A 60,948-nucleotide genomic window follows, 5' to 3' on the forward strand; every position below is an offset into this window, starting at 1 on the left:
TGCTCTCTCTCTCTACTCACCCTATTATCTCAACTCTGTATATTCTCTCTATTATCTCTACTCTCTTTACGCTCTCCATTCTCTCTACTCACTCTATTATCTCTACTCTCTCTATTCTCTCTATTATCTCTACTCTCTTTACGCTCTCTACTCTCTCTACTCTCTCTATTCTCTCTATTATCTCTACTATCTCTTCTCCCTCTATTCTCTCTACTCTCTCTATTATCTCTACTCTCTCTACTCTCTCTATCTCTACTCTCTCTATTCTTTCTATTCTCTCTACTCTCTCTATTTCTTCTCTCTCTACTCTCTCTGCTCTCTACTCTCTCTATTCTCTCTACGCTCTCTATTCTCTCTACTCTCTTTATTATCTCTACTCTCTCTACTCTCTCTAGTCTCTCTACTCTCTCTATCTCTACTCTCTCTACTCTCTCTATTCTCTCTACTCTCTCTATTCTCTCTATTCTCTCTCCTCTCTCTACACTCTCTGCTCTCTCTACTCTCTCTATTATCTATGCTCTCTCTCTCTACTCACTCTATCATCTCTACTCTCTCTATTCTCTCTATTATCTCTACTCTCTCTATTCTCTCTGCTCTCTCTCTCTACTCACTCTATTATCTCTACTCTCTCTATTATCTCTATTATCTCTACTCTCTTTACTCTCTCTACTATCTCTACTCTCTCTATTCTCTCTACTCTCTCTATTATCTCTACCATCTCTACTCCCTCTATTCTCTATACTCAATCTATTATCTCTACTCTCTTTACGCTCTCTACTCTCTCTACTCTCTCTATTCTCTCTATTATCTCTACTATCTCTTCTCCCTCTATTCTCTCTACTCTCTCTATTATCTATACTCTCTCTATCTCTACTCTCTCTATTCTTTCTATTCTCTCTACTCTCTCTATTTCTTCTCTATCTACTCTCTCTGCTCTCTCTACTCTCTCTTTTCTCTATATTATCTATACTCTCTCTATTATCTCTACTCTCTCTATTCTCTTTGTTCTCTCTACTCTCTCTATTATCTCTACTTTCTCTACTCTCTCTATTCTCTCTACTCTCTCTACTCTCTCTACTCTCTACTCTCTACTCTCTACTCTCTACTCTCTCTACTCTCTACTCTCTCTATTATCTCTACTCCCTCTTCTACTCTCTCTATAATATCTACTCTCTCTAGTCTCTGTATAATCTCTACTCTCACTATCTCTCTTTCTCTCTCTCTCTCTCTCTCTCTCTGTCTGTCTGTCTGTCTGTCTGTCTGTCTGTCTGTCTGTCTGTCTGTCTGTCTGCCTGCCTGCCTGCCTGCCTGCCTGTCTGTCTGTCTGTCTGTCTGTCTGTCTGTCTGTCTGTCTATATATCTATCTATCTATCTATCTATCTATCTATCTATCTATCTATATATCTATCTATCTATCTATCTATCTATCTATCTATCTATCTATCTATCTATCTATCTATCTATCTATCTATCTATCTATCTATCTATCTCTTCTCTCTCTATTATCTCTACTCTCTACTCTCTCTATCTCTACTCTCTCTACTCTCTCTATTCTCTCTATTCTCTCTATTCTCTCTACTCCCTCTCTACTCTCTCTATTATCTCTACTCTCTCTACTCTCTTTATTCTCTCTACTCTCTCTATTATCTCTACTCTCTACTCTCTCTACTCTCTCTACTCTCTACCCTTTCTATTATCTCTACTCTCTCTGCTCTCTCTATTATCTCTAGTATATCTACTCTCTCTATTATCTCTGCTCTCTCTACTCTCTCTACTCACTCTATTATCTCTACTCTCTCTACTCTCTCTATTATCTCTACTCTCTTTACGCTCTCTAATCTCTCTACTCTCTCTATTCTCTCTACTCTCTCTATTATCTCTTCTCTCTCTAATCTCACTATTCTCTCTACTCTCCCTATTATCTCTACTCTTTCTACTCTCTCTATCTCTACTCTATCTACTCTCTATATTCTCTCTTTTCTCTCTACTCTCTCTACTCACTCTATAATCTCTTCTCTCTCTATTCTCTCTATTATATCAACTCTCGTTACTCTCTCTACTCTCTCTACTCTCTCTATTCTCTCTACTCTCTCTATTATCTATACTCTCTCTACTCTCTCTATTATCTATACTCTCTCTATTCTCTCTATTATCTCTACTCTCTCTACTCTCTCTATTATCTATACTCTCTCTATTATCTCTGCTCTCTCTCTCTACTCACCCTATTATCTCAACTCTGTATATTCTCTCTATTATCTCTACTCTCTTTACGCTCTCCATTCTCTCTACTCACTCTATTATCTCTACTCTCTCTATTATCTCTACTCTCTCTACTCTCTCTATCTCTACTCTCTCTATTCTTTCTATTCTCTCTACTCTCTCTATTATCTATACTCTCTCTATCTCTACTCTCTCTATTCTTTCTATTCTCTCTACTCTCTCTATTTCTTCTCTATCTACTCTCTCTGCTCTCTCTACTCTCTCTTTTCTCTATATTATCTATACTCTCTCTATTATCTCTACTCTCTCTATTCTCGTTGTTCTCTCTACTCTCTCTATTATCTCTACTTTCTCTACTCTCTCTATTATCTCTACTCTCTCTACTCTCTCTATTCTCTACTCTCTACTCTCTACTCTCTACTCTCTACTCTCTCTACTCTCTCTACTCTCTACTCTCTCTATTATCTCTACTCCCTCTTCTACTCTCTCTATAATATCTACTCTCTCTAGTCTCTGTATCATCTCTACTCTCACTATCTCTCTTTCTCTCTCTCTCTGTCTGTCTGTCTGTCTGTCTGTCTGTCTGTCTGTCTGTCTGTCTGTCTGTCTGTCTATCTATCTATCTATCTATCTATCTATCTATGTATCTATCTATCTATCTATCTCTTCTCTCTCTATTATCTCTACTCTCTACTCTCTCTATCTCTACTCTCTCTACTCTCTCTATTCTCTCTATTATCTCTACTCTCTCTATTCTCTCTACTCCCTCTCTACTCTCTCTATTCTCTCTACTCTCTCTACTCTCTTTATTCTCTCTACTCTCTCTATTATCTCTACTCTCTACTCTCTCTACTCTCTCTACTCTCTACCCTTTCTATTATCTCTACTCTCTCTGCTCTCTCTATTATCTCTAGTATAACTACTCTCTCTATTATCTCTGCTCTCTCTACTCTCTCTACTCACTCTATTATCTCTACTCTCTCTACTCTCTCTATTATCTCTACTCTCTTTATGCTCTCTAATCTCTCTACTCTCTCTATTCTCTCTACTCTCTCTATTATCTCTTCTCTCTCTAATCTCACTATTCTCTCTACTCTCCCTATTATCTCTACTATCTCTACTCTTTCTACTCTCTCTATCTCTACTCTATCTACTCTCTATATTCTCTCTTTTCTCTCTACTCTCTCTACTCACTCTATAATCTCTTCTCTCTCTATTCTCTCTATTATATCAACTCTCTTTACTCTCTCTACTCTCTCTACTCTCTCTATTCTCTCTACTCTCTCTATTATCTATACTCTCTCTACTCTCTCTACTCTCTCTATTATCTATACTCTCTCTATTCTCTCTATTATCTCTACTCTCTCTACTCTCTCTATTATCTATACTCTCTCTATTATCTCTGCTCTCTCTCTCTACTCACCCTATTATCTCAACTCTGTATATTCTCTCTATTATCTCTACTCTCTTTACGCTCTCCATTCTCTCTACTCACTCTATTATCTCTACTCTCTCTATTCTCTCTATTATCTCTACTCTCTTTACGCTCTCTACTCTCTCTACTCTCTCTATTCTCTCTATTATCTCTACTATCTCTTCTCCCTCTATTCTCTCTACTCTCTCTATTATCTCTACTCTCTCTACTCTCTCTATCTCTACTCTCTCTATTCTTTCTATTCTCTCTACTCTCTCTATTTCTTCTCTCTCTACTCTCTCTGCTCTCTACTCTCTCTATTCTCTCTACGCTCTCTATTCTCTCTACTCTCTTTATTATCTCTACTCTCTCTACTCTCTCTAGTCTCTCTACTCTCTCTATCTCTACTCTCTCTACTCTCTCTATTCTCTCTACTCTCTCTATTCTCTCTATTCTCTCTCCTCTCTCTACACTCTCTGCTCTCTCTACTCTCTCTATTATCTATGCTCTCTCTCTCTACTCACTCTATCATCTCTACTCTCTCTATTCTCTCTATTATCTCTACTCTCTCTATTCTCTCTGCTCTCTCTCTCTACTCACTCTATTATCTCTACTCTCTCTATTCTCTCTATTATCTCTACTCTCTTTACTCTCTCTACTATCTCTACTCTCTCTATTCTCTCTACTCTCTCTATTATCTCTACCATCTCTACTCCCTCTATTCTCTATACTCAATCTGTTATCTCTACTCTCTTTACGCTCTCTACTCTCTCTACTCTCTCTATTCTCTCTATTATCTCTACTATCTCTTCTCCCTCTATTCTCTCTACTCTCTCTATTATCTATACTCTCTCTATCTCTACTCTCTCTATTCTTTCTATTCTCTCTACTCTCTCTATTTCTTCTCTATCTACTCTCTCTGCTCTCTCTACTCTCTCTTTTCTCTATATTATCTATACTCTCTCTATTATCTCTACTCTCTCTATTCTCTTTGTTCTCTCTACTCTCTCTATTATCTCTACTTTCTCTACTCTCTCTATTATCTCTACTCTCTCTACTCTCTCTATTCTCTACTCTCTACTCTCTACTCTCTACTCTCTACTCTCTCTACTCTCTACTCTCTCTATTATCTCTACTCCCTCTTCTACTCTCTCTATAATATCTACTCTCTCTAGTCTCTGTATCATCTCTACTCTCACTATCTCTCTTTCTCTCTCTCTCTCTCTCTGTCTGTCTGTCTGTCTGTCTGTCTGTCTGTCTGTCTGTCTGTCTGTCTGTCTGTCTGTCTGTCTGTCTGTCTGTCTGTCTGTCTGTCTGTCTGTCTGTCTGCCTGCCTGTCTGTCTGTCTGTCTGTCTGTCTGTCTATCTATCTATCTATCTATCTATCTATCTATCTATCTATCTATCTATCTATCTATCTATCTATCTATCTATCTATCTATCTATCTATCTATCTCTTCTCTCTCTATTATCTCTACTCTCTACTCTCTCTATCTCTACTCTCTCTACTCTCTCTATTCTCTCTATTCTCTCTATTCTCTCTACTCCCTCTCTACTCTCTCTATTCTCTCTACTCTCTCTACTCTCTTTATTCTCTCTACTCTCTCTATTATCTCTACTCTCTACTCTCTCTACTCTCTCTACTCTCTACCCTTTCTATTATCTCTACTCTCTCTGCTCTCTCTATTATCTCTAGTATATCTACTCTCTCTATTATCTCTGCTCTCTCTACTCTCTCTACTCACTCTATTATCTCTACTCTCTCTACTCTCTCTATTATCTCTACTCTCTTTACGCTCTCTAATCTCTCTACTCTCTCTATTCTCTCTACTCTCTCTATTATCTCTTCTCTCTCTAATCTCACTATTCTCTCTACTCTCCCTATTATCTCTACTATCTCTACTCTTTCTACTCTCTCTATCTCTACTCTATCTACTCTCTCTATTCTCTCTTTTCTCTCTACTCTCTCTACTCACTCTATAATCTCTTCTCTCTCTATTCTCTCTATTATATCAATTCTCTTTACTCTCTCTACTCTCTCTACTCTCTCTATTATCTCTACTCTCTCTATTATCTACACTCTCTCTACTCTCTCTACTCTCTCTATTATCTATACTCTCTCTATTCTCTCTATTATCTCTACTCTCTCTACTCTCTCTATTATCTATACTCTCTCTATAATCTCTGCTCTCTCTCTCTACTCACCCTATTATCTCAACTCTGTATATTCTCTCTATTATCTCTACTCTCTTTACGCTCTCCATTCTCTCTACTCACTCTATTATCTCTACTCTCTCTATTCTCTCTATTATCTCTACTCTCTTTACGCTCTCTACTCTCTCTACTCTCTCTATTCTCTCTATTATCTCTACTATCTCTTCTCCCTCTATTCTCTCTACTCTCTCTATTATCTCTACTCTCTCTACTCTCTCTATCTCTACTCTCTCTATTCTTTCTATTCTCTCTACTCTCTCTATTTCTTCTCTCTCTACTCTCTCTGCTCTCTACTCTCTCTTTTCTCTATATTATCTATACTCTCTCTAGTATCTCTATTCTCTCTACTCTCTTTGTTCTCTCTACTCTCTCTATTATCTCTACTTTCTCTACTCTCTCTATTTTCTCTACTCTCTCTACTCTTTCTATTCTCTACTCTCTACTCTCTCTATTCTATTATCTCTACTCCCTCTTCTACTCTCTCTATAATATCTACTCTCTCTAGTCTCTGTATCATCTCTACTCTCTCTCTCTCTCTCTCTCTCTCTCTCTCTCTCTCTCTCTCTCTCTCTCTCTCTCTCTCTCTCTGTCTCTCTGTCTCTCTGTCTCTCTCTCCCCCTCTCCCTTTCTCTCTTTCTCCTCTTTCTATCAGATTCAGATTGCTTAATTGGCATGAAATACAATTTGTAGATATTGCCAAAGCTGTATAGTGGTACAGCATTTCAAAAAAATACAGTACAATGCAATGAGGTTAATGTACTATAGTTAATCCCAGTAGTAATAATAACAGTATATATAATCATGTATACAGGTAAAACACTACTGCTTTTTTATTGTGTAATCTTTGACCGATACATTTAATTAAATCAAAAAAGATTATAAAAAGAAGATGGTTACACTATGTATTACTTGTAAGGTATATACAACGTAAATACTTCAAGGAATTAATGTTCATGGACTGTCCCTTAGGCTATGGCAATCAGATATCTGGCAGTAATAGTTGCGGTTTCTCCCTCACACAGAATAATTGCCAGCTTTATGTCATTAGTAAATGCACAGAAGTTGGGAATTGATTGAGATATTTTATTTTATATACACTGCTCAAAAGAATAAAGGGAACACTAAAATAACACATCCTAGATCTGAATGAATGAAATAATCTTATTAAATACTTTTTTCTTTACATAGTTGAATGTGCTGACAACAAAATCACACAAAAATTATCAATGGAAATCAAATGTATCAACCCATGGAGGTCTGGATTTGGAGTCACCCTAAAAATTAAAGTGGAAAACAACACTACAGGCTGATCCAACTGATCCAATGTAATGTCCTTAAAACAAGTCAAAATGAGGCTCAGTAGTGTGTGTGGCCTCCACGTGCCTGTATGACCTCCCTACAACGCCTGGGCATGCTCCTGATGAGGTGGCGGATGGTCTCCTGAGGGATCTCCTCCCAGACCTGGACTAAAGCATCCGCCAACTCCTGGACAGTCTGTGGTGCAACGTGGCGTTGGTGGATGGAGCGAGACATGATGTCCCAGATGTGCTCAATTGGATTCAGGTCTGGGGAATGGGCAGGCCAGTCCATAGCATCAATGCCTTCCTCTTGCAGGAACTGCTGACACACTCCAGCCACATGAGGTCTAGCATTGTCTTGCATTAGGAGGAACCCAGGGCCAACCGCACCAGCATATGGTCTCACAAGGGGTTTGAGGATCTCATCTCGGTACCTAATGGCAGTCAGGCTACCTCTGGCGAGCACATGGAGGGCTGTGCGGCCCCCCAAAGAAATGCCACCCCACACCATGACTGAACCACCGCCAAACCGGTCATGCTGGAGGATGTTGCAGGCAGCAGAACGTTCTCCACGGCGTCTCCAGACTCTGTCACGTCTGTCACATGTGCTCAGTGTGAACCTGCTTTCATCTGTGAAGAGCACAGGGCGCCAGTGGCGAATTTGCCAATCTTGGTGTTCTCTGGCAAATGCCAAACGTCCTGCACGGTGTTGGCCTGTAAGCACAACCCCCACCTGTGGACGTCGGGCCCTCATACCACCCTCATGGAGTGTGTTTCTGACCGTTTGAGCAGACTCATGCACATTTGTGGCCTGCAGGAGGTCATTTTGCAGGGCTCTGGCAGTGCTCCTCCTGCTCCTCCTTGCACAAAGGTGGAGGTAGCAGTCCTGCTGCTGGGTTGTTGCCCTCCTATGGCCTCCTCCACGTCTCCTGATGTACTGGCCTGTCTCCTGGTAGCGCCTCCATGCTCTGGACACTACGCTGACAGACACAGCAAATCTTCTTGCCACAGCTCGCATTGATGTGCCATCCTGGATGAGCTGCACTACCTGAGCCACTTGTGTGGGTTGTAGACTCCGTGTCATGCTACCACTAGAGTGAAAGCACCGCCAGCATTCAAAGTGACCAAAACATCAGCCAGGAAGCATAGGAACTGAGAAGTGGTCTGTGGTCACCACCTGCAAAACCAGTCATTTATTGGGGGTGTCTTGCTAATTGCCTATAATTTCCACCTGTTTTCTATTCCATTTGCACAACAGCATGTGACATTTATTGTCAATCAGTGTTGCTTCCTAAGTGGACAGTTTGATTTCACAGAAGTGTGATTGACTTGGAGTTACATTGCGTTGTTTAAGTGTTCCCTTTATTTTTTTGAGCAGTGTATATTAATTTTTTCTATCTATTTTCTTTATTATATTATTGTTTATTTCTTTATTGTTTATTTTTTAAAATATTTTCTGTAGATTTTCTTTATTATTTCTATCTATTCTCTCTCTCTGTCTCTCTTGCTCTCTCTCTCTCTCTGTCTCACTGCACTGTCATTGCTATTTTTTTGAAGTTGATCAAGGTTATTTTGATAATGGGTTCATTAACTGACAGTATGACATAATGACAGTTCTGGATATGTGTCATTGATTGAATTGAATGATGTTGAGTAATTACTATATTGAACAAAAATATAAACGCAACATGCAAGAATTTCAAAGGTTTTACAGAATTTTTTAAATAATTTTTTTAAATCTTTATTTTAACAGGGAAAAACAGACTGAGACCTGGATCTCTTTTACGGCTGTGCCCTGTGTAAACATGTTGACATGTACAGTTTGAGACATACAGACAAGAACATTTCAAACATACAAAACAAAAACACAATTCAACAGAAACAATCACAGACAACATCATATTGATCCTCCATAATATTTTTTAAATGGGCAAGGGACACAAGAGTGTCTAACTTAAGTTGGATCTGTAGTTTGTTCCATAAATAAGGTGCAAAGGAACTGAAGGCAGTCCTACCCAACTCTGTGGAGACCACAGGAGTCTCTAATGTAATCCACATCTGTGATCTGGTTTTAAAATTAATATATCTAGTGGAAATTAATGATGATATGTATGGAGGTAGTTTTAAAAGAAGTGCTTTATAACTAAACAAGAGACCATGTTGCTCTCGCCTCACAGATAGAGAGGCCCAACCCACATGTTGATATAGGAAACAGTGATGAGTTTTGTAACTATCACCCGTGATAAATACACAAAAATGTATGCACGCATGACTGTAAGTCGCTTTGGATAAAAGCGTCTGCTAAATGGCATATTATTATTATTGTTATTATAAACCTGAGTGCACAATGGTAAATAGCATCCAGTGGTTTTAATGTGTTTGCCGATACATGCATATAGATAATATCACCATAATCTAAAACGGACATAAAAGTAGCCTGCACAATTTGTTTTCTATTTACGGAGGACAGACAAGCCCTGTTTCTGTAAAGGAACCCTATCTTGAATTTGAGCTTTTTTCCCAATTAACTAACATGTTTTTTAAAAGAAAGCCTATCATCTAACCATACCCCTAAGTATTTATATGCAGAGACCTGCTTGATTTGAGTACCATCCAAGCTAGTGATTACAAAAGTGTTTCTAATTGAGAGTTTAGACCTAGAAAAAAACACGACATTTGTTTTCTTAGCGTTTAAAACAAGTTTAAGCTGTAAAAGAGACCCCTGTAGTATCCTAAAATCAGACTCCAACTGCATTAAAGCTTGGTCCGCTGTTGGAGCAATAGAGTACATCACTGTGTCATCTGCATATAAATGGAATTTACAATATCTAATATCATCACCAATGTTGTTTATATATATTTATTTAAGTGAGAACAATAGTGGGCCAATTATTGAACCCTGAGGGACCCCTTTAAGTAACTGTAAGGGGTCAGACTTGACCCCGTTGACCATGACGGCCTGAGTTCTATCTTTAAGATAGTCATAAAACCATCAACAGGCATCAGTGCCCAGTCCTATAGATGACAGCTTACTCAAAAGGATAGCATGGTCTACAGTGTCAAAAGCTTTTGACAAATCTACAAACAACGCAGCACAGTGCTTTCTATCATCTAAGGCATTTGCAATATCATTTACAACAAGCATAGTGGCCGATGTGGTACTGTGTTTAGATCTAAAACCAGATTGATTGGTGCTAAAAATACTGTTAACAGAAAGAAAAGATTGTAAATGTTTGTTGACTATAAATTCTAGGATCTTTGCCAGACAAGGGAGCCTAGAGATGGGTCGATAGTTATCCAAATCACTACCGTCACCTCCCTTATGTAATGGCAGAACAAAAGCTGATTTCCAGTTACAGTTCATATAAGGAAATCAGTCACTTAAAATAAATTCATTAGGCCCTAATCTATGGATTTCACATGACTGGGAATACAGATATGCATCTGTTGGTCACACAGATACCTTAAAAATAAACGTAGGGTCGTGGATCAGAAAACCATTCAGCATCTGGTGTGACCACCATGTGCATTTCCTTCGCATAGAGTTGATCAGGCTGTTGATTGTGGCCTGTGCAATGTTGTCATACTCCTTGTTAATGTCTGTGCGAAGTTGCTGGATATTGGCGGGAACTGGAACACGTAGTCGTACACATTGATCCAGAACATCCCAAATATGCTCAGTGGGTGACATGTTTGGTGAGTATGCAGGCCATGGAAGAACTGGGACATTTTCAGCTTCCAAGAATTGTGTACAGATCGTTGCGACATGGGGCTGTGCATTATCATGCTGAAACATGAGGTGATGGCGGCGGATGAATGGCACGACAATGCGTCTGAGGATCTCATCACGGTATCTCTGTGCATTCAAATTGCCATTGATAAAATGCAATTGTGTTCGTTGTCCATAGCTTATGGCTACCCATACCATAACCCCACCGCCACCATGGAGCACTCTGTTCACAACGTTGACATCAGCAAACTGCTTACCCACACGACGCCATAGAAGTGGTCTGCGGTTGTGAGGCAGGTTGGACGTACTGCCAAATTCTCTAAAACAACATTGGTAGAGAAATGAACATTCCAAATTCTGGCAACAGCTCTGGTGGACATTCCTGCAGTCAGCATGCCAATTGCACTCTCCCTCAAACCTTGAGACATTTGTGGCATTGTGTTGTGTTATGACAACTGCACATTTTAGAGTGACCTTTTATTGTCCCCAGCACAAGGTGCACCTGTGTAATGATCATGCTGTTTAATCAGCTTCTTGATATGCCAGACCTGTCAGGTGGATTGATTATCTTGGCAAAGGAGAAATACTCACTAACAGGGATGTAAACAATTTTCTGCACAACATTTGAGAGAAATAAGCCTTTTGTGTGTATGAAACATTTCTGGGATCTTTTATTTCAGCTCATGAAACATGGCACCAACACTTTACATGTTGAGTTTATATTTTTGTTCAGTGTAGATAATGACCTGCTGCAGTTCATTCAGACTATTCCAGGTTGGTAAATGTATGTTTTTATTTGTTTTCACCTTGTATATCCCAGCCGCTGGCATTATGGCCTGTCTGTCTGCCAGATGTTAACCTAAAACATACAGATTTAATCAGATCCCAGGACCTGGAAACTCGTAACCCACATCATGCTGACTGACTGCTAGACCAAAATATTTCTGGTGAGAAAATGTAATTGTTTGTGCTTGTAGTGGTTTGAGTTCATGAAATGCCACCACCATTGACGATGAATGAATATATGCCATCTATCCCTTTGAGAGCACCTATTTGCTTTCTATAGACTAAGCCTTCAATCCACTAAATTGTCCTCTGTGGTATTGTGCTTTGCTTTTGTATTTTGATTTTGTGTTATAGCTGCTGGTCACATCACATTTGAGACTGACACATACGAATGTATTAAGCCTTATAAAAAGCCTCTTTCCTGTGTCACTCCCAGAATTGGCCTCCAACTGACAGCCCCTCCGCCCGCCAAGACAAAAAGCTCCTGACAGATTAGTTATCACCACGGGAACAAAGATTCTCTCAAAAAGAATCCAATTTCTTAAAGTGTTGAAGTCCCAGAAGGTTTTTAATGTTACTCTGATGCAAATGTGAGAGCTGAGTGGAAGGGAAGCACTGGCAGCCTGTGGATGCATCCCAAATGACACCCTATTCACAATATAGTGCACTACTGTTGACCAGAGCCCTAAAGGACCTGGTTGAAAGTAATGCTCTATATAGGGGATAGGGTGACATTTGGGACACAGCCTGTCTGTGTTCCGGGGCCTTTGTGTTGCAAACGATGTAACTCCTTTGGTGGCATCCAAGAGATGAACACAGCTGGCTGATGATATGGCTGTGACTCTTTGCCTTCGCCAGTGACCCCACATATTGGAATGCACGCACCACAGCATCACGTTCCCAGGACAAGACAGGCCTCATTGAGGGGGCAGACAATTTAAATTGGGATATGGTAAATGGGAGACCCATAAAGTGTATGACCTGGGGTCGTATAAGTGTGTGAATGGATAGTAGTACTCCCCATGAGGACACGCGACACACTGTCAGCCCTCATCGACATGCAGACAAGGACAAACAGATGTCCCCATATCACAGCCAACATTCCTGCCTCGATTTCCGAGTGTCAGAGAATAGGATGGGAGAATGTCATAAAACCCCACAGTCTTCAAAAGATAGCCTACAGTACTTTGGATGTCCTTGAATAACCTCAAAATCCCCTCGGTTCATTTACAAGTGAATGAAGAGAGCAACAAGGCAATACACCAAATGTTTTTACTACTGTACGTTGTCAGCAGAGTTTACATATTGGAAGTAGTGGACTGCTGCTACAGTTTGCGAGGGAGGAACTAGGACCAAGGACAGAAGAAGTTGTCCTCTCCTCTGTCTGAATTCACTGCTTCAGTGCAAAGCCAAAGTCAGGGAGCAACATGGTGAAATGCTCCCGAGACCACATGCCTGCAAGGTGCTCCCTCTCCAGGAAAGGGATTTTTCTGTCCACAGTTGGACAGAAAATCAAGATTGTTCATGCCTTGTGCCTACCGCAGACCAGCAAGTAGACAGTTATTGATCCATAAAGCCACTAAAGAGTCATGCTGCAGCATTGTCTGAAGGTCTGTGAGGGAATTGGATAATCTGAGAATGTTCCTTTTTTTTTTACTGATGTTGTGTCTGGTCCTAGTGCCACTTTTGTATGGGTAAGCAATTAAGTTAACAAGGTCTCTCTAGAGTTAACCAATATGAAGCCCCAGATGCTCCCAGCTCTCTTGTTTCTTGTTATAGTACTGCAATCAAATCTCTGTCGAGCTTGTCTTGCAGCAAGATTTGGTGACCTGAGAAGGTGTTGGCTGCTTGAAAGTTGATCCTTGTCTTCAAGGTCAGCCAGCCTCAATAAGATACAGTAAATTATCAACACAAAACATCATACAGTGACTTCCAAAAGTATTCACATCCCTTCCCTTTTTCCACATTTTGTTGTGTTACAGACTGAATTTAAAACGGGTTAAATTGAGATTTTGTGTCACTGGCCTACACACAATGCCACAAAGACCAGGGACGTTTTCCATTGCCTAACAAAGAAGGGCACCTATTGGTAGATGAGTAACAACAAAAAGCAGACACTGAATATCCCTTTGAGCATGGTGAAGTTATTAATTACACTTTGCATGGTGAATCAATACACCCAGTCACTACAAAGATACAGGAGTCCTTTCTAACTCAGTTGCCGGAGAGGAAGCAAACCACTCAGGGATTTCACCATGTGGCCAATGGTTACTTTAAAACAGTTACAGAGATGAATGGCTGTGGAGAAAGCTGAGGATGGATCAACAACATTGTAGTTACTCCACAATACTAACCTAAATGACAGAGTGAAAAGAAGGAAGCCTGTACAAAATATTTAAAAACACGCATCCTGTTTGCAATAAGGAACTAAAGTAAAACTGCAAAAAATGTGGTAAAGAAATCAACTTTATGTTGTGAATACAAAGTGTTATGTTTGGGGCAAATCCAACACAACACATCAACGAGTACCACTCCTCATATTTTCAAGCATGGTGGTGGCTGCAACATGTTATGGGTATGCTTGTCATCGCAAGGACTAGGGAGTTTTTTACTATGAAAAGAAACGGAATAGAGCTAAGCACTGGCAAAATCCTAGAGGAAAACCTGGTTCAGTCTGCTATCCAACCAACACTGGGAGACAAATTCACCTTTCAGCAGGACAATAACCTAAAACACTAGGCCAAATACACAAATATATATGTTGCTTACCAAGATGACATTGAATGTTCCTGAGTGGCCTAGTTACAGTTTTGACTTAAATCGACTTGAAAATGGCTGTCTAGCGATAATCAACAACCAACTTGACAGAGCTTGAAGAATTGTCAAAACAATAATGTGCAAATATTGTACAATCCAGGTGTGCAAAGCTCTTAGAGACTTACCCAGAAAGGCTCACCCCTGTAATCATTGCTAAAGGTGATTCTAACATGTATTGACTTTGAGGTTGAATACTTATCTAATCAAGATACACTATATTAGTGTTTTATTTTTCATACATTTTTAACAAATGTTACATTTTTCTTCCACAACAAAATTTCGGAAAAAGTCAAGGGGTGTGAATACTTTCTGAAGGCAGTGCAGTTAGAATAAAGTCAAACACAAGCATATTTTATCGTCATTGCTGTGTGGTGTTAAAACTAAAGGAAAGGAAGTGGGATGAATGAATGGAGGGCTAGATTGTCACGACTGTCTGCTGAAATGAATGGTTGGATGAGCTATAAAGGCAGCAGATGAGGCAGCTATTCCCCTGCGCTGCCTGCCACACAGAGGTTGAACTAATAAACAGGAGGTCACCAACAACATGTAAAAAATGTCTCATGAACAATGACTGGTATGCATCCTCTCCATCCGGACTGGGCTGTCAGAGCAGTGTGTGACAGACCTACGTTACCAGCAGTAAAGAATATTGATGGGCTCTGTCCAGAGATGGGAGTCATTTTGACACCATAAAATGGAGTCTTCGGCTGTCTGCCTGCCATTCCATTCCCCTCCCATGTGCATTCAAAGCATCCATATTTGTCTTTGTATCTCAATGTCAGAATGGGAAATTGCTTTTCGGTTCAGTAAATATGTGTTTATGTTTTGTAACTGTCAGTTAAGATGGGATCGGCTCCAAAGCAACCCTGTGGTTCAATCAGGGTGATACTGTTCACCCTTGGCTAAGTGATCTCACTAGCAGTGCATTGTCTGAGTCCCAAATGGCACCCTATTCCCTATATAGTGTACTACTTTTGACCAGGCCCTTTGAGGTGCACTATAAAGGGAATAGGGTGCCTTTTGGGACTTAGCCTAGCAGTGCATTGAGATAAGTGTTTGCGCTGGTATCACAGTCCTCCACCCCCAGCCTGTCTTATCAGACATGAACACACCAACCCCCCCCCCCCCACGCCCCTGCTATCTGTGCCATCAGATACACCAGGGTCATGGAAGACCAATAACATGGGGCTTGATTTATATGAAACCAAGCCTTTTCATCCCGAGAAAAAAATAAGACCATATTTTGATTGAAATTTCATCTTGCAAGTAATTTTATACTTTTCCCATACAGAGGAAAAATGATAAGCTATACGCCAAGAGTGGATGTAATCAAAACATTGTAACACATACTTTATTTAATAGTCTCACTTCTCAGAGAGTTTACCCCTTAGTTATTCAAAGAGAGTTGCCTACAATTTCCAGTGTCTTAAAGGTCCAATACAGCCATTTTTATCTCAATATCAGATCATTTCTGGGTAACAATTAAGTACCTTACTGTGATTAAAATGTTCAAAAAGAAACAAAAATAGCTTCTTAGCAATAACAATTTCTCAAGCAATAATTTTGCTAGGACTGTCTGGGAGGGGTCTGAGTGTGGAGGGGAAAACTGAAAACAAGCTGTTATTGGCAGAGAGGTTTGGAACTCTCTTTCTCATTGGTTTATTAACTAATTTACCACCTGGTGATGTCACCAGGCAGGCCAAAACTCCATCCCATGAAAACAGGCTGACATTTCAGTAAGTCTTTTCAAACAGCTCTGACACTAAAAGAGCATTTTCACAATTTCACAGTATAATTCCAACCTCTGTGTGGAAATATATATGAAACACAGCAAATCACGTTTTTGACTGCACTATACCTTTAAAGTTAATATTGTGGGGTTTAGTTGCATTTCTGCAATTATTCAATTATAGTTATCATCAACATGTAAATGTACACAGCTCAGAAATACCAAACACATTTAGGCTACATTTCATGTTTCAGCCAGATATGAGGGTCAGTTTCTGTGTCGTGACCTTCTAGGCCTTTCATCCAAACAAATGGAAGTGTATTGTGTGTTATGAATGCTCAAAACAATTTGTTAGAAACCAATCAGTAAGTCCAAACCTGCCACAACTGACTGCCCTTTGAATTGTGTCCAGGCCAGACAAAATAAATGTCTGAGGGGGCATCTGCGTCCAGTCGTTCACTAGCAAACTAGACTGAGAGGGCTTGTTTGGAGGCCGTGGATTGCTTAGAGGCTGCATCCAAAATGGCACCCTTTTGTGCTGCTTTGTTTTTTCCAATGAGACAATGTGTTAGGTCATGGGCACAGTCAGTACCATGAGTTAGCCTCATCCCTCTAAAGCATGCGGTTCCTTCCTCCCTTTGAACGGCTAAGATGAGATTGATTGACTGCTTCATCTACTGTGTTTTCAAAAATGAATTTCTGCGTTGTTCTCAATTCAGTTCAACACTGTGCAATATCAGTACGGGTCGTGTACTGTATGATCGATCGAGACAAAGACAGAGAGCACAGGGTTTTCCATTGTTGCAAGGTGATTACTTTAGAAACCCGTTTTGGTGAGCAGCAACAATGTGACTGAGGGCTGGAGTTTACAATCGATTTCTCTTTCTCTCTCTGATTGTGACCTTCGTGGAGATTGAAACAAATACTTGAACCACTCCAGAAGAGGACATAAGTAGGACCCCTCTCACCTTGCAGGCGTGTGATTGTGATTTATGCGCATATAAAACCATTTCAATATTAGCCAGTGTGTCCACCTTATTGCCAAGCTTCTATTTAAAGATTCATCTTGACGTGATAGAGTTATGGAAGCTGTTAATGTGGCAGTTTGATGTGGTATTTTCTCATGAGCTTTTGATGGAGCACCATTTCCTGGTCATTGAGCCTGGTACTCTGATACCATGGTCAATGAGCCTGGTACTCTGATACCATGGTCAATGAGCCTGGTACTCTGGGACAGTATACATCCACCCACATATTTTGTATGGCGTCTCTCAAGGTGAAAAGATCCTCCAGACAATAACTGGTTGTTCATCTCCTCAAGAGCAACCCAGATTAAATAAGAGTGTGTGCCAAAGAAGGCAAGCTCGTCATTGTCATGGGCGACCTACAAAACTAGGCAAGCTTGATCATGGCACAGTGAGTGTTAGTTAAGCTAGGCTACCAAGGGCAGACTGGCCATCTGGCATTTCGGGCAAATGTCAGATGGGCTGGTCCATTTTTAGCCTAGTGGACCTGTCTAACTTGGGTTTGTAGTGCAAAATTATAATTATCTGGCTAATAATGGGCGCCTCAAGGAAAATAATTGGCAGGTGTGGGGGCCTCAAGGAAAAGAATGCACTGGTGTGTTAGAAATGGCAGGGACGATTTTTGGTCCCAGTCCGCCCCTGTAGTGTACAGTGATGATTAAGTTTGTCAGCATGGGTGCCAGGCTGGGCTGAGTTTGAAATAAATCATGGCTTCTGCATATGACGTCTGAATTCCTCTACAGGCGGAAGGCTCCCTCTAATCAATCATAAGTTTCTCTTCCAGAACCAATTGAAGGAACAACTTCCAGTGTCTGAAAAATTGGACATGGAAATGAAATTAAAGGTACGACTGGAAAAGCAATCATCGACAAAATAGCAATATTTTTTCATTTCCCCTGAAACTAGAGGTTAGCGTGGGAAACGGTAGCAGCTATGCTAAGCGATTGAACATTTATTACAAAAATCTTACTTGTGCCTATTCCCAATATAATGCTCTTCTTTTGACCAGAGGCCCTGGTCAAAAGTAGTGAACTATGGAATATGGTGCCATTTGGGATGCAGTCGAAGGCAAATTCTGCTATACAAAACTGTAGTTTATAGGGATTTCAATGGGCTGCAGTGTCCTGGTTTTCCGTTTTGCTAACCCCTATGTTCCAGCCTGATCCTCTTCCTTCTGCTTTGTGTTGAATAAGTGATTCACTTGATTTATTGACGGATTAAGATCGTCTAAGACTTAAACAATACAGAAGGAAAAAATACAACATACAGCGGAGAGACAAGCATCTTTATCAGAGAAAAAAAACAATGTTTAGTACTGTAAGGTACGGGAGGATTATGGCTTGCATTGGTTGGAGTTGGACATACAGTGCCATGGTTCTTACATTACACTAATGATAAAAGCAGGGAGGTACAGTGAAGTATGACAAGCAGACTTATGTAAAGAAACACTTCTGGGGATTAGATTTAATCTCTATGGGGTCTCAGTTCTGTCTCACACGGTCTCTTCTTTTCCATAGAAATTGAAGAAGCATGCTTATTGTATCCACACCCACATGGTAAAACTGTTCATCAGTTTATATATTTTCAGATGCTTGCGATGTAGCTACAGTAGATGCATGTAGTATCATCCTTATTTGATCAATCAAAATCATGTCAACCTAGTTAGCATTATCACATTTTACACTATTTCTTTAACTCATAACAGTCTAAACCCTGTCTAAGCCGCATTAAATAACAGATTCACTACATGGAACAAGTTTGTTCTGAAGTGTCTGTGCTATATCTGAGAGATATAATAAAGCTCAGGATATTATAATTTTTTGTCTCCATATATACACTACATGACCAAATGTAAGTGGACACCTGCTCGTCGAACATCTCATTCCAAAATCATGGGCATTAATATCGAGATGGTCCACCCATCTGCTATAACAGCCTCCACTTTTCTGGGAAGGCTTTCCACTAGATTTTGGAACATTGCTGCAAGGACTTGCTTCCATTCAACCACAAGAGCATTAGTGAGGTCGGGCACTGATGTTGGGCGATTAGGCCTGGCTCGCAGTCGCCGTTCCAATTCATCCGAAAGGTGTTTGATGGGGTTGAGGTCAGGGCTCTGTGGAGGCCAGTCAAGTTCTTCCACACCGATCTCGACAAACCATTTCTGTATGGACATCACTTTGTGCCCCCGGGGCATTGTCATGCTGAAACAGGAAAGGGCCTTCCCCAAACTGTTGCCACAAAGTTGTAAGCACAGAATCGTCTAGAATGTCATTGTATGCACATAATCATCTATAATGTAATTGTATGCTGTAGCGTTAAGATTTCCCTTCACTGGAACTAAGGGGCCTAGCCCGAACCATGAGAAACAGCCCCAGACCATTATTCCTCCTCCACCAAACTTTACAGTTGGCATTAGGCATTGGGGCAGGTAGGGTTCTGCTGGCGTCCGCCAATCCCAGATTCGTCCGTCGGACTGCCAGATGGTGTAGCATGATTCATCACTCCAGAGAACGCGTTTCCACTGCTCCAGAGTCCAATGACGGCGAGCTTTACACCACTCCAGCCGACGCTTGGTATTGCACATGGTGATCTTAGGCTTGTGTGTGGCTGTTCGGCCATGGAAACCCATTTCATGAAGCTCCCAACAAACAGTTATTGTAGTGATGTTGCTTCCAGAGACAATTTGGAACTAGGTAGTGAGTGTTCCAACCGAGGACAGATGATTTTTATGCGCTAAGCGCTTCAGCGTTCGGCGGTCCCGTTCTGTGAGCTTGTGCTCAGTCGATGTTGCTCCTAGACGTTTCCACTTCACAATAACAGCACTTACAGTTGACCGGGGCAGCTCTAGCACGGCAGAAATTTGAACAACTGACCTTTTGGAAAGGTGGCATCCTATGACGGTGCCACATTGAAAGTCACTGAGCTCCTCAGTACGGGCCATTCTACTGTAAATGTTTGTCTATGGAGATTGCATGGCGGTGTGCTCAATTTTATACACCTGTCAGCAACGGGTGTGGCTGAAATAGCCGAATCCACTAATTTCCACAGAGGGTTCATATTAGTGTGTAGCCCAAACTGTTCAGACGCTACAGACAGAAGTTGGAAGTTCGGCTCTATCAACTTCAGACGAGTCCCATTGGCTGTACCGACTTCAGAGCAAAACAGAGAACACCATCGTGTTCGTGAGAGTCTCATCTTTCCATAGAGGGGTCATAATAGTTTGTAGGCTAAACCGTTCATATGCTACAGACGATTTTGGGAGAAGACTGATTTTCGCAATGGTCTGACAAACACCGCAGATGCTAAAATGCGACATCGGCGGATGCGGTGGATTGAGACGCAACCAATGCTTAAACTGACAGATTTTTATGGGGACTTTTTTATTATGCTAATTGGATTTCTGCAGGGGCGCAGACATCAACTCTAATCTGAATGATCATTATTGTATTTCCATATGGCAGGGTCAGAGAAGAATGATGCTTTACTTGTTTTGAGATGTGTAGACACATTCTTATTTGCCATTTTATTCTAATTAATCAATCCAAACTTTTGCAAGGGCTGTAACCAGGCACTCCTCGTTGCGTCGTGCATAAGAACAGCCCTTAGCCATAGTATATTGGCCATATACCACACCTCCTCGGGCCTTATTGCTTAAATAGGCACCATTGTTAGCACAGATGAATAGTCAATACTGCAAAGTTTTGAATGAGAAGCTTTTGAAGACGGGACTTTGTTTGAAACCATTCCCAGCTGTCCTCTGTGTGTGGTTGGTATAAAACTGAAGCGTCGCCGGCTCAGTACCACTCATACAATACTGGGCTAATTTAGATCACTTGCACTAAATATGTGTGCCAGCCAGCAGGTTCTTCTTTCCCTGGTAAAATTCCCCTCACATTGGCCACATGGTAGCCAACTGGCTTTGTTGCGGTCTGAGAAGCTAACAATAGAGTAAAAACAAGTGAGAGAATTAGAAAGCAGCAGCAGTCAAATTGTGTCAAGTCCGAGTGAGTGTGCCAGCGACCAGCTGCATTAGCATAGAACCATGGCCACGGGGGTCTGCTGACGGAAGTCCAGGAGGGGAGGCTGTTTTCTTTGTTTCCCATGGTAGAAAAACGCTAAAACTGTCTGTTATTCACAGTATCATCTAATAATAATAGTATGGTCACAAGTAGCTGGCATTAGCTTATCCAGTCTGTAGATAGTTGAGAAATACAAGTTTGGTTCTGATTATACATGTTTTATTCCTTTCCACTTATTTTTGAATAATACTGTGTTTTGCCAAAGCCACAGATTTGCTAAATAATGCCTCGCACAAAGAGTAGTTCAGTCTCTCGGGGAGGGATGGGTCTCTTAGAGGTCCATGTGGAGAGAAGCCAGCCAGTCTCCAAAGTGAGAAAGCCAACCATCCGCCCAGAACTAAAACCCCAGCAGCAGCTCAAGGCAATTTTCTGGCTATTTTGTTGATTTAATCCCTGGTTTGCGATGCTCAGGCACAGTGGAGTGAGTGTGTGTGTGTGTGTGTGTGTGCGTGTATGCCTGTGAGGTGGGGGGTAGCTTTTTCACACCCCTACGTTTCAGATCTTAGCGCTCCCATTAGCAGGCTACATTAGTGCTCTTACTGTGCGTCCATCACAGAGGCACTCATCCTTGTCTGTCTAATCAGGGGCTGGCTGCGTGGGGCTGCTGAAGCTGAGAGCATCCGTGGGATCCCATCCCCTGTATCCCTGTGACTGGAGCTCATCTGTCAGCCAGCCTAATCACACGTCAGCCAGCCCCGGTTCAGGAGACGGAGCAGACAGAAGCAGAGCAGCTGCAGCTCCTCACAGCACAGGATATTACCTGTTCATGACTCCCCTGTGCCAATGACTGTCCTGGCTGTCAGCCCCCCGCCGTCTGCTCTCACAGGGGAGAGTGTAGAAATTATGTTCTTACTGAAGGTGAGGAACACCAAATAGATGGTGCAGAAAAGTTAGTCTTTAATTCACTTGGGGAACAAAACACACACCTTTTTTTTGAAGGCAGAGAAATCCATTGTTACATTTGTATTTACACTCATGTCCCCACGTATAATGTGCTAATAATGAGAAGGTTAAAAAAACAAAACACTCAGGCTATTTCTTCTTGTGTCACTCTTAACTTACACAAAGTTACCTAATAGTTACTTAATACCTTATTGTTAGGCATAGTCTTCACATATCCCCCCTTCCTTTATATCAAGATCTATTCTTGTGTTGATACAGAACATGTAGTTTATGCTCCACATTCAAGCTCTGTTGCCCAAAGTGGAGAATACTTTCACTAACCTGTATTTACAGTGGAGAATACTTCAACTAACCTGTATGTTTTATGTAACCACAAGATTAAAGGAAAGAAAACAAACTTTACTGCCAGTCTCCAAACCACAATTAAATCCCGGCACATTTTCCAGCAGACCGTTACTCTTAAAAGAAACAACATGTCTCGGGAGCACAGGAGGTTGGTGGCACCTTAATTTGGGAGTACGGGCTCATTGTAATGGCTGGAGTAGAATAAGTGGAATGGTATCATATACATCAAACACATGGCTTCAATGTGTTTGATGCCATTCCATTCGCTCCGTTCCAGCCATTATTATGAGCCTTTCTCCCCTCAGCAGCCTCCACTGCTCGGGAGCCTTGCCAAATAGCCCAGTAACTTCTGGTGTAGGAAGAATCATGTTACCAATTGAAACTGAATGGCCGTCTGTAGAGCGGTCAGGTGAATTTGAATAGTGGGGAGCCCTGTAATGCATACCAAATGGCCCTCTATCCCCTTTACAGTGCACTATTTTTGACCACTACTACCCATAGGGCTCTAGTCAAAAGTAGTGCACTATAAAGGGAATAGGGTGCCATTTGGAGCACACACTGAACACCCGGCCACTCCGTGCGGTGCGCCGCTAGGCTAGCCGGAAACCTGCAGATGGTCTCCCCTCATCGGTATTAAAATGTCAGCTAGGGTTGTGGTACAGGGAGTTGGGAAGGAGAGGGAGAAGGGTAGCTCCTCCCTCCCCACTCCCCACATGCAGGTGTTGCCTGCTGTTCATGGCAGCCTGTCATGAGAAACCCCGACGGAGAATAAGCTCCAGCAGTACTCAAGGTCACAACACACCACCCCTGCAGTATTGGCCCTGCAGTGTTGGTCCTCAGAGAAATAGAGAAAATAAGCCACAATGTCATCCACTAAGTGTCTGTGTCCTCCGCTGTGAACAGGGGGGTTGAGATGGGGTGCAGGCAGACCGGCAGGCAGGGAAACAGGCAGGTAGGCAGGGAAACAGGCAAGCAGACAGGCAGGCTGGCAAGGAGACAAGCAGGCAGGCAGGCAGGCAGGAAGGGTAGACAGACAGACAGACAGACAGACAGACAGACAGACAGACAGACAGACAGACAGACAGACAGACAGACAGACAGACAGACAGACAGACAGACAGACAGACAGACAGACAGACAGACAGACAGACAGACTGACTGACTGACTGACTGACTGACTGACTGACTGACTGACTGACTGACTGACTGACTGACTGACTGACTGACTGACTGACTGACTGACTGACTGACTGACTGACTGACTGACTGACTGACTGACTGACTGACTGACTGACTGACTGACTGGCAGGCAGGCAGCAACAGGATCATGTATTGGAGGGGGATTGTGGAAGGTTAATTGCTTTTAGTGGGATACTATGACATTTCACTGCAGCCACATGGTCCCCTGTGTATCAGGGTGTTTTGATTTGGTCACTGTCGGCTCCATACTGGCTAGCAAGGGCAAACTAGGAATGTCAACGTAGTTCTGAGTTTCATAACTTCATAATTGAGAGTGGGTTGAGCTACTGTACTATAACATAAAGTATGTGTCACAATCTCAACTTTCTTTCTTTCTTTCTTTCTTTCTTTCTTTCTTTCTTTCTTTCTTTCTTTCTTTCTTTCTTTCTTTCTTTCTTTCTTTCTTTCTTTCTTTCTTTCTTTCTTTCTTTCTTTCTTTCTTTCTTTCTTTCTTTCTTTCTAGGACACAAGGGCATCTGCGTCATCTCCCAGATAGAAGGACTCCATTCTCCTCCCCCATCCCTGACTGTTCACAAGTACTCCCAGCAGGACGTGACAGGACCTGGTCATCATGGTGATGAAAGGCCTGCTCCTAGGCTGTGTGACCGTGGCTGTGCTGCTTCAGCTCTCCAGCGCCGGCCTGGTCAAGAAGATCATCCGGCACCGCAGAGAAACCCTGAGAGAACCCTCTGAGAACCTGACCCTGCCCCACCCAGACCAGCCGGTGGTCTTCAACCACGTCTACAACATCAATGTCCCCTCCAGCTCCCTGTGTTCCGTAGACGTGGAGAGCCCAGGAGGAACCAAGGTCAAGCCTAAACGAAGTCCAGTCCAGTCGGCCATGCGGAGCTCGGAGAACCTGGACCACACGATGGACGGAGAGAACCAGATCGTGTTCACCCACCGCATCAACATCCCCAAGCAGGCGTGCGGCTGTGACAACCACATGCCCGATATGAAGGACATCCTTAGCAGACTGGAGATGCTGGAGTCTGAGCTGTCCAGCCTCAGAGAACAGTGTGGCAGTGGAGCCAGTTGCTGTGGAGCCCAGATTACAGGTACAGTAAAGAACATTTTGACCAGAGACATTCTCAGGCAGTGTTTCACAATTCCTGGTCCTGACTCACCTGATTAAACTATAGGCTTGATAGTGAGTTGATTAGTTGTATAAAGTGTTTTAGTGCTAAGGCCAAAATGTGCAACACTTTGGGTTCCCAGGACCAGGATTTAGAAACACTGTTCTAGTGGCACAGCAGTTAGAGTTGTAGTTTTCACTTAGATTACATTCCTACATTGGTTTTAATTCTTCTATAGATCAGTATCCCCTGTTCCGACTCATTGCTGTTGTCTTTTTGTATGTATAATATCTGCTATAGAAGTTATAGTATTATCATCATTGAATTTATTTCTGTGTTGTTTCCTCTATGTTTCCTCAGGTGAGGTGGCCACCAAGCCTTACTGTAACGGCCGTGGTAACTTCAGCACTGAGACCTGCAGCTGTGTGTGTGAGCCCGGCTGGAAGGGACCCAACTGCACTGAGCCTGAGTGCCCCAACTTCTGCCAAGACCAGGGACGCTGCGTGGACGGCAAGTGTGTCTGCTTCGAGGGCTTCGACGGAGACGACTGCAGCATGGAGCTGTGTCAGATGAACTGTGGGGACAATGGGGAGTGCATCGACGCCATGTGTATCTGTGAGGACGGCTTCACCGGGAACGACTGCTCCCAGACCAACTGCCTGAACAACTGCCTGGGACGCGGCCGCTGCGTGGACGATGAGTGTGTGTGTGACGAGCCGTGGACGGGCTACGACTGCTCCGAGCTCATCTGCCCCAATGACTGCTACGATCGCGGCCGCTGTGTCAACGGAACCTGCTTCTGCGAGGAGGGCTTCAACGGGGAGGACTGCGGGGAATTCACCTGCCCCAGCAACTGTAACAACCGTGGGATGTGTGTCGACGGCCAATGTGTGTGTCACTCTGGCTACATCGGCGAGGACTGCTCCAAGCTCACCTGCCCCAACGATTGTACTGAAAGAGGCCATTGCTTCAACGGGAGGTGCATCTGTGACCCAGGCTTCGAGGGAGTGAACTGTTCCATCCTGTCTTGCCCAGACAACTGCAGCAACAGAGGTCAGTGTGTCAACGGAGAGTGCGTCTGCAATGTAGGATTTGAGGGTGACGACTGCTCTGAAATCTCCTGCCCCAAGAAGTGTCTGAACCAAGGCCGCTGTTTGAAAGGACAGTGTGTGTGCAGTAAAGACTTTGCCGGGGACGACTGCAGCATCAAGACCTGCCCCAAGGACTGCCTGGGTCGCGGCGAGTGTGTTGACGGCACGTGCGTGTGCTTCATGGGCTTCACGGGCAAAGACTGCAGCGAGCTGACTTGTCCCAACAACTGTCTGAACCGTGGGCGCTGTGTTAACGGCCAGTGTGTGTGCAACAAAGGCTTTGCTGGGGAGGACTGCAGTGAGAAGACGTGTCCCAACAACTGCCTGGAGAGGGGCTATTGCGTAGACGGGAAGTGTGTGTGCTTCGAGGGATTCCAGGGCTTGGACTGCTCTGTACTGACCTGTCCAGGAGACTGTGAGGACCAGGGGAGATGTATGAATGGAGTGTGTCTATGTAACGAAGGCTTCATCGGAGAGGACTGCTCTGGGGGTAAGAGACCGAGGATCAACCCCAAATGGCACCCTATTCCCTTTATAGTTCACTACTTTTGACTAGGGCCAATAGGGCTCTGGTCAAAAGTAGTGTACTAGGGCAGTGGTTCTCAACTGGTTTTGCCTCAGGACCCAAATTGAACCAGGTTGTCTCAGTCGCGATCCAATATGATTTTTGGGGGAGATAAAATGCAATCTGGAAAACTATTTTGAATGCTATATTGATAGTAAATGTACTAATCATATGAAAAGGGAACAGCAGTCCCACCTTTTTCATTGTCATTAATTCTTGATGAAGATGCTGTTTGAGACCACAAAATCAACCAAATCTGCTAAATAGTGCTGCTAATAACTCTATATTGAGGAAGGCCCTACCTGGTTTTAGTCGTTTAAGTTAAGACTGGAGTATCTTTCATAAAAAATGTAATACATGTATTTATTAAATGATTTACTCACACTCGCAACCTATTCAAAACCTCCCGCGACCCATATTTGGTTGAGAATCGCTGTACTAGGAAATAGGGTGTAATTTCGGACAAATAGAGAGAGACAGACAGAGAGAGAGAGAGGTTGGTTGATGGGAGTATCGCTTGATGTGATATAATTTGTTTATGGCTAATAGGTTTGAGGAACATTTCCACATGATGACATTCATTTAAATGCTAATGTTTCTGGCTGCACAACATTGGTTATATTTCTTTCATTGGTGGTCCTCTGTAGCTCAGCTGGTAGAGCATGGCGCTTGTAACGCCAACCTTTGATCCCCGGGACCACCCATACACAAAAATGTATGCACGCATGACTGTAAGTCGCTTTGGATAAAAAGCGTCTGCTAAATGGCATATTATTATTATATTATATATTCTTTGAATAAATAATGTTGCAGTTTAATGTGGATGTCAAATGAAATTTTCCATGGCTATTGGCATCATCTTGGAGAATTTATGATTTGGTTGAATTTATGTCATTAGTTGCCGCAAAATAACTCAGATCAGAGAACATTTTCAAAATCTGGTTTGGCAAATTATGCGATTCGAAGCCCACCCTCCATTGAAGTGTAGTCATGCTGCTGGAATTTTCAGACAAAATTATACATTTAGCAAATCTGGACATTTTAATTTCCCTGCCCAATAAGACTGCCTACTTGAACTTGATAGTGATTCATAGGCATTGTTCTTTGCATTTGTGATACGTATAATAGTTGTGTGTTTTTATTTTATTTGATAAAGCGTACCCAACCAAGTCCATGGTATAAACAATAAAAAAAAACACTTATCTGTTACAATTTTACCTACTATCCCGAATATGTCCCCTAACATGATGTGGTTGTGGGTCTCTCCAGTGTCTCCACCCAAGGATCTGACAGTGCTGGAGGTCACCCCAGAGACAGTGGACCTGTCCTGGGCTAACGAGATGCAGGTGGCAGAGTACCTGGTCACCTATGTGCCCACCGCCCTTGGAGGCCTGGAGCTCGACATGCGTGTGCCTGGGGATCAGAAGAACGCCACCATCAGTGAGCTGGAGCCTGGTGTGGAGTATCTGATCAGTGTCTTCGCTGTCCTCAACAACAAGAGGAGTGTCCCTGTCAGTGCCAGAGTGGCAACACGTAAGTCAGGAGTAGTATAAAGTTGACCTAAGACGCTCACCTTGTGTCAGTTTTGCAATTTCCCCACTAATAGTGAAGGTTAGGATTGGGGGAAGGTAAGCTGATCCTAGATCTGTACCTGCGGAAACTTCACCCCGGAGATGTAAATCACCGCTACGGTGTCCATATTAGGGCCGTCTCAGTCTCAGCAGGAACTTGTGATAAGACAGACTCAAGTCTGACTGAGACTGTCCTAATATGGACACCATACTACCTCACCTCACCTTTGATGCCTGACTTGTCTGCTCTCCCAGATCTGGGGTAATGCAAAAGTGACATTCATAAAGGGCAGTCAATAAAAATCTAATTTCACTTTTAATATCAAAAAATTGATTGCGGGGCTCATGCGAACATCTGTTGCTAACCTCCTTTAATTAAATCCCTAATTGTACCTGGGATGTTGTAGTTTTTCAATGTTGTTACCCTTAATCTACCTGTCATTGGAACCAGCCAGCCTATTTCCTATATAGTGCACAACTTTTGACCAGGACCCATAGGGCTGGCTCTGATCAAATGCAGTGCACTATATAGGGAATATGGTGCCATTTTTGACGCAGTCCATGTGCTGGGTGTCCTGAGGGTTTAGTAAACAGAACATCAAACATGGTTGTATTTGTCTGTCTCATCCCATTAGATCTCCCTGAGCCTGAGGGACTCAAGTTCACATCAGTGAGGGAGACTGCAGTAGAGGTTCAGTGGGACCCCCTGGACATCCCTTTTGATGGCTGGAACCTAATCTTCAGAAACACTGTAAGTTATCAGCAGTAGACCCCTTATATGAAAATAACATTGAGTTATCAGTAGAAGACCATTCATCTATATAAACACTGAGTTATCAGTAGTAGACCATTCATCTATATAAACACTGAGTTATCAGTAGTAGACCATTGAACTATATAAACACTGAGTTATCAGTAGTAGACCATTGAACTATATAAACACTGAGTTATCAGTAGTAGACCATTCATCTATATAAACACTGAGTTATCAGTAGTAGACCATTCATCTATATAAACACTGAGTTATCAGTAGAAGACCATTCATCTATATAAACACTGAGTTATCAGTAGAAGACCATTCATCTATGTAAACACTGAGTTATCAGTAGTAGACCATTCATCTATATAAACACTGAGTTATCAGTAGTATACCATTCATCTATATACACACTGAGTTATCAGTAGTAGACTACTCATCTATATAAACACTGAGTTATCAGTAGTAGACCCCTCATCTTCAGACAATCTGTGAGTGAGAAACACTCGCCTCCTCCATCTCCCATGGTGCATTGCATGTTGTTAATGGATCTCTCTCAACATATTCCACAAGGAAGAGGTTGAGATCTTCAGAAGCCTGACATTATCCCCATTTCCCTGTGGTAGATACCATACACCCCCAGGCACTACTTTTGACCAGAGCCCTATGGTCAAAAGTAGTGCACTATATAGGGAATATGGTGTAGGGTGCCATTTGGGACACATACTATGTGAAACAGGGTGAGTATCCTGTGGAAAATATTTTAGCCGAGCCAGTATTCAAGTCTCTAAGTCTCTAAGTCAGCAGTTAAATGTGACTAAATGTTCTGCGAGGCTTCTGTTGCCAGCTATAATGGCCATGTACTGCAGCAATGAGGCATAGAACGATTATTGTTTCTAAATGCTTTGTTTTTTCTTATAAAAAGTCCATGAGGAGTAGTCCAAGGACATGAAAGCCACAGTTCATTAAATTCAGTTCCCCCCACACACTTACTGTAGTTTAACAATCACAGACAGAATCCTCTGAGTATGATGTGGCTGCCCTATTCCCACACCAAGGTTGTGTCCCAAATTGCACCCTATTCCCTATAAAGTGCACTACTTTTGACCAGAGGGGCCCTGGGAAAGTAGTGATTAGGGTGCCATTTGGGAAGGAGCCCAAACTTGACTTTGAGGGGGGTAACGGTAGATACACTAGATAGATAGGTACTTTATAGATCCCGAAGGGGAAGTGTGCCATAAAACATGCCATACCATTTTAATGACTGGTGTTTTTTGGTGTTGTCAGAAAGAGGAGAATGGGGAGATTCTGAACTCCCTGGGCAGCCCTGACACCATGTTCCAACAGTCTGGGCTGGGACCTGGTCAGGAGTACGAGGTCAAACTGGAGGTGGTGAAGAACAACACCAGTGGACCCCCAGCACGCAAGAATGTTTTCACAAGTGAGTACATACATACAGCACTCATAGAGTTCTATTCATTTGTTTTTACGACAATAATTTGCTCCTCCAGGCCAATATCTTTCAGCTGGAAAATGAACCTGAATGTTGAGCCTGCGTAGATAGTAGCTTGTAGGACGGAAACCCACCCAAGTATTTGCACTTGTCGCACAATGAAACAAGTAAATAAAATAACTATTTCAAAATATTATTATTAATTATTTCCTGCTAACCTCAAGTGTACTGTAATCCTTGTATTCATGACATATTTGCATTGGAATAATCCGTAAACCCCTTTTACGCCATTCTGACCGCCTGCTGGAGATTTAAAAGACACGATTTCCAGCAATACAGACAGACTCAGAAGCAGTTACGCGCAGAAACACATTGTCACCTTGATTCAATTGATTTCTCTATTGACAAACCCCTCTGCTGCAGCTCTGATAGTGTGTCCCAAATGGCACCCTGTTTCCTTTATAGTGTATCCATTTGGGATGCAGCTGGACAGTCTGTCCAAGGCATCCTGAAGTGCCAACATTGAGTGATTAGCTTGTTACTTTTCATGGCATCGTCTTGATTTACTAGAGGCAGTGAAAAGCCATCCCTACCCCCTCGGCAGGTTTAACAGTTATGAGGAAATCATATCTCCATAAGGCTGCTGCTGTAAAGGCTAATGGCTTTCATGGGATCAATACAACAACAGGTTTTGGTGTTGGAACTATACACCTGCCAGCTTGGGTTCCCTAACCCTCTCACCAGCCAAACTATTTTTAGGTGGCTCGAGGGGAGGTTAGAATATACTGCACCACCAACACATCAAAGAATAGTCATGGAGAATGATGGGTTATCATCATTAAGAAAAAAAGCTTTGTGGAACATTCCAGCCCTGACATGGGAGCTGAACAGATTGGGAGCTTTCACCCCTGCCCTTGCGAGAGTTCTCTTTCAACAAATAAGAATAAAGAGATTTCAATATGCTGAAGCAAATGTTCTTCACAAGTTTCTGTACTAACTTTTATTGCCTCACCTTCATCCCAAATCAAGGTCAGGCTCTCTCTGCTTATTTATAGTTTGAAAACTGCCTTCGCTTTGCCAGAGTAAACAGAACCAAGCAAGGAAAAGCCATTAGCTACCTGACATTCTCCTCTTATATGCCCCCCTTTGTAAATTATAGCGTTGACTGACACTATAGGACTAGCATTTATGTGTCTGAAGTCTATGGAGCTGTTGAGCTGTTGAACATTGGAACCTGAGCACCATGCTATGTACTGTTAAACACACACACAGAGACACACATACACACCGCACACACACACATACATACACACACACACACACACACACACACACACACACACACACACACACACACACACACACACACACACACACACACACACACACACACACACACACACACACACACACACACACACACACACACACACACACACACCCATACACACACACACATACACACACACACACACACACAAACATACTTTTACACAACAGCACTGGGATTATGTCGCCTAGATCTCCATATAGCTCAAGGCCTCTCTATGTCTGCCATTAAAACACACAGACTCATTCCACATAGACATTAGCATTCTGTGGGACTAATTGCATGGAGTGATCCCCTCCCCCCTCCCCATCCCCTCCCCCATTGCATGTGTTGTTTGTGGGAGGGAGGGAGGCACCACTCAGGCTCATGGGAAGCCATCATCCTCCCAGGAAACAATCACAACCCTCGAACGACACTCACACACACACACACACACACGCACACACACATAGCCAGCCAATCTCATTGGCGGTTAAATCTATGTTAAGCTCCAGTGCAGATTCCCTGTTTTATCTGCCTTCTGCAGAAGGTTGATTTTCCTGAAGTTGCTAAATGTGACAAATCAATTCCACCATAATGTAGGGAAAGTGCCTTTCTTGCTTCGGGTAGAGATCTGTACTTACATGAATAACATCTTGCATGGATGCATACAAGAAAATACAGTTTATTTTCAAACTATTATTGGTAGTAAATGCTCTCACTATTCATATTCAACCCTGTAACTAAGGCTCTGATGAGAGCTCAAACTCTTTAAATCTCTGCCCTATCCTTGTCCTTTTACCAGGCCACCTGCTCCCAGTATCACCTCCCTTGCATTATTAAAAATAGGCAACCTGCCTTAACAAACCCGTTCTCTGACCAAACGCTGCTCTACATGAATAACCTCATGAATGCTAACTAAATGTTCTCAGTCCTGGGATGCGACCCAAATACTACCCTATTCCCTGTATAGTGCAATACTTTTGACCAGGTACCATAGGGATGTATTCATATAGCACCCTGTATTCACCCTCCGTGTAGTGTTATGGCAAAAACAAAAACTTGCACCCCTTGGGGTCCCGAGGACTGAGTTTGGGAAACACTGCTCTACATGAATAACCTCATGAATGCTAACTAAATGTTCTCAGTCCTGGGATGCGACCCAAATACTACCCTATTCCCTGTATAGTGCAATACTCTTGACCAGGTACCATAGGGCTGTATTCATATAGCACCATGTATTCCCCCTCCTCTCTCCCCAGAAATCGATTCTCCCAGAGAGGTGGATGTGCGTGATGTGACGGACACCACAGCGCTGGTGACCTGGTTCCTGCCGGTGGCCATGGTGGACGGGGTGAGCATGTCCTACGGGCCCAGCGACAACCCCTCAGACAGGAACACAGTGGAGCTGTCCTCCAGCGACACACAACACCACCTGGGCAGCCTGAACCCTGACACAGAGTATGAGGTGTCTCTCATGGCCAAGAGGGGAGAGATGACCAGCGTGCCCGTGTCTGAGACCTTCCTAACAGGTAAGACAAGAGCTGTGTCCCATTTGGCACCCGATTCCCTTTATAGTGCACCAGGGCCCATTAGAGACAAGCAAATTATACAGCACTAGGGTTACAAAATTCTGCTAACTTCAAGTTTTCCAGAAATCCTAGAATCGGGAGGGAATAAGCAGGAAATCCGGAATGCCTTCAACCGGGATTTCTGAAAAACCTGGGATTTGGGGGAAAGTGGCTGGAATTGTGCAACCCTATAAACAGCACACTATCAAAATGCTGGATACGTAATAATTTGTTTTCTTGTTTGCTGGTAAAGTAAATGTACTGTTGATTAGTGAAATGTTTATATGTTAATGTCTGACCCTTTACCAGTTATACATTTAGATTAGATTTAGAATGAACATCCAATAAACTTAAAAAAGAGATCAAAAACCTGTCCACCATCTTTGATGAGCTAGGCCAGGAGTGTCAAAGTCATTTTGCCTGGGGAGCTACATTCTAGGCAAACATACTAACAGGCGATAAAAAAGTGATGGTCTGTTCTCAACTGGGGTCTGGACCACACATCGTACTGTATTTACGAGGGGATCATAACATTCCCCCCCTGACTGATGTGTGACTGGATGTGTTCCAGACCTGGATGCCCCGCGGGACCTGCAGACGGTAGAGCTGACTGACGAGAGCATCACTCTGGAGTGGAAGAACAGCCAGGCTCAAGTAGACAACTACCGCATCAAATACGGCCCCCTCTCTGGAGGAGACCATGGAGAGCTGCTGTTCCCAACTGGACCCCTGGACACCACCCAGGCCAAGATCACTGGTAAGTGATCTCATTTTACTACGAATCTGTAAAACCCTGATGAAGGCTATGGGCCGAAATGCATTAGTTATATCAATAAATATGTGTTTTTTTCAACTCCAACTGCCCTCTGAGAGTTCCTCTTCCAAGAATGTCCTCTTCACTTTAGTTTGCTCCTCAGTTCATGCACCTTGGTTGGAGAGCCAGGTGTGGCAGTGTTCCTTTTCCTTTGCACAAGATCACTGGTAAGACAGAACCCCTCCAGTAGTCTAGTTATAACAGGATGCAGTGGTGGTGGTGTTGTGTAATATCTGGTACTATGTAATATCTGGTGATGCTAGTCTCCTTTTCCACTCTACTGAGGAAGTGAACTGTCCTTCGGGTACATTTTCAGTTTTTAGACACTTTTGTTGTTACCTCTTTAAAAAAAAGTCAATGTGAGAACAGCTATAAAACAACCATCCTGTCTTTGTGTAAATTAATATACACTACATGACCAAATGTATATGGACACCTGCTCGTCGAACAACTCATTCCAAAATCATGGACATTAATATGGAGTTGGTCCCCCCTTTGCTTCTATAACAGCCTCCACTCTTCTGGGAAGGCTTTCTACTAGATGTTGGAATATTTCTGCGGGGACTTGCTTCCATTCAGCCATAAGAGCATTAGCGAAGTCGGGCACTGATGTTGTTCCAATTCAATCCCAAAGGTGTTCGATGGGATTGAGGTCAGGGCTCTGTGCAGGCCAGTCAAGTTCTTCCACACCGATCTTGACAAACCATTTCTATATGCACCTCGCTTTATGCACGGGGGCATTGTCATGCTGAAACAGGTAAGGGCCTTCCCCAAAATGTTCCAACAAAGTTGTAAGCACAGAATCGTCTAGAATGTCGTGGTATGCTGTAGCGTTAAGATTTCCCTTCACTGGAACTAAGGGGCCTAGCCCGAACCATGAAAAACAGCCCCAGACCATTATTCTTCCTCCACCAAACTTTACAGTTGGCACTATGCATTGGGGGAGGTAACATTCTCCTGGCATCCTCCAAACCCAGATTCGTCCGTCGGACTGCCAGATGGTGAAGCGTGATTCATCACTCCAGAGAACACGTTTCCACTGCTCCAGAGTCCAATGGCGGAGGATGTTACACCACTCCAGCATGACGCTTGGCATTACGCATGGTGATCTTAGGCTTGTGTGTGGCTGCTTGGCCATGGAAACCCAGCTCTTGACGAACAGTTATTGTGCTGATGTTGCTTCCAGAGGCAGTTTGGAACTCAGTAGTGATTGTTGCAACCGAGGACAGGCGTTTTTTACGCTAAATTCTTCAGCACTCGGCGGACCTGTTCTGTGAGCTTGTGTGGCATACAACTTTGCGGCTGAGCCGTTGTTGCTCCAAGACATTTCCACTTCACAATAACAGCACTTATGTTGACCTGGGCAGCTCTAGCATGGCAGAAATTTGACAAACTGACTTGTTGGAAAGGTGAATCCTATGATGGTGCCACGTCGAAAGTCACTGAGCTCTTCAGTAAGGCGATTCTACTGCCAATGTTTGTCTATGGAGATTGCATGGTTGTGTGCTCGAGTTTATACACCTGTCAGCAACAGGTGTGGCTGAAATAGCCAAATCCACTAATTTGAAGGGGTGTCCACATATTGTTGTATATATAGTGTATTGTTTTTCAATGTAAACGGCAGCCTCGCTGTGCCAACTGTTCTGCCGCGAAGCGTTTGTGGCCCTCCTCTAAATGTTCATTATTAAATTCAATACACTTATTTCCAAATGGGTTGCTTTGTTTTTGTGTCGTGAAACGTTTGCCCGGCCACAAAAGACCCCCACTTTATTGGATAACAGCCCAAGGGAGATTGCATTCAGGCCTTAAATGGAATAACACTGCTACTTCAATGTGAGATCCATCCTGGTTAAACAAGAAAAGCAGGGAAGGCCTATTTTTATCCTCCTGCACCGGTTCCCATTATACTCCATGCTTTGAGTCGGGCGGGCGGACAGACTCGTTTTTCTAAACCATGTGCCACTGCATCGACGGATTAGGCTCCCTGGCTGAGAAAAAAAAGGAAAAAGGTTCCAAACGGGTAATAGTGTCTTTGTCTGGGGCACATTCTTTGTCCTTGGGAGACCCATCCCCTGTAAATAAGGCATTGGTTGTGTCCCAAATGCCATCCTATTCCCTATATAGTGCACTACTTTTGACCAGGGACCATAGGGCTAGGCCCTGGTCAAAAGTAGTGCACTATATAGGGAATAAGGTACCATTTGGGACGCACACATTGTGTCTATTCAGCTGACTGGCCTCCCCCGGTCCCCCTCCACTCCTCACAAACCTCAGCACTTTTTTCACACAGTTATTATCTGTAATTACCTTCACGCTTGTGATTTTATTGATAATGAGTTTCCTCTGCATTAGCTGTAATTTCATGCTGCAAGACTCCTAGTGCCTGGTTGCCTAGTGACCTCTGTGGGAGTTAATAAAGGAAATAAAGGGCGTTGGACTGAGAGCTCTTAATTGCACCGCGCACCGCGGCCGCACAGCCGGACTAAAGGGATCTCAAAGCCTTTTATATCATAGCAAATGTTGTTTCTGGCCCATATAGAGCCTCTTCTAGAGCCATCAGTGCAAATAGAGGTCCCAAATACAGGTTCCAAAATGAAGAGGCTGAAAATAAACCCAATTATGCTTGAATCTATTAGCTAGGCAATTAAGGCCTTGAAGAGCTTCGGTATTTTTCATTGTTGTCGAAGCTATTAGCTACAAACAGCTGGGTGTTTTAATATAAAACTTTAAACATACTGTTTTCATCGATAAATACCTGATAAAGAAATACAAATAACATGTTTTTGTTCTCATGCTCTGTTTGCATACATCCGGTACGATAAGTGTTCTTCGTCTGTGTGTTGTGTAGGCCTGAGAGCTGGGACAGAGTATGGGATGGGAGTGACAGCCGTGAAGAGTGAGCGTGAGAGCCTTCCTACGACCACCAACGCTGTTACAGGTGAGATCTATGAACCTTTTCTGTATTGTAAATAAATACATTGTTTTTGTTTACGGTCATGGATTGTAGTAATAATGTACTAATAATAACTCCCATTCAACTGTCCTACAATCCACAAATAGTTATCTCCACTTGTCTTACACTATTTTAAATATACTCTCCCTCTATATTCTATATTCTCCTTCTATATTCTATATTCTCCTTCTATATTCTATATTTTCCTTCTATATTCTATATTCTCCTTCTATATTCTATATTATCCTTCTATATTCTATATTCTCCTTCTATATTCTATATTATCCTTCTATATTCTCTATTCTCCTTCTATATTCTATATTTTCCTTCTATATTCTATATTCTCCTTCTATATTCTATATTCTCCTTCTATATTCTATATTCTCCTTCTATATTCTTCTCTTCAGCATTGGATGCTCCTAAGAACCTGGAGGTGGAGTCTTCCTCTGAGACTGAGATGGTGTTGGTGTGGCAGAAGCCGGTGGCTAAGATCGACAAGTACAAGCTGGAGTACGTGTCAGCCGACGGGCGAAGTGCTGAGGTGTCACCCTTCTCCAGAGACGTCAAGTACACCATGAGGAACTTGACACCCGGCATGCTGTACACCATCACCCTGACCGCTGAAAGGGGACGCAGGCAGAGTGGCCCCACCACCATCTCCGCAGCAACAGGTCAGTGTGGACAGGTCACCGCTATCTCCTCCTAGCCTTGTCCAATTCATAGAATTAGAATGAATATAGCAGGCATCCCCATTCAGGTCAGTTATGCCATAATGAGAGGACTGTCGGACATATTGAGTGTCCCCTCAGTCTATTTATATGGTCCTATGCTGCAGTAGCCACATGTCAGTGTGGACAGTAACCCTCTACCTCTCCAAACCTGGTCCCATACATAGAAAAATCATAGAAATACATAGAAATGATCTAGATTATATTTATATGGTCCCATACTGCATTTATTCTAGCCACAGGTCAGTGTGGACAGTACTCTAGCCTGGGTGCCAGTCTGTTTCTGCTCTCTTGCCAACTCCTTATGGAATTGTCATGCCAAACATTTAATTTAATTTACGATAACTGTGTTGACAATGACAGCTATCGAGTTGGCAAGAGCACAAACCGATCTGGAACCAAGCTAACAGTGCACTTCTCCTAGCCTGGTTCTAGACTGTATGTACAGTATTTAGCCTAACTCTATCTTCTATCGTTGTCAAGCTGTACATTGGCTAAAGCACGAACAGACTGGACCACTAGGCTACATATCTTCACGTGATGAGTTTCAGGACAGAAGTCTGCTATACCTTAGTCAATTATTAATTTTCCAGGTTATTAACTATCTTCAAACCTACTTACTGTATTTTAATAACCTATGTGAGGGATTTACACTACCCGTCATCCATGCGGATTTATAATAATTTATACAAATTATAATCATTTGTACACTGCAACTTGACCACAACTAAGCCTAAAAAGAGATTGTATTTGAAAATAACAATCATTTCCTACTATTACATTGAGACACGATCACATATGTCTCTTTTTTTATTTGTGTGAATACTTAGTGAACAGATTTCCTAAATTAAACTCATGTTTAGCAAAAAATTTTGACAAAAAACTAAAATTCCCCCCCCTAAATATATATATACAGTTGAAGTCGGAAGTTTACATACACCTTGGCCAAATACATTTAAACTCAGTTTTACACAATTCTTGACATTTAATCCTAGTAAAAATTCCCTGTCTTAGGTCAGTTAGGATCACCACTTTATTCTAAGAATGTGAAATGTCAGAATAATAGTAGAGAGAATGATTTATTTCAGCTTTTATTTCTTTCATCACATTCCCAGTGGGTCAAAAGTTTACATACACTCAATTAGTATTTGGTAGCATTGCCTTTAAATTGATTAACATGGGTCAAATGTTTTGGGTAGCCTTCCACAAGCTTCCCACAATAAGTTGGAAGAATTTTGGCCCATTCCTCCTGACAGAGCTGGTGTAACTGAGTCAGGTTTGTAGGCCTCCTTGCTCGCACATGCTTTCTCAGTTCTGCCCACACATTTTCTATAGGATTGAGGTCAGGGCTTTGTGATGACCACTCCAATAGCTTGACTTTGTTGTCCTTAAGTCATTTTGCCACAACTTTGGAAGTATGCTTGGGGTCATTGTCCATTTGGAAGACCCATTTGCGACCAAGCGTTAACTTCCTGACTGATGTCTTGATGTCTTGCTTCAATATATCCACATAATTTTCCTTCCTCATGATGCCATCTATTTTGTGAAGTGCACCAGTCCCTCCTGCAGCAAAGCACCCCCACAGCATGATGCTGCCACCCCCGTGCTTCACGGTTGGGATGGTGTTCTTCGGCTTGCAAACATAACAATGGTCATTATGGCCAAACAGTTCTATTTTTGTTTCATCAGACCAGAGGACATTCCTCCAAAAAGTACGATCTTTGTGCCCGTGTGCAGTTGCAAACCGTAGTCTGGCTTTTTTATGGCGGTTTTGGAGCAGTGGCTTCTTCCTTGCTGAGTGGCCTTTCAGGTTATGTCGATATAGGACTCGTTTTACTGTGGATATAGATACTTTTGTACCGGTTTCCTCCAGCATCTTCACAAGGTCCTTTGCTGTTGTTCTGGGATTGATTTGCACTTTTCGCACCAAAGTACGTTCATCTCTAGGAGACAGAACGCGTCTCCTTCCTGAGCGGTACGATGACTGCGTGGTCCCGTGGTGTTTATACTTGTGTATTATTGTTTGTACAGATGAACGTGGTACCTTCAGGCGTTTGGAAATTGCTCCCAAGGATGAACCAGACTTGTGGAGGTCTACAATAATTGGCTGATTTCTTTTGATTTTCTCATGATGTCAAGCAAAGAGGCACTGAATTTGAAGGTAGGCCTTGAAATACATCCACAGGTACACCTCCAATTGACTGAAATGATGTCAATTAGCCTATCAGAAGCTTCTAAAGCCATGACTTCATTTTCTGGAATTTTCCAAGCTGTTTAAAGGCACAGTCAACTTAGTGTATGTAAACCTCTGACCCACTGGAATTGTGATACAGTGAATTATAAGTTAAATAATCTGTCTGTAAACAATTGTTGGAAAAATTACTTGTGTCATGAAAAGGAAATCATCTCCCAAATATCACTATTTCTAAAACAAGCCATAGAAAGTTGGTTGCAATTTCAATTTAATCCTCCAGAAACGACAGAACAAATAATGCAACAAATATTGTGGTTAAATTCAAATATACTAATTGACAAAAAAACTTTATTTTTTGACAGAATGTTTAAAAAAGGAATCATCTTCGTAAATGATATCATCGGTAGGACTGGTGGAGTTATGTCGCACATGCAGCTAACAAAAACATATGGAAATGTCTGCTCTACCCAAAATTACAACCAAATAATTGCAGCCTTACCGCAAAAGTGGAAGAGGGAAGTGGAAGGGGGAGAAAGTAAGGAACTTGTCTGTCGGCCTTGCATTAAATAACATAATCGGTTAAGGAAAACTGTGATAAATAAAAAAGTATATCAGTTTCACTTAAGGACCAAAGGATTGACAGCCGTCCCATATAGATTTGAAAATAGTTGGGAAGAGATTTTTGACGTACCGATCCCATGGCATAGTGTTTATGAACTGACACGCAAAACGACACCGGATTAAAAAATTTGAATCTTTCAATTTAAATTATTATATAAAATTCTTGCTACCAATAGAATGTTATTTATATGGGGGATACAATCTTCCCAGCTCTGCAGATTTTGCTGTGAAGAAACAGAATCATTAGATCATTTGTTTTGGTTCTGTCCATTTGTAGCTTGTTTTTGGACACAGGTCCAGGAATGGCTAAAGGATTGCAATATTTACCTGGAGCTAACCTTGCAGATAGCATTACTGGGTGATCTGAAAAGTCATAGTCAATCGATCAATAATATAATAATACTTTTGGCAAAACATTTTATTTTTAATTCACAATCTGTAGAACCAATGAGAATAGAAAGGTTCAGAACTTTTGTAAAACATCACAGTACGGTTGAAATATATATGGCAAATAGAAATCCTATATGGATGGTGTTAAGAGATAGATGGGAGGTATTGAATGGAGTTGAAGGATGGGATTAATAACAACTAACAACAAATGATAACAAGATAACTAATAATGTAAGCATACTGTGTCCATAATAATTATATGGGTTGTATGTTGGGATCTTTTGGGAAAGAGCACAGTTAGAAAGATGTGGCATATAGAAGCAAACCGGATGGACATCATGAAAATGATCGGAGAGGTTGAGAGTAGAAGAAGTTCAGGAGCAAAAACAAAAAAAACTAATAAAATATAATTATTGTAAAATTGACTGTGTCCATAAGGTGTAGATAGTAAGTATAGGCTAGAAGTAGAGGCCTGGACATTGTTGTTCACTAATTTACCCCAAGTAGGGAAAATATGGCGGGGTTGAAAAGTAATAAAGGTGAGTATATACATAAAAAACATGGGGGATTGGAAGTGATGCAGACAATTACATTGATAGAAGTTACAATCTATCTGCAATTTTAAGCTGATCTACCCCCCCCAAAAAATAAAAAAATACAAAATACAAAATAAAAATAGACCAACTTGCCAAAACTATAGTTTGTTAACAAGAAATTTGTGGAGTGGTTGAAAAACAAGTTTTAATGACTCCAACCTAAGTGTATGTAAACTTCCGACTTCAACTGTATATAATTATAATTTTTTGCTAAAAATCACTCACGGGCCAGTTTTGGCTGCTGTGTAGTAGGGGTCTGGAAGAAAGCTATTTTTGGTGTAAGGACTGTGTTTGGTGAAGTTTTCTACTGTAGAGTTTTGTACTTCAGGACCTCAGCCTTTTCCTCATTAACGAAAGATTCAATTTTGCTCTCCAGTCCTCCAGCCAAACTTAGGGAATCAATTGAATTCATTGTCACTACTTTCTTTAAGTCTCTCTGTCTCCATTTCCCGCCTCAAGCCTTTCATTTACTGCATGTGGGTTTGCTTTTTTACTAAAACAAGGAAAGACAAATAAGATGATGCTGATTTTTTTTTGCTCGCTCCTGTGGTCAGGATGCTTCCAAACCAAACATTTGAGAAGGATGTCCTCCAGTTATGTAACATTACTGTGTATGTCTATGGGCAAAATTGCGATGGCGTGAGGGAAACGCTGGTATGGATAAGAATGACTGTCTTTTGTTCAAGTCTGTGTTACATGCTGCCAAACATACAGAAGGGAGGCTGTGTGTGTGTGTGTGCGTGTGTGTGTGTGTGTGTGTGTGTGTGTGTGTGTGTGTGTGTGTGTGTGTGTGTGTGTGAGTCTGTCTGCCTGTGTGTGCGTGTGTGTGTGTGTGTGTATGTGTGTGTGTGAGTCTGTCTGCCTGCCTGTGTGTGTGTGTGTGTGTGTGTGTGTGTGTGAGTCTGTCTGCCTGTGTGTGTGTGTGTGTGTGTGTGTGTGTATGTGTGTGTGTGTGTGTGCTCCATACAAAGCTCATTCATGTGATAATTGTTGGAGTGAGCCCACTCCATGACCATGACCATGATGAACTGTGGATCTGTCAGATAAAACGATACATAATCTGTTAAATCATTGGCTCTGAAATCACCACTCTAATCCGCATGCAGCGTTTGTTCCTCCATTGCTTTATCGTCTCCACTCCAGACAGATAATGCAAACATGTGTGTGGTGGGGGGCAGGGGGAGCTTGAGGGGGGGGGGGGGGGTTGCCCACCCTTTCGCCACCCAGGTCTGGGCTTTACTTGTGTTTGACAATCATCTGGCGTTGAAAGGATTACAAGAATTTGAGTTCAAGTGTTTGGAGACCCACTGGAGTGAGCCAGTAACAAACACTATACCTCTGCAGAACAAAAAATGTCAGAATTTTGAGGCTATTTCAAGTGCTGAGCAAGAAACCAAAATTGATTTGATAAAATAAACCTCCCACATCCTTCCAGCAGTCAGACATGTATTGTTGATGTAGGAAGATCAGGAGACAATAAAGCTGCAGCATTATAACTTAGGCTAATCAGCGAATTCAGGGACTCATGGAGTTGTGGGGACCCTTTGTGTAAACAGAAGGCTCAGGCACAATGATAGAGAACAGTTTGAATGATAATATCTTGAGCAATAGTCAAAGGAGTCGATAACCAGATTTGAATAATAGAATAAACACATCAGATGGTTTTTGTCCATGGCTTTAATGTTCTGCGCACACCACACAGAATATGAAGTATAACCCTAGAGTGTAAACAAAGCCTTATGAAGATTCTGCTGTACAGAACAATGTTCTTTAGCAGTTTGGTGATGGTTTCATAAACCAACGTGAGCTGAAACCATATAAATAAGACTAGAAATATTGAGTTTTTTTTTTATATGAAGTTTTCATGTTCAATAATATTTTTATATTAAAATGTTGCATGACCAATTGCTCCAACAGTTTGAGAAATGGAGCACAAAGTGCATGTCCTGCATGTTTTTGAGATGATCTCATCTTGACGATAAGTCATTTCATTCCTCTCATCACATCTCCATCTGCATGTTCTGAAGACCAGAGACTCAGCCACAGTTGCTTCAGTTGACTGACAAAAGGAGAAGAGACAATCCGTCCCAAATGGCACCATATTCTCTACAGATGTAGGATCTTAATTTTTAGCCAGTTTGCTACAACAGGAAAATAATTCTGCAGCAACAGGAAATGTGAATTTTTATGAGGATTATAGTTAATGAACATTTTGAAGGGGTTGATACATTTTTTGAAAAGGGAAAATCAAGTCTGAAATGTCATAGTTGAAATTAAACTTTAAAAGCCTTTCTAAACCTCACATACACTACACATTTGACATTTCCTGCATTACAGGAAAGTTCACCTGCAACATGGTGATCAAATTACGATCCAACATCTGTATATAGTACACTATAAAGGGAATAGGGTACCATTTGGAACGCTGAAATATGTTAGGTACTGATTGACATGACACATCCTGATAGTTTAGTCTGTGTCTGTAAAATGAACATTTATAGAATAGTACATAAAGAGAGAATGAATAGCCCTAACGATCTAACTACTCCAACATTATAAAAAAAATTATGGTACTGCTGTTCAGTCTCTTCTCCCATTTGAGCTTTCACAAGCAATTAATGGCCAGGCCGGTCGCCGCCTGCCTTCCATCAAAGGTCATTCATTCCATTCTCATTGTCTTCCATTCCATTTACTCTCCATTTTCCTGCCAACTCCAACATTGGTGGTTTGAAAAGAGGATAATGGTAGCCTTAACGTTTCCCTGCCTCTTACTCTGCTGACACCTCCAGCTCACAATGGTCTCCAATTATAGGGTGTTCTGGTCTCTCTGCTGCTACTGCATGGCTTCTCCACGTGTTTGAAGTGTACTGTGTACTTCTGCTCAGGCGGACTACAGGGGACCTTCAAAAATTAATGGCTTGTTCAGAGCCATTAATGCACAGGCATGACAGGCCGTTTCAGGCAGAGAGCCTTGCTGGCTGGCTGAGTCAGGTGCATGCAGAACAGATTGGACTGTCTGTCTACAGAATGGATGCTGTGTGTGTGTGTGTGTGTGTGTGTGTGTGTGTGTGTGTGTGTGTGTGTGTGTGTGTGTGTGTCTGTCTGTCTGTTCCCACAATAAATTAAGTCTTCCTATCCACGCTGCTAAAGAGTGTGTTTGTCACCAAGGTCTTTTGCAGTGGTAATGTTGGAATATTTCACGTTAACTCACACACACTAAAAGGACTTCTTTCAAAGTCTTATAGATGTTGGAACTTAATAATTTGATCACCCTGTTGTTGCAGGAAATTGTAGTGTATTTAACGTTTAAAAACGCTTCTGCCCGAACTAAAAATGTATCAACAAAAATGTCCATTAATTTACATCCACACATTACCTGTTGCTGCAGGATTCTTTACCTGCTGTGAGAAGCTGGTCAAATTAAGATCCTACATCTGTATGTGGAAGTGAATGATTGAAATACAAATAATGACACATCAGGTTCAACTCTCTTTTTCCAGCAAAGATCATGTTGTCTTTTTTGGTTTTATGGAGTCTTGAATTCACAATGTCTTTGTGGATTGAAGACAACTTTTCTTGGATTCTTCAAAAATCTTTGATCTCTTCTTTAAGGTCAATACTTGTTTATTGTGTGCCATGTAATTTGAGTGAAATGTTGTCAGTGATATCTGTAGGCTATGTCTTCAATAACCAGCCTTTTTCATCATCCAAGCCCTCAGCATTCTTCCAAATGTACTGTATTTTCCCTGTCCCAAATCTCTACCCTTCTCCAAAAGTGTGGATTTGCACACTCCCCTTCATGGATTTTATAAGCATAGGATTGGTGTAAGCATTTGCTAGAGGGAGTTTCCACCATTGTTAAATGGTGCAAGTGCACACTTCATGAGAAAGGGTGGAGAATCGGGTCACATCCTATCTATATCTATGCTTGACATTGAGTGGTTAGCCTAACGTTGTCTTGATGTTGTTTGTTGTCATGTTTGTCGTCATCCAGAGGAGGAGAAGCCTGTGCTGGGCAAACTGACAGTGTCAGACGTGTCGTGGGACAGCTTCCTGGTGTCCTGGGTCACTGAGGAGGGAGCCTTTGATGGCTTTGTGGTTGAGGTGACAGACGCAGAGGCAGGGGTAGATTGGCAGAACCACACCCTGCAAGATGCAGCCCAGAGCCTGGGCATCGTAGGCCTCTCTCCGGCCACCTGGTACAATGTCAGCCTGTATGGGCTGTTCAAGGGGGCCCTGTTAGGGCCTGTCTATGCAGACACCATCACAGGTATCACCACTCACTTAGTAAATCCTCTGTCTGTCTGACTAAATATTTTAATTAACATCACAATCTTTCTCTCCATTGTCTTGGAAGAGGCTTGTTCCAATCCATGGGTATCATGGTATCACGCTTTATACTGTAGTGTACACCCTATTATCAATTTTACACCAATATAACTTTACTTATCTGTTTTTACACCAATAGAACTTTACTTATCTGTTTTTACACCAACAGCACTTTACCTCTGATCTCTTCATACAATAAGTTAAGTGTCTAATAGTGATAACTTACCAGTCCAGCCACTGCGGAAGTTCTTTGCTCATTAGTCATTTCCACCATACAAAACCCCCAGCCTGTTTTAACCTCTTGCCATTCAAATGCCTCAATCATCATCATCGAGCAACACCACCTCACCAATTATGTGGGTTTCCCTCACTTTGATGCAGTGACTGTAAAATATATTTTAGAATCCAACCGTCCACAGTATCAAACCACCCCACCCAGACAAAACCCATTCAGTTGACATGAGGCCTGACCTGGCCTGCAGTGGATCCACCTTTGAGCCACCCTAAGCAGACTATTTGCCTGTCAGGACGTGCCATGAGAGAAAAAACACCTGGAGAATTTCTGAGCTGTCAGCCGGCCCACGTGTTGTGATCTGTACCCTGGGTAGTGACTGACTGACTGACAGCAGAGACCCAACAGGTGCATTGATTCATCCTCCCATCCAACCAATAATAGTCATTATCAACCATTCAAATTCTGTGAATTACAATGCTGTGTACTGAACGGAGCATGAACAAGACTACTCACGTCAAGACTACTTACTTTGTTTGCTGTTAAAACCATTGAGGACTTTGGCATGTGCTTTGAGAATGTACAACATGATTAAGCAGTGACAAGTAATAATAATAATTTATATGCAGTGTTGTCAATGTTTTAGTAAAACATTTTAATTTCGGATTTGAGGTGGATGTCAGATGGGATTTAGGTGACCTATCCAAGCCATCTGTTTCTGACAGCATAGAGTACCTAGACGAACCTGGCCTCTGCATACTTCTGCTGCCATGGAAAATAATACTTGTTATTCAGACCAGCCAGCCCCCTGGTACCACCCACTCTCCCCTAAACACACACACATAGAAACCAGGCAGCACACACATTGCACACATGGCTTTGTTATTTTGAGGTCTTCCGTCACCTGCTGAAAGCCTGCCTCAAATTACTTCTCCATCATCTACTAATTTGGTAACTTTCCCAGTGAATAAAAGGGATATATTTGAAACAATCCTTTCAAAGCTAATTTAAAACAGTTCTTCACGTTTTTCATGTTATCCTCATGGTATAAACAATTTGTGTATTGTATCATTGTTAGTAAGCATCAGTCAAAGCACATTATAGTTCAGCTGTTCCCACATAATGATGATTCGGCAAACGGATGGAGGGAGAGTCAGTGGTCCCTGAGGAGTTTTTTTTTCTATTCTGTGAGGGCTTGGATCCCCTCCCTCCCTAGACTCAGACCGCTCCACTCTGCTCCGCTCCCAGACCGCTCCACTCCCACACCCGCTCTGCTCTGCTCTGCTCCGTTCCAGAATGCTCCGCTCCCACACCCGCTCTGCTCCGTTCTAGACCGCTCTGCTCCCACAGCCGCTCCACTCCGTTCCAGACCGCTCCGCTCCCACACCCGCTCCACTCCGTTCTAGACCGCTCCGCTTCCACACCCGCTCTGCTCCATTCCAGACCGCTCCGCTCCCACACCCGCTCTGCTTCTCATTCTCTTGCTCACATTGACACTGTGTCCTGGAGCCTGGTGTTGGGGCGCCAGGGACTGCTGGAGCCCGGAGCCTGGGGTGCCATGGACTGTTGGAGCCTGGTGTTGGGGTGCCAGGGACTGCTGGAGCCTGGTGTTGGGGTGCCAGGGACTGCTTGAGCCTGGTGTTGGGGTGCCATGGACTGCTGGAGCCTGGTGTTGGGGTGCCAGGCACTGCTGGAGCCTGGTGTTGGGGTGCCATGGACTGCTGGAGCCTGGTGTTGGGGTGCCAGGGACTGCTGGGGCCTGGTGTTGGGGTGCCAGGGACTGCTGGAGCCTGGTGTTGGGGTGCCAGGGACTGCTGGAGCCTGGTGTTGGGGTGCCAGGGACTGCTGGGGCTGCTGCACATGTTTGCACTTCTGGGTTGCATCCCATATGGCACCCTATTCCCATATATAGTGCATTACTTCTTTACCAGGGCCTCCATCGCTCTCTGCCTCCCTGCTTCCCTGACTGACCTGCTGGCCAGCTAAAGAAGCCCTGCTCCACTCCTAACGAAGAGTGCCAGCTACCCGGGATTTGTGTGCTCTGGTTTCATTTCCCCCCAATTATTTTCACAACAACGTTCTCTCGTTTCACGTCAGCCCAATCCTCTGAGTTCACACTGGCTCAGGCACCTAATGTTTGGTGTAGTGTTCTAACGAGTTATGTCCCTGTATCTAGCCAGGCAGCACTGAGGCGGCACAGTCAGTCCACTGATATGTCTATGTCTGACTGTCCATCTCTCGAACCCAGCTACACCAGAAATACATTAGAACCACTCTGGCCCATCTTCCATCCATCTGTAGCTCTGAATCTCCAGGAAACAGCTTTAGTTGTAATGAGCTGCTGTCTGTATGGTGCAGACGGTTGGTCTGCTAACACATCCTCTCTCTCTGGCTGCTACAGATGTAGACTCTAACAGATGTAGACTCTAACAGATGTAGACTCTAACAGATGTAGACTAACAGATGTAGACTAACAGATGTAGATTCAAACAGATGTAGACTAACAGATGTAGACTCTAACAGATGTAGACTAACAGATGTAGACTCTAACAGATGTAGATTCAAACAGATGTAGACTAACAGATGTAGACTCTAACAGATGTAGACTAACAGATGTAGACTAACAGATGTAGACTCTAACAGATGTAGACTAACAGATGTAGACTCCTGCTGGCTCCGCTCCTCTCCTTTTCATCAGCCATTATTAGCTACTGGTAACGACTAGTTTACACTGTTGTTTTTTTACAACGCTTTATAAGCACAGACCCATCTGCAATGACGTAGTCACCCAGGCTCTTAAAACTCTAGTCAAACCCTGGCTGACTCTCACTTATGTTCCTTTTCTTCTGATAGATGACCTTCGTTTCAGTGTATTATGGAATTGATGCCCAAATCCCATATATGTTATTTTACAGTCACAGCATCAATAAACTGAGGGTTGAATTTGATCACACTAGCTGGTGAATAACAATGTAACAACCTGCACCAATAAAATACATACCGTTCCCTTCATACTCAACACAGTGGCTGTGATAGGTACAAAAGTGGTATAAACATTCATAACTTACACAATGAATACTGGTGAAATACACGGTCAACATCTTCAGGTTTATAACAACTTTTAATTATTGCATCTTGCAAACCTACTCTTCTTGTTTGACTCATATTGATCCCTAGATTGATATGGATCCATAACTAGTATTTGGTATTTTATTAGGATCCCCATTACCTACTGCTAAAGAAGCAGCTACTCTTCCTGGGGTCCACACAAAACACAAAACATGACATAATACAGAACATTAATAGACAAGTACATCACAAGGACAGAACAACATCTATTTAAAATAAGTATACACGCTTTCATACATTTATGCTTTCAAAATCATGTGATTGTCTATTGTAAATACAATATGGAATAACTGTCAATTATCTTCTGTAATCTTCATAAGCACTTCCTAAAGTACTCTTGAGGCTTAAAGAGGATGGAAACAACATGTCTTCCCTTATTACCCAGAAGCTGAACCCATCGTGGAGCATCTCTTGGTCTCCGACATCACCCCAGACAGCTGTAAAGTGGCCTGGTCAGCTGAAGAGGACCTCTTTGATAGTTTTGTCATTATGATCAATGATACTAGCGACAACCTGGCTTCTCCGCAAGAGGTGGTCGTGCCCGGCGAAGAGAGAACAACAGTGCTTACTGAGCTAATTGACGACACAGAGTATGAAATTGAGCTCTATGGGGTCATTTCTGGACGGCGCTCAGACTCTATTTCCGGGGTGGCAAAAACAGGTACATGGTATGACATCACACCAGCAATGGCGTAGGGCTGCTGGATAGATGATTTTAGGAATGTGTTCAGCTTCTTTCAATATTGTAAACTGTATTTTCTCTTTCTCAATGTTGTCAATTTGTAGTCCTACAATAACAGCATGAAAATAGGGTCAAAATGGGTAAATGTTTTAACAATTATCTAATTTCTTTATAGTTGCAGTCGTTTTTGTTTACTAACCTGATAACATTGTGTCATAATATTTGTTCAAGGCAGCAATCTGGTAGAATTATAACTAACTTTGCAAATGAAAGTTATTAAGCCTATTTAATGGAGTCCTTAAGTTGTGAATGTTTAATTTAAACCTACTTGGGCTGCCTTGTGTGTCTTGTGCCTAAACTGTGTGATGGGTCTCATGGTGTTTTTTCTCATCCTGGTCGTGTCTGTTCAGTGTTCACTGTCCTGTCATTGTCTCGTCTGTCAGCACTCCTGAGTGGTTCCAGTGGAATCATCCAGCAGCCCTCTCCTCTAAAGCCAGCCCCAGTATATGTGAACCAACACACTGTCTGTCTGTCTCACTGTCTGTCTGACAGTGTAAACAGTACATTCAGCCTCTGATGGCCTCCCATTCATGGATATCCAGAGAACTGCTCAGGAGATTTATTCAACTCTTCACTTGCTCAGTTTTTTTGTCTCTATCTGTCAAGTTGTCTCCAATCTTGTCTTTGACTGTCCAGCCCCAATGGGGTTTGTCTAATTGTCTTTAAACCGTAAAGGGAAAGTTGTCTGTCTGTGTGTTGAGTGTCTGAATGGGTGTCTCTCTCTCTCACTCTGGCCGTCCCCTGCTTTCTCTGGGGGTATGGCTTCACTCTCGGGTCCGATGGCCCTGGTGCATGTTTCACTTTTGTGTGTCTGTAATGGGGGCAAGTTAATCTTCCTGTGTCGTGTCTGTCAAGCAAGATGCTGTGGCTCAGCGCTGATGACAGGCGCTGGGAGCCCTGGCTTCTTTGTCTTTGTCTGTCTCTCTTTCTCTACTTTAACTGGTGGTTCTCAATGGTGTATCTGACACACTAAAATAATACAATAATGTGTATTTTCTGGGTAAATAAGGCATTAAATAAAATCTCTATGGACGTTTTTAGGAATGGGATCTTTAGGAATGCTTTAGGGGTGTGTTTTCCTTTGTTTTGTAATTTATTTGTAACCAGTAATATTTTATGTAGAGATGTAATGAGGCATTATTTGATGTCCTATGATCTGGAGCCAGTTCCACAAAGCATCTCAGAGTAGAAGTGCTGATTTAGGATCTGTCCATATGATCTAATTCATTATTATCTAAAAGGCAAAACTGATCTCCTACTCTGAGACACTTTGTGGTTTCCATTCCTCTTCACTTAAAAACCTGCCCCCTAAGTCACTGGCTAACTATCTACCTGTGTTCTGTTTGTTTGTTGTCCTCTGTATCCGTATGTTCTCCAGGGCTGGGCACACCCAAGGGCATCCGTTTCTCTGATGTCACTGATACCTCTGCCATTGTACACTGGACAATGCCCAGAGCTCGAGTGGACAGGTACCATGTCACCTATGTCCCTGCTCAGGGAGGTGAGTCCCTACAGACATACATACCTATACCGTACATATAGCTTCACTACATGGCCAAAAGTATGAGGACACCTGCTTGTCGAACATCTCATTCCAAAATCATGGGCATTAACATGGAGTTGGTCCCCCCTTTGCTGCTATAACAGCCTCCACTCTTCTGGGAAGGCTTTTCACTAGATGTTGGAACATTGCTGCGGGGACATTAGTGAGGTTGGGCACTGATGTTGGGTGATTAAGCCTGGCTCGCAGTCGGCGTTCCAATTAATCCCAAAGGTGTTCGATGGGGTTGAGGTCAGGGCTCTGTGCAGGCCAGTCAAGTTCTTCCACACCGATCTCGACAAACCATTTCTGTATGGACCTCGCTTTGTGCATGGGGGCATTGTCATGCTGAAACAGGAAAGTGCCCTCCCCAAACTGTTGGTATAAGCTGGAAGTAGAGGCCTAAGCATTGGGTGGCGGGGTTGGAAAGTAATAAAGGGGAATATATATATATATATATATATATATATATATATAAAATATGGGGGATTGGAAGTGATGCAGGCAATTACATTGATGGAACTTACAATCTATCTGCAAAATTAAGCTGATCTACCCCCCCCCCCCCACCCCCCCCCCCCCCCATAAAAAAAAAGAAGAAACTGTTGCCACAAAGTTGGAAGCACAGAATCGTCTAGAATATAATTGTATGCTGTAGCGTTAAGATTTCCCTTCACTGGAACTAAGGGGCCTAGCCCCAACCATGAAAAACAGCCACAGACTATTATTCTTCCTCCACCAAACTTTACAGTTGGTACTATGCATTGGGGCAGGTAGCATTCTCCTGGCATCCTCCAAACCCAGATTCGTCCGTCGGACTGCCAGATGGTGAAGCGTGATTCATCACTCCAAAGAACATGTTTCCACTGCTCCAGAGTCCAATGGCGTTGAGCTTTACACCACTCCAGCCGACGCTTGGCATTGCGCATGGTGATCTTGGTCTTGTGTGTGGCTGCTCGGACATGGAAACCCATTCCATGAAGCTCCCGACGAACAGTTATTGTGTTGACGTTGCTTCCAGAGGCAGTTTGGAACTCGGTAGTGAGTGTTGCAACCGAGGACAGATTATTTTTATGCGCTATGCGCTTCAGCACTCGGTGGTCCTGTTCTGTGAGCTTGTGTGGCCTACCACTTCGCAGCTGAGCCGTTGTTGCTCCTAGACGTTTCCACTTCACAATAACTGCACTTACGTTGACCGGAAAGGTCTAGCAGGGCAGAAATTTGACGAACTAACTTGTTGGAAAGGTGTCATCCTATGACGGTGCCACGTTGAAAGTCACTGAGCTCTTCAGTACGGGCCATTCTGCTGCCAATGTTTGTCTATGAAGATTGCACGGCTGTGTGCTCGATTTTATACACCTGTCAGCAACTGGTGTGGCTGAAATAGCCGAATCCACTAATTTGACCATGTAGTGTATATCTATGCTGTATATATCTATACTGTACATACAGATATACCTATACTATACACTAAGTGTACAAAACATTAGTATTGAGTTGCACCCCCTTTTGCCCTCAGAACATCTTCAATTAGTTGGGGCATGGACTCTACAAGGTGTCGAAAGCGTTCCACACGGATGCTGGGCCATGTTGACTCCGAAGCTTCCCTCAGTTGTGTCAAGTTGGCTGGAAGTCCTTTGGGTGGTGGACCATTCTTGATACACACGGGAAACTGTTGAGTGTGAAAAACCCAGCAGCGTTGCAGTTCTTGACACAAACCGGTGTGCCTGGCACCTACTACCATACCCTGTTAAATGGCACTTAAATATGTTGTCTTACCCATTCACCATCTGAATGGCACACATAAAGAATCCATGTCTCAATTGTCTCAAGGCTTAAACATCCTTTAACCTGTCTCCTCTCGTTCATCTACACTGATTGAAGTGGATTTAACAAGTGACATCAATAAGGGAGCATAGCTTTCATTTGGATTTACCTGGTCAATCTGTCATGGAAAGAGCAGGTGTTTATAATGTTTTGTATACTCAGTGTATATACTATACTATACTATACTATACTATACTATACTATACTATACTATACTATACTATACTATACTATCCTATCCTATACTATACAATGGATGCAAACCAGAGGAAAAGCATTTACATGTGGGGTGTGGTCACATTGAAATTATTTTATCAATGGAAATAAACAAGGTATGTTTTTGGAGTCTCTGTAGAGAGAACAGATCTATCCTGTGGAATTCTATGTTAGTCTTCATCTGCCATCTAGTGGCTGTTCTGTCTCTGTGAGCCGATGTGGCAGTTTGAAATGCAGGGAGACGCAACATAACTTTGACGTGAACTGCTTCATTACTGGTTCACTATTTCACTGGTTCACTACTTGATGATAAAACATATTATTTGTGATATGGATTGAATAAATAATAGCCAATACAGAATCGGACATCTGACCCAAACAGGTCCTATAATTCATTATTGATTCTATATAATTCTATGTAATTTGATAGTATAATAATAAATATAATATGCCATTTAGCAGACGCTTTTTATCCAAAGCGACTTACATTCATGCGTGCATACATTTTTTTTTTTTGTGTATGGGTGGTCCCGGGGATCGAACCCACTACCTTGGCATTACAAGCGCCGTGCTCTACCAGCTGAGCTACAGAGGACCACATAGTCTGAATGACCTTGTCCATTTCTTCATGTGTTTGTGTGCAGGTGCTCCTAAGACTGTGACAGTGGGTGGAACTGAGTCTCAGAAGGTGCTGCCCAAACTGACCCCTGGAGTGACCTACCAGGTGAATGTCATCTCTGTGAAGGGACAGAAGGAGAGTGAGCCAGGCTCCAGCAGCGTCACCACAGGTGAGGGTCACACATGTTCACAACACAAGGTGTGCATCCCAACTGGCACCCTATTCCCTATATAGTGCACTATTTTTGACCAGAGCCTTATAGGCCCTGGTCAAAAGTAGTGCACTATAAAGGGAATAGGGTGCCATTTGGGACACATTTTTGGAGTATGGTAACTAGAGCCTACATACACATACAACATCAAAACAATAATAGCTTTTCTTTATATGCCCTGCCAAAAGGATTTGATACATTCAATATAACTAAACAAAGCGTCAAACGTTGATGGTGACAACCAAGTTGGTAAACGGTCTTTAAAGGCTGAGCATGAAGCCCATTGTGAAAGCTGTTAGTGTGTACAGATGGAGAATGGCTGGGGGTGGATAGGTCTCCTGTTTCCTTACAATAGAAGACAATGGCTCTGTCCTTGGGGAGGTGTTTGATGTGGCTCTGCTCAGAGTAACCACATTTTGTGTGTGTGTGTGTGTGTGTGTGTGTGTGTGTGTGTGTGTGTGTGTGTTTGTGTGTGCGTGCGTGTGCGTGTGTGTTCTATGTGACAGCTTTGGACAAGCCCCGTGGCCTGACTGTAGTCAACATCACTGACACAGAGGCTCTGCTCCACTGGCAGCCTTCCGTCGCCACTGTAGATGGATATGTCATCACCTACAGCGCAGACACTGGTAGGGTATCGCACGCGCACACACGCCATCTGGATGTACTGTACTGTATATTACCAGGGGTTATGGGAGAAAAGGCCTCCCATTGTGTGTGTTGCATGTTCCTTCATTGTTTTCATTTAATATCCTTACGGACAGATGCTGATCTGGTCCTTACTGTCTCTATCTGTCCCTGTCCCTGTCCCTGTCCCTGTCCCTGTCCCTGTCCCTGTCCCTGTCCCTGTCCCTGTCCCTGTCCCTGTCCCTGTCCCTGTCCCTGTCTCTGTCTCTGTCCCTGTCCTTGTCTCTGTACCTGTCCTGGTCTGTCTCTGTCCCTGTCCCTGTCCCTGTCCCTGTCCCTGTCCCTGTCCCTGTCCCTGTCCCTGTCCCTGTCCTGGTCTGTCTCTGTGTCTGTCCCTGTCTCTGTCCCTGTCCTTGTCTCTGTCCCTGTCCCTGTCCCTGTCCCTGTTCTTGTCTCTGTCCCTGTCCTGGTCTGTCTCTGTCTCTGTCTCTGTCTCTGTCTCTGTCTCTGTCCCTGTCCCTGTCCCTGTCCCTGTCCCTGTCCTTGTCCTTGTCCCTGTCCCTGTCCCTGTCCCTGTCCCTGTCCCTGTCCCTGTCCCTGTCCCTGTCCCTGTCCTGGTCTGTCTCTGTCTCTGTCTCTGTCTCTGTCTCTGTCTCTGTCTCTGTCTCTGTCTCTGTCTCTGTCTCTGTCTCTGTCCCCGTCCCCGTCCCCGTCCCCGTCCCCGTCCCCGTCCCTGTCTCTGTCTCTGTCTCCGTCCCCATCCCCATCTCCGTCTCCGTCTCCGTCTCCATCTCCATCTCCATCTCTGTCTCTGTCTCTCTCCTCACTGTTTCTGTGTGTTCTGTGTGTGCAGTAGTCCCAGTGATGGAGAGAGTGTCTGGAAACATTGTGGAGTTTGAGATGACCTCCTTGACGCCTGCCACCCACTACACTGTCAAGGTCTACGCCATGAGAGCGACTGCTAAGAGCACCACCACCACAACTGAGTTCACCACTGGTGGGTATATGGCCTAGAGGGCCTAGACCTAAAACATTCCCTCCCACACACACACACATTCAAACTCTCACAGCAGCTTTGATTAGTGCCTATGATTTCATTGAGAAACTGCTATGAAGCTGTATGCTCATTCAAAACATCAATATCAATTGTGGATCAACAACAGAACAGATAACATTCTAACCAAACAGGCAGACATTCACACAAAACACTACTCTCTACACCCTCTCCCTCCTGCAGTTGCAGTATTTACTGGCCCACTAAACCTACAGGTTACATAACTGGGTCTCAAGCTGTTTTTTTTGTGGTTCAAATGTACCTTTTTTACCCCGTACACTTTCAAACAGACAACCTGAACCTGGAAACAGACGGTCTAAAGAAGACGAAGTACTCTGTCTGAACTGGGTTTTATACCCTTCCACTGTGTTCTCTCCCCTAGATGTGGATGCCCCTCAGGAACTGGCAGCCAGTAACATCCAGACAGAGAACGCCATGTTGACCTGGAAGGCCCCACACGCTGACATCACCGGCTACATCCTCAGCTTTGAGTCAGCTGACGGCACAATCCGGGTCGGTGGTTGTCTGCATGGTGGAACCATAGAATTAAAATGATTCTAATTATATGGGTGGAGTGGAACAACCTTGCATTTCTTCCTTTGTCAGATAGACTATTGTTTTGTCCAAGAGGGCATGATGATGCATAATTGGGGTGTATAAGAAAATGCATTTATTTTCATGTAATATTGATAATACATCTTTGGGATCTAGAAAAGCATTATATGAATCCAATGTACTATTATATGCGTCCCAAATGGCATCCTATTCCCTATGTAGTGCACTATTATGTATGAATAATTGTGTATCTCTGACATTCTGACTGCTGGGTTGCAATGTTCCTCCAGGAGGTTGTCCTGAGCCCCACAGCCACCTCCTACAACATGGCCCAGCTGAGTGCCTCCACTGACTACTCCGTCAGACTGCTGGCCATCGCAGGGCCCAAGAGGAGCAAAGTCATCACCACCGTCTTCACCACCAGTGAGTGTGTTCCCACAGTGATGTCGGTAGTCTGCCGACTCCGGACCGAACATACCCACTGGCAATAGGGTTAGGAATCCGGCCTCGGACCCTACTCTCTGTTTCCCTCTGGATCTGCCCCCCTACACACACACTCTCTACCTTCCGATTGGCAATGTTCCTAAATGATAAAATACAAAAATATATATTAGAAAAAACCTGTTACCATAGTGACCCTCTCTCTGTTCACCACCCACTGTGGCAATCTCTATGCCTTCTTTATTCATCTTAAGCTTAGAGTTTGTTGGACAGCTGGAGCGGTTTAGCAACTCATCTTCTGTTTGTGTGTGTGTGTGTGTGTGTGTGTGTGTGTGTGTGTGTAGTTGGCGTGCTGTACAAACACCCCAGGGACTGCTCCCAGGCCTTGCTGAATGGAGACACATCCTCTGGTGTCTACACCATCTACCTGGGTGGAGATGAGAGTCAGCCCACCCAGGTCTACTGTGACATGGAAACAGATGGAGGTGGATGGACTGTAAGTCACTGGCTACTAGTATACTGTACAACCTAACTTCAAACCTCATTGATTCAGATCAGAGGTGGCTGGTGAAGGGAGGACAGCTCCCAGTAATGGCTGGAATGTAATGAAATGAACGGATTCAAACACATGCATGGTTTTCATTGAACCCGTCAGCCGATTTAAAGTGACACCAGGCACCACTGATTCAGATGATATTTATTGCAGTGTAATGGATCTTAGTCCATAGGGTTATATAATGAGTGATCTGGTGTTGTTTGTCCCCATCATCCAGGTGTTTGTCAGACGCCAGAGCGGTAAACTGGAGTTCTTCCGCAACTGGAGGAACTACACTGCTGGCTTCGGTGACATGAACGATGAATTCTGGCTCGGTATGCTCATAATATGGAAAATATTATATATCAACACATTGATTTATTTATTTGAATCCATTTAAGGTATATGAATACGAGTACTGTATTTGAATAAACTGTAATAATTTCCCCTATCATTTGGTAGATATCATTACAAAAAAGTCCTCTGAAATGATTGTAAATCCCACCTGTCATATTTTCCCCCAGGCCTGTCGAACCTCCATAAGATCACTGTAGCAGGACAGTACGAGCTTCGTGTGGACCTCAGAGACAAGGGGGATGAAGCCTACGCCCAGTATGACAAGTTCTCCATCTCTGATCCCCGCAGTCGCTACAAGGTCCACGTTGGAGGGTACAGTGGTACCGCAGGTAAGACTTGCTTCTCTGCAACCATTAGATACCTAATACAAAGTCCAATGTGTGTAAAAAATGGCACCCTATTCCCTATATGGTGCACTACAAGGGGGGGCTCTAGACAAAAGGGTGCCATTTGGGGGACACACCAAAAGTTAGAATAAATCAAAGTAATAAAGTACTGTATATTGATATTAGGTGTGTGAGGGTGAAGCAAGCATGTATTCAACCTAAGCCTCCTTTCTGAAGTCGGTTAAATTTGGTTCCTGCTTAGTTCTCTCTCTGCTGCCCTCTGTAGGTGATTCTATGACCTACCACCACGGTCGCCCGTTCTCAACCTACGACCATGACAATGACATCGCCGTCACCAACTGTGCCCTGTCCTACAAGGGTGCCTTCTGGTATAAGAACTGCCATCGCGTCAACCTTATGGGACGATATGGAGATGACAGTCACAGCAAGGTGAGAGCACACATACTTGAAGATACAATACTAGCAGCAATTTCTATATCCGTATTTCAAAAAATACTGCTGTAGTGCAGTATCAAACGTGTTGACTTTGTCATGATAAGGGAGGAAATTCAAGGCATTTGGGTTAATAATACAAACCCCTCGCTACTAATATTACTCTGTGTTCATCAGGGAGTCAACTGGTTCCATTGGAAAGGACATGAGCACTCCATTGAGTTTGCCGAGATGAAGATTAGGCCATCCAACTTCAGAAACTTTGAGGGAAGGAGGAAACGATCGTAAACCAACCGACCGATCTGCGCTACGACCCATCTCCTCGTGACCCCTGAACCCGTCCACCGTCCTCTGCCACTGCTGATTCCAAGGTTGCATCCCAAATGGCACTCTATTTCTTATGTAGTGCACTACTTTTGACCAGGGCCAGTAGAGCTCTGGTCAAAAGTAGTGCACTAAATAGGAAATAGGGTGCCATTTGGGACACACCACACACTTCCCTGCAGCTACCAAAGCCACTGCCAAGAGCCCAGCCACCTCAAACTACACCCCTCCTCTTGCTCACTCACAGAAATAAGCACAGATACAGTAAAAATGTACTACAAATCCCACTATCCAACACCTCCTGATACAAAATGGTTGTGTGCAGTATAAATACTGTCAATGCCAAATTGATGTGGGAAAATATGGATTTACACGTCACAAACTAAACCCACAGATTATACACGTACCAAAGAGAGTATAATCTATAAAACCCAAGTATAAAGCATATGTTTCTTTCTTGTCACTATCATGTTACAGTAACATCACTTAGTGGAGGGGTGCATTTGAGTCTGGTCTGGGGTATTAACATGTAGAATACTGATGTATTCTGCCTCTACAGTGTGTCCATCTCCTCCAACCACAGTAGGCCATTAGGGTGTTTGCCAGGGTTGGGGTCAATTGGAGTTGAAGGCAGTCAATTCAGGAAATGATTTTTAAATAAATAGCTTTTGCTTTTCAGTTTATTGAGTAGTCATTGAAAATACATCCTCTTTTTTAAATTATTGAATTGGAATTTCAGTTTACTTCCTGAATTGACTGCCTTCAATTCTAATTGACACCAACCCTGGTGTTTGCAGAGAGACATGGCTGATTACATACATGTGGTCTTGTTTTAGTGTCAGGGCCTCTTCACTAATACTGGTAACCTTTAAACTGGATTATAGAAATTATATTATTTGAATAACACACCACCCACCAAGAGCACATACAATACGTACACTCAATTCAATCATCTGGATTGAAGTGATGTTATTGATAAAAAAGGATTCTCCACATAAACCGCACAACTCATTCAAATGTAAAATGTCTATGTAAAGTGAAGAGAGCTCACAGAGAGTCCTATCTCATTCATTAGTCTATGTGTGACTCATCCCTTTTCACTTCATCATTCCCTCTCTCCTGAAATCCCTTCTTGCAAACTGTGATCTGAAATGATATGGGCAAAATAAATGGCATTCTGAATAAAGCTAATCTGCTTCATCCTACACACAGGTGGACGACATGAGGTGTTTCCATTGATTGTGTGGGCCATACAGGCACTGTGCAATTGTCTCTTACACATGCAACTGAGATAGTACTACTTTTTCCACCAGCTATCATGCATTAGCTACAGGATACAGAGAAAATGTTTATGTGTTTGATTTGTTTTCTATTTCCTTAAGAAATCCAAGGCAGGACCTATAATTCAATATACAATGAAATTGTGGGTGATTGTTACATTTTTGATGAATGGGAAATACGTATATGGATGCAACAGGAGTCAGAGAGGAATATTGTGATGCTTAAAATAGGCTAATGGCCAATTCCAATTGACATTGTAAGGTCAGTGTTTACTTTGTTGAGAAACATCTATTTGGGCAGACCAAAATGAACTAGAGAGAAGTTCTTCTTGTTCTGTTCTGTTCTGTTCTCCCCCTCCCGCCCCCTGCTATGCCAGGAGACCAAACCACTGAGACCCCCCTCCCCATGAAATACCAGTGTAAATTAAAGTTTCTTTATTTTCTATTATTTTTTATTGTTTATAACTGGGTGAACAACAGGTGTTTCTCTGTAACCCGTATTACAATAAAAAAAGATGTTCGTTTAAAATTGACAAGTCTAATATCTGTCTAAAGAAAAATGTTTCATAATGCAATAAGTGTGAAATATGTCGCTGTCAATTTGTTTTTACACTGCATATTGGTTTAATATTGGGAGTTGGCTCGTCTATAGCTCTCCAACGCACA

At 42.9% G+C, this 60,948-nt stretch overlaps 1 protein-coding gene across 3 annotated transcripts; it reads left to right on the forward strand.

The window, feature by feature from the left end:
* Nucleotides 1–24,370: 24,370 nt before the first annotated feature.
* LOC311144587 (tenascin-like) lies at nt 24,371–58,966 on the forward strand (the record flags this gene model as incomplete). Of its 3 annotated transcripts, XM_084180619.1 has the most annotated exons (22): nt 24,371–24,857; nt 25,236–26,456; nt 27,801–28,064; nt 28,738–28,853; nt 30,147–30,300; nt 32,884–33,153; nt 33,764–33,949; nt 36,855–36,944; nt 37,367–37,630; nt 45,483–45,758; nt 49,564–49,839; nt 51,299–51,421; nt 54,148–54,291; nt 54,840–54,959; nt 55,811–55,954; nt 56,394–56,524; nt 56,857–56,989; nt 57,352–57,503; nt 57,781–57,877; nt 58,067–58,228; nt 58,512–58,675; nt 58,856–58,966. In XM_084180619.1, the coding sequence occupies 22 exons, from the start codon at nt 24,371–24,373 to the stop codon at nt 58,964–58,966; spliced, it is 5,085 nt and encodes a 1,694-aa protein (XP_084036745.1). The 3 variants fall into 3 exon arrangements, with proteins under 3 accessions (XP_084036745.1, XP_084036746.1, XP_084036747.1); XM_084180620.1 differs by lacking the exon at nt 49,564–49,839; XM_084180621.1 differs by lacking the exon at nt 45,483–45,758.
* Nucleotides 58,967–60,948: the final 1,982 nt, after the last annotated feature.

The sequence above is a fragment of the Coregonus lavaretus genome, assembly GCF_964263955.1.
Source record: "Coregonus lavaretus genome assembly, chromosome: 17".
Lineage (NCBI taxonomy): Eukaryota > Metazoa > Chordata > Actinopteri > Salmoniformes > Salmonidae > Coregonus > Coregonus lavaretus.